Here is a 71,032-nt window from a genome sequence, read left to right on the forward strand (position 1 = left end):
CTTGTGCTGTGGTTTCATTTGTCAGCACTGGTTCTTAAAGGTATGTATTCTCTGCACTCTGCTCTTTTTCCTCCACACCCCAATATTGACTCTATAATCCAAAAGGTCACAGAGGCTGTAAATGCTGCGTCAGCTAAAAACCACATCAAGCCTAAGAGATTCCCATTAAGTTCTACACTACAACAATCCAGTCTGCTCTCTGCAACATCACTGCTTTTTTTGGTTCTGTCAGCAAACAGGACAGGAACGGACTACAACAGCCCATCAGAACTAAAGTTGTGAAGTAGAAAGCAGAATAGAGGCGTTTTATTTTTTTGTCAGAGCTGCGACACAATAATCCAACCCTTTCAATTTATTTTTCAGGCACTGACATATGGTTTGTGGCTCTAAATCATATTCATATTTTATTAGTCACTGTGTGACATGAACAGACAAAACAAATTCTGTTGCTTCTAGCTCCTAAGCATGCACTGAGTGTAATTGCTAGCACTGGAATCATGGTTAACAAAATGACCACACACCAGCTGACAGCAATGCAGATCACTTGTTCACAATCTGTTGGAGTACAGCTGAAGGTTTGTCATCCTCCACAGGACAATGTCATCTACATATTCGCTGGTCATGTTCATTTCAGTTTGAATGTCATGAAGTTACAAAATAATGTTTTATTGCTGTTGATGACTTGATTGTGGAAGATGAATAAACTGTACATCTACAATTTCAGCGCAAAAAGTGTTCCAGTTAGAGCTTTGTAAATGCCACTTGTAATTTTGACTGGGAATGATTAAGGGTAACAATCTGAACTCACCCAAAAAACAGCACTTAAAAATCTGAATTGAGCAATAAAAAAGTTAATGCTTTTATACCCTTCATGGTGTCATAAATTTCATACTGATGCAATCTGGTTAAATATCAAGGTTTATTGACATTCCACACACTTGGTATTTACATAGGTGCTGCACATGTTGGATGATATTTCTCAATATAAAGCGAGACTTCTTAATTATGGTGACAAACAGAGTTCTTGTGTCACAAAAATAGAATATAAAAATGTACTCAATATTTGTGACAACAGAGTATATCAGAAATGTTTAGGAAAGTTTGTCATCCACCACAGGATGGACTGATTTATCAGTCCAAAGCTGAAGTGGGCAGCTCTTAAACCATGTCCTCTTCCACGGGCTGTGTCTTCACTTCAACTACTTTTGGAGGGATGTAGGAACCCATACCCGCTGCTCTCTCTGCCTCTGCCTGTGTGTAAGGCTCCTCTCTGAGCTGTTTCAACCTGGACAAAGAAACAGAGGTAGGTGCAGAAACGAACAGGGATATTCAATCATGTCCCAGATAACTCAAGTTAATCTTTATTTCTAGTGAAGAAATGTCAATAAGTAGTATAGATTATCAGGAACATGGGACCTTACCTTTTTTTGTGCACTTTACTTTTAAAGTGCTCTTTCAAAGCTTTCATATCAATGAAATACCTCCTGTAAGACAAGAGTGCAACAGTCATAAAAGCTAAAAGCAACAAGGAGCATCAACAAATGAAATCCTACCAATCATCTCAAAAACAACCTATATTTACTTGACTTTATATAAGCCGGACTTGCTTTAGATACTTCTAAATATTCTATATCTTTTCAGTATTATTTTTTCTTAATTTTGATACATTTTGTAATTCTATTTATATGTCCCACATCCTTTTTCATGTGAACCTAGCATGTCATTTTTTTTTGTCAAGTGCTTATAGGTGTATTTTTTGATTCACTATCAAGGTATCACTGGCAAGCAGACATGAGAAAACACATAAGGAAACACAGCCAACCAGTGTTGTTAATGATTCGTGCGACAATTGTGCAATGATCTGTTTGATATGAAAACAAAAGAGAAAAGCATTTTTTGTGAAGTTGATATCGATTAAAAAGCTTGTCTTACGCGCAGTGTAAACAGTAATGTTGTGCACAGCCTGTCACATCGTAATCCACCTCCTGATTTAGTAGCTTGGCTGCAGTCTCAGGCTTCATATCCGAGTGGATCTGGTCTAGATCTTTAGTCTTGCGTTTAGTTTTCAAAGTTTTAGCAATTTTCTTGCCACTCTTCGGTTTTCCTGGCGTTTTGCACTTTCCCATGGCAGCAAGACTTGCTGAAAAATGACAAGGATCGACATAGAAAGGTTATGTGATGTACAGTATTTCACAAAACTCCAAATATACTCGTTAACTATTTGCCCAACTCCGGTCATTTATACTTTTGTAAGTACTGAATATTATTACTTGACCGTCGAGTGGAATAGAAAGGCTTTAGTCAACATAAATGTTATTCAATCCAGCTTGCTATTTTGTGCCAAATAAGTGGACTAAATTAAATTTGCTTGGCAGATTTGCATCAAAACCCTGCTGTTTTCCTACCTTACCTTTCACACGTGTAGACGAAACTGACGCATTTTACTTCCGGGTCAAAATAAACATTGTAGTTATACCTGTTCTCCTGCAGGGGGAGTCAAACGTATCGCTTCATCATGAACAATCGGCGATGAATAGTACTGCGCTGTAGGTTTTTTTAAAAAAAGCTAGAAATCGACTTTTCCCCTTTTTGCTGAAATGCATAAACTAAAATACAATAAACTAAGGAATAGGAAAATGAAATATCTAAAAGTAAATTAGCCTGACGAGAGATAACATGAGTAATACAGTCTTAAAACGCTTATTTTTGATTTTCAACATCACGTTTATTCCCCAACGTTAAATTACAAAATAATAACGTTGACACAAAATCCAAAAGAGATTCACGTAAAGAGGATTTTCAATAGTAGTGTGCGTTTTCTTAACAAAGAAATATCTTTAAACATTTATCAAAATAAAAAAACCAGACAAAATTAAGACAGAGAGAGAGAAAGAGGGAGAGTGAGGGAGAGGGGGGAGAGAAGGAGAGAGAAACAGAAACAGAGAGGAAGAGGGATGGAGGGCTCTTCGAAAACTTTTTAAACCAAATATCAAAATTTGTATGAAAATATTTATACACTTAGTTTTATTATGTAACCAAAATATTTTAGAACATCGTAATCAAACAACTATCCAGGTGAGACGCGTTAAAAATGTACATGTAATGTACTCAACTTCTGACTGAATTTGCTTTAACGCCAAATTTTGAACAAGCATAGATGGAATGACAGAAGTACGTTTATCATAAAAACAACAGCAATAAAAAAAAAGATACTAGTAGTTATACGACAAACCTAAACTCATATTTTTCCGAAACTCCCAGTCACATTGCAGACAATTTATCGTCCAGGTTGGAATATCCGGATAGCACTTGAAGGCGGCGTAAGGCTGTACTGCATACGCGCCGTAGTGGAGTGCGAAGATGGCGGATAATAATGTCGAACCAGAGCACGAATGGAGCGACCGGGGCCTGGACACGGCAGAGGACACCCTGGTTGCAATGGAAACCTTGCTGGCCACACTGAGAGCCTTTGAAGACGTGCTCAGGCAACAAGAGTTGTCTATATCATCATCCACGGAGTATTGCGACAACTTCTGTCAGGTAATGTGTACATGCAACATCGAAGCGACCATTAGCCTAACGTTAGCTCGCCCAGGATTGTTTTTCTCCTACTGTGCCCTCGAACTGATCTTTAGCGGCTGCAAGCTCGTTTAGCAGTCTAAGCAAGTTTAGGAATTAAGTATGTATTTTTTAGCTAACATTTGCAGATGCAATATTTCCGTGCCAGAACAGTGCAACTTCATATAATTGGACCAATTGCAATGTAAATTAGTAGATACGTTATGACTCTATGTAGCATCGATACAGCTCCATTAGGCTAATTCAGATGCGTTCAAGAGACAGCGGCTAAACTGGAAAATAAATATTTATGTATTTCCATGCACATGACCTGACATCGATGCAGTTTGGACATTATTTCATGTGCGCTTGGGGCGGGGCGGTGTCGTGGTGGGTTTATCCGAATTAACCCCCTGCCAGGTCCGGTGTACTGTATAGCCCCAGCTAAAGGTCCTTTTGATCATTTATGACATTGCATTTATGATATACCTATTTCAAAATGTGATTGTGCGTTTTCTATTTGTGTAAACTATCAATATTGTACTGCGCACTCAACAATGAAGAAGTCCACCGAATTGGTCATTTTTAGTAACATGTTTTGATTTAAAAACAAATGTTAAGGTTAGTCTTGAGGAATTAAATAGGGAAGTGGTTTTATTGTTGTTACTCCGTTTAGAGTGCGTCATCTAGCGAAAATGAAAGTGGCAATTTTCAATGTTCAGTCCTGTGAAACAACCTTTAGGGAAACTTTGGTTACCAGCCAAAATTAATGGCTGTCATTTTAAATTAATTCATCTGCCTACTTTGGATCTAGTTCTGTCATTTAACTTTTTAAAGAATGTAAGCCTAATATGTATGTTTGAGGAGGTCTGAAACGTTTGTAATTCTATTGTTTTCCAAAATAATCTAAAGTTAGTGTTTTGTGACCCAAGGCATAATGTTATTTTGTAAATTTAAAAATAATTAAAAAAAAATTTTCATTAACTTTATTGATCTCCGAGGGGAAATTAAGACTCAACTCTACACGCAGGTTAGTAGTTTTACATGCATCTATATAGTGTGTACAGGCCCATAACACACACACACACACACACACACACACACACACACACACACACACACACACACACACACACACACACACACACACACACACACACACACGGGGCCTGTGGGCATGCAGGTGAGTGGGAGGTAGAGTAGCAGGCAGCTTCTTTGTGGTGCGCCTCCAATGAGCTACTTGTAAAAGGGACGGCGCCTTGCTCAATGGCGCCTCAGTAGTGCTCCTGAGGTGAGCTGACACCTCACACTGTCAGCTCACACTCTGGGTGTTTCTGGGCGAGAGCGGGAATCAAACCGCCAATCTTGAAACACTGGACGACCAGCTCTACCGCCGCTCTACCACTGAGCCACTGCCGCCCCCAATTTAGCTGAATATCTGATGATTTGATGCTAGACCATAGTATTTAGAATGACTTCATAGCAATACCGATCGGAAGTGGTTTGGATGTAATTACTACACTGATTTAGGTCTCCAGGGTTGAGACTTTTTTGGCTTCCTTTGAGAGTCGTTTGTATATTTAGACAGGGGAATTCACTTGGTTTCTCCAGACGAGCACCATCTAATATGGCTCCTGGCAAATAGGACTCATGGGATGTTAGTAGTGATAATGACTTCATGTGTGTAGCTATAAGCAGGTGATATACAAGGTTAGACTCACTGATGGTGACTCCTCTGAGCCTGAGGACACCTGACAGTTAAGATACTATGAAATACAAACAACACTGTGCTTTTTAGGAAAGATAAACCTGAATGCACATGCTTTCTTTCTGAAATTGTATTTTTAGTTCTTTTCTGAAACGTTATTCAGTTTTGTTTTGTTTCAAATGAAGGGAATGAGTCTTGAACTTAAAATGAATTACAGTACAACAAAAACACATTTCATTTTAAGAAATTTTGCCATGAAATAATAAAAGTACAGATATATAAAAAGAAAAAGTGAAACGATACAATAAATATATCGAGTGAGAATTTAAAGTGCATATTGGCTTGTTTTTGGAGGTTCAGGGTTGTCTGTGAAGTCAGATCCCCTAAGATTCAGTCAGGAGAATCCTAAACCACACAGATCCAGCTGGGATTAGTTGACTTCATCTTTGTTTCTCCCCAGGTGGACAATCCCTGTTTTATCCAGACAGAGTGACTCTCATCTGATCTCTGCTTTTGATCACTGTTTTAACTATGAGCAGTCTTTTTCCCCAAATTGTTGTTTTGCATTGTTTTAAAAATTGTTTTTGTTTTTAAAGGCACTGATGCACTATGCTGGAAGCAGGAACTCCATGGAGCATGGTCTCCCTCTTCTGGAAGTCTACTGTTTGTCCATAACTTGTTTTGCAACAGCCCGATCCCATCTCACTGGAGAGTCGGACAGAGTGGCTCTTGTTTTGAAGAGACTAGCTTTGTGAGTACTGCATTTGGTGTGCACCATTCTCCTTCTGACAACCATCTTGGGAAGCACCATTATTGATCATTACAGTACAGTATATGGATTTTGGGTGAAAAGGTCACCACTATTTCAAGATTGCCTAATGTTGTTTCATTAAGGCATTTGTTACTGGCATTTCATGCAGATGACAGAATTATGTCTTTTTTCACATTGGAAACATTTGATGGTTTACATTTATTAGAGGTTCAAAGTGTAGTGAGATTAGCCTTCAAAACCCATCTGCAGATGATTCATATTCCATTTCACAATTGCTTCTCTAAACATAAGGGTCAAAATATAACCTGATTTTATGGGGATTTATCCATTCATGTGTTGTTTTATATTTCATACTACAAGACACAATTGAATCCTTCAGTCTTTATTTTACTTTTAAACTGTCTTTTACACTCTTTATGTTAAATTTGGTACATTCAGTGGCCAAGAACAGTTATTGACTTCTGATTGCTAAGTTGATGTTATTAAAACAACTGTGGCTTCACTTCTAATATAAAATGCAATATATAAATGCAGACACATTTGTAAAGACAAGTTGGTGATTTAAAAAACTGCTTTATTTGTTTTATACATATATATATTATTTATTTATTTATTATTTTTTTTTGCTTTATGCCTTTCATATCTGACTTGGGTGTGTTTTAGTTCATGGAACAATTTGCTTTACAATCAAAATTTATTTTCCTGCTTTGCATAATTTTATTTTCAAAAATAAAACTACAGAATTAGTTTAAATTACAAGATAATTTTAATCTTGTTTTGAATATTTCAGGAGCTGTTTTGAATTGTTGCTCTCGGTGCCTGAGAACGAGATTCCATATGAAGCCTGGGTTCAGTTCCACCACTCAGTTCAGGTACTGCATCTCAGTTTTGATCTTTGCTTTTGGGTTGCTATTGGCATATTTAATTGTTCTCTGGTCAATTCAAGTTGACATATTTAAACAAAAATATGAAATTTTGTTTGTAAGAGAGAATCAGCATTTGTCCCACAGTAAGTGCTCATAAGGTTTTGTAGTAGTGAGAAAAAGCAAATAGAACAAAACCATAGACGTGTAAAGGAACTCCATCATGGAGTTTAGTTTTTAAAGTGTATTCTATTTTGTTTGTAGTCACACCTCATTTTAAAGTTAAGTACAATGAAGAATTTCAAAGTGTACTTTATATCTTGAGCAGGTATTCAGATGCTAAATTCCCATCTGAAATGCTTAAGGTTGAAGATCATCAATGCCAATGTTTTAGTTTTGCTGATCACTTTCACCTTGAACTCAATGGTGAAGAGCTGTGGCAGTGGGACTCGTATTCTCAATTTAAATTTGCATTAAGAGCACAACCTTTAACGTTTATCCAATATGTTCAAGCTGAGAATAACTAAGAAAAGTCTTTGGATAATATTGACCACACTGGCATGTAATCTAATATTGATTATAAGTAAGTGCCATATATGGGTCCTGCACAGAAAACAAAACAAAAAGATGGAAAATAAATCTGTTTTCACACTACTGTCCCTTGTCTGTTTTCTGAAATATTAATGTCAGGTTACGGAGCATACAATAGTGTGTAATTTTTTATAACAATGACATCACAGTTAAGGATCATCATTGCTACCTCTGCAGAAAAAATATAACTTGTCATAATTTTCTCTATTTCACCTAATTTTCTACAAGGCAATGAACAAGTTTTACTTTTTATTTAGCCTTGTTTATAAAACTCTTTGTATATTTTGCAGATCTCCCATGATACCTTGTTACGGTATGGCAGCACAGACCTGCAAGCTTTACTCCAGATCACAGGAGAAGGGGGAGCATGGAGCAACCCTGTCCTCACTTCGCTCCTCACCGGTCAGCCCACAAGCCAAGACGAAGGTTGGTATCAAATTTTTTTTCTTCTGGGTTACTTCAGTTGATCATGACAGCCTGTTGTCAGATTAATCTCATCATAGCAGTTTGGTAACCACTTTTCTCTTAAAATTTTGTTGGTAGTTGATGCATACATCAGCTTGGAGGGTGAGGGTTTCATGGAGATGCGAGTAAAGCACCTAGAGAAGATGGGTGAAGTAGCCAAGGCGGTAGTCCTGGCCAAAGCCTGCACTGAATGCAACCTCATCTCGAACCAAGCTACATTTCGTCAAACTTACGTCTCCCTACTATGTCACCTGCTTCCCAATGAAGAAGCCATCATGGAGGTATTGGAGCATTTTGTTTTTTGGAGAAGGATAGAAATTCTGGTACATTCATTTGTGTCCCTTGACCCACCTTTTCTGACTATGATGAAATCGTACAGCAACTGTTCTTACTGTATTTATTTTGGCACTGTTTAGAACATGGTATAGTATGTACCCTAAATGATAAGTTGCTAAACATCTAAGATAGTTTAAAGTACAACGCAAACCACTTAACTAATAAAGTCTAATCTGGTGGCTAAGAATTGTATGTTGTGTTAGCAGTTGTAGTAATAGTAGTGGTTTGAATAATAGGATTATTTTTAATGACTGATATTAACAACTGAAGCCTGTCTGTTTGAACAAATGTTTTTTACTTCTTTTGAAAAGAAATTAAAACAGAAAATTGTTGCATCTGTTTGAAAAGAAAACAGGAGCAGAAAAAATGTGATATGTGAATTGGAGGTTGTTGATGAGACTGACAACATCAAGGGAAGAACTGACATGTTATCTGCACAGAGGAATGTTTGCTGTGTTTATTCCTCATGTTTTCTACAACCTGAGTATTTTGTCCTTCGGCACAAATCCTCTTTTTGTTGAATATCCAACATAGGTGATTGAGATCTGTGATTGAATTCACTTTTTTTTAACTTTCTTTTACAGTATTATAATTTTACATTCAATAGTCAATAACACTTATTGATATTTGATTGCTAAAGTTGATTAAATCAACACAACAAAATATGTTACATTATTATAAAAGCAGTTATTGCCCAGGTGTTCATGTTTTTTAAGGTGTCAAAATTGTGTTTATTCCATGAACAGATATCCAGACTTGACTGTAAGGATGTGCTGGAGATTACGTGTAATTTGGAGACTGAGGGAGAGGAGAATACAGCCTTCATCTTGTGCACAACTTTCCTTACGCAGCAGCTTCAACAGCAGAGCATTTACTCCTCTTGGTGAGTCATCCTTATTTAGCAAGAGGTATTAGACTGGATGTAATATATTTTATGCTTTGATATTGACAGTCATGTGTGCGTCATGAATCATCTGATTGTCTAAAGATATAAAATTAAATAAATTTGTTTGATTTACTGTGGCCATTCTATCAAAATTAGGATATTACATGTGTATTTTTTTTCCAAAGGGAGTTGATTCTTTTGTGGGGTAAGCTTCAGAGAAGGATTGACCCATCGTTGACATCTCTTCTGGAAAGATGCCTGCAGCTCGGTGCCATTGCCAAAACAGTCCATCATTTGCTTTACCTGGTTCGTGTCATACAGACAGAGGTGAGCCATGCTGTCCGCTTTTGGTTTAAGTGTGTACTGTAAATGATTGTTAAGGTAACTCTGAGGGTTGGGCATCAGCTATATGTTCAATCAAAATCAAGTAGGGTTACTCCTTAATGGGGAAAACTTGCTACTCCAAAGTCAATCTCCCCCAAAAATGAAGTCAGCTTGAATTTACTATCTTTTTGCATTTTGTTTTGCCATTTTGTTATTTTAAATACAGGATTTACAATATAATACTTGCCATATGACATGTTATGTGGACAAAACGTTTTTGTAGCATCATACTAATAATGTATCACTCTTTTCAGGCAGAGGAAATTGGTGTGCCATCATCTGTAGAACTTTGTGTTAAAGCTCTTCAACTTCCAATGCAGGATGATTCAGAAACAAGGGTCTCTGTCTGTAAGACAGTGTCTTGCCTTCTTCCTGGTGACCTTGAAGTGTTGCGTGCATGCCTACTCACAGAGTTCCTGCTTGGCCCCAGCCAGGAGGTCTTTGGGTGTCTTGAGGAGCTTTACCTACGACCAGACCAAAAGTATGACCTGGAAAGCGAGGTTATTCCCAACTCACTACGCTGTGAGTTGCTCCTAGCACTGAAAGCATACTGGCCTTTTGACCCTGAATTCTGGGACTGGAAAACTCTAAAATATCACTGCAGCTCCCTTTTAGGGTTAGTGCCCGAGTCGGAAGGGGAAGTGGAAGAGGATGAGTTGGTAGATAAACAAGAAATGAGTAAACAACCCAAGCCAGAGGGAGTTACAGTGAAAGTAGAATGTGAGAATCAAGCAAGGGTAAATGGAATTCTTGGTGGTCATGAGCAGCAGGATAAACCAGAAAGCCAAGGAGAATCTGAGAGAAATAAACACATTTTCTCTTGTCAAATTTGTAAGAGATCTGTCACTGAGAGCCAAGTCATTCACCACTCAAAAAGACACTCAGAAGACAACAACCACCCCTGCCCTGTTTGTTTGGAAAAGTTTAACAGCAGGAAAGAACTCGTTCCTCACATGAAAAATCACATACAGAGTAATCTTTACAGAGACATTAAAATAGAGGACTTGCAGAAACAAATGGATGAGGAGGATGATGTTGAACCAGGAGAGATCACCGTTGATCCATCCTTAATGTTGTATTACAAATCCACACATGATCCAGATGTGCTGCACCACATTGTGCAACAAACCAAAACTGTGAAAGACAAGCATGCGGATGATGATGAGCATGTAACTTTTGAGTACATTGAACAACACTTCAAGCTGCAAAACCGAGATGAGTATCTGTGTCCAGGAACTGGATGTACTAAAATCTTTAAACATTCCAAGTACCTGTATGTACATTTAAAGTCGGAGCACAAAGGTGATGAAAATGTGAAACATTTTCACCAAATGAGAGACAAGCGAGAAAAGTGTGTGTTTTGTAGGCGGCACTTTGCTTCTGCTTACCATCACCGCAAGCATAGAAGAGTTCACTATGGAAATCGGCCTTACTCGTGTGTTGTCATAGGTTGTGGGGCTCAGTTTAGCACATCCAATGAACTAGTGACACACAAACAGACCCATGGCTATCATCTCAACTATCAGTGTGAGCTCAAAGGCTGCTATGTCACTTATTCTGACTTGGGACAAATTTATCATCATGAAGCACAGCACTTCAGAGATGCAGCATTTACCTGTTTCAGTGCCGAATGTAGAAAATACTATTTATCAAAAAAAGAATTCATAAAACATTTATCTACGCACAATATCACCTTCTCTGAAGAAGACTTTGAGGCTCAGAGGAAAGCAAAGAGGAAAATTCTGAAGACTGTTACTGAAGTTATACCGCCTTTGAATAAGCCCATTAAAACAGAAGAGATTGTAAATGATGTCCCAAACTCTTCCTCAGTAAGCTGTGCCTCTTTGAAGGTGTCCGATACCAAGGAGCCCAAAGCAACAATGACCTTGGTGGCTGTATGTTTTGATGGAAGCAAGTTTACCTGTGGTTTCGAGAAATGTGGTATGACTTTCTCCAGGGCCAGAGATGTCCAGCGACATCTAAAATGTGCCCATCCAGAACACCTTAAGCTGGAGAACAAAGAATACAAGCATGACAAAGAGAGGGGCCCACAATCCAAGACTATTAACACTGAAACTGAACCAGACAGTGAAGAAAAGGGAAAAAGTGAGCCCTCTCCTTTATTTCAAACCACTAAGTCTTGCAAAGAAAGAAAAGCATCCACTCAACCCAAAAGCAATGAGGCTAACTCCTCAAGTCTGCAAACAAAAAGTGATTCCCTGAAAGAAATTCTTATCGGGCTCAGTAAGCTGGACTTGAATTCTTCATTGCCTCAAACTACATCAAGTGAGACACCTCAGTCCACTGGTGACTCTAATGTCTCACAGGTTTCTCTTCATCAGACGATCATGGCCAAGCCTCCTTTTGTATTACTTCAGAAGAAATCGCCACACCTCCTCGAAGAAAGTGTTAAGTCTGAAAGTGAGGACACTTCAGTTGCTGATGATGCCGTCGGAGTTGAATCGTTAGCTAGTGCAAAGCCATATATCTGTGAGATGAAAGGTTGTAGTTTTAGGACAGCACAGAGTTACAGCTTACTACGGCACTATAACACCATACATGGTCGCACTATTGAACAGGCCAAAAGGTTGACATCCTTGAAAACTACATCATTTAAGCCTTATACATGCCATCTTTGTTCCAAGAGTCACAGAGAAAAACATGTATTGAGGGCCCATTATATTCAGATGCACAACTTTAGTGAGACTTTGGTGGACAAAATAAGCTATGCATCCATTCGATGTGAGGGAACCGAAGACTCAAAAGACACAAAGCATACATCTCAGCACTTGACAGACCACAGTATAATAATGAGGAAGAAAGAGATGCCTAAATTACAACACCAACATGAAGAGAAAAACTTAACCGTCAAAACCGAAAATGCACAAAATCTTGACAATCAATCTCCGTCTGAAGAGGAAGGACAAGATGAACCAGAGAGTCAAGAACAAGGCACTGAGCAGAAGGAAGAAGTTGAGGATAACAACACTCAACAGGTCAGAACTACAAGACGATTGGTAGCCAAAAGTAATCTCTGCTACATTTTAGATAAATTCAGTAAACCCTTTCATTGTGTAGCAAAAAACTGTGAAGCAGCTTTTTCTACCCAGGGAGGCCTTGTGCGCCACCTACAGTTGGTACATCATTACAATCGTTCACAACTCTTGTTGGAGAAAGATTTTGATCAAAGTCCAGAGTCCAGAAAAGAACCTGCTAAGAAAAGGCCTCCCCCAAACTTGGATGAACCTCAGCCCCAGTACAAGTGTCACTTTGCCAATTGTAATGCTTCCTACCACCTTAAAAGCAGCCTAGTCCGTCACACTCGTGATACACACTCCCAGCCATCGGCGCTACTGAAGTGCAAATACGAGGGCTGTACAAGAGTGTTTAGTCATGATGAAGCACTTAAAAAACACATGATTTATAGTCACTGTGAATACTATGATTCACTGGTGGTACGTCTACAGAGCACTCACAAGAAGTCAGTCACTGGATGCCAAAAGAAGCTTATTGTGGCAGGACAGAGTCCTGAGAAGGAAGAAACCAGCTCAACCACCACACAGGCTGAGACACTTGATGCAGAGCCTGAAGAAAACAACCAGTCAGAGGAACAGGCTAAGAAAGCTGTTGTGGAGAAGAAGGTTTCAGGACAAAGAAAATCAAAAAGAAAACCTTTCAGCCATTATGTCTTCAGATCTCATGAAGAAGCTCTTCAGATGTGTCAAGATCGCTGTTTGCCTGCTTCCTACCCATGCATGGTTCAGGACTGTGATTCTGTGGTCACGTACTTGGCAAGCTTGCACCGTCACTACCTAAAGGTTCACCGCATGCGGCGAGATGATCTTGTAAAGAATGATGATAAGCTTGTTTTCACTGCAGAACAACTTGAAGAATTGATTCAAAGAAAGTCCGCCAGGCCTCCAGTTGCAGGAGCATGTGCTACAAATGGAGTTCATGTCGTGGAGTATCAGTCAGAGCCAGAAAAGGTAGAGGAGCAGCTGGCGCCCGTGAGCCTACACTTGCTGAAAGGAGAGTCTCAGGAGGAGGATAATCACGATCCACTGGGATTCCCTGAGGAGGAACAAAAGGAGCCACAACCTGTTGAGAGGAACAGTGTTCTTGTTGGTGCAGACGAGGTACTTTATGGTGAGCCAAGTACTGATGGGCACTCTGACGACTCATCCACTGTACCTAACAATCAGAAACCAGAGGAAAGATTAAGTTGGGATCAAATCAAACCTCTTCTTCGCCCTGTCACTGTTGATCTCTCACCTCCATGCTCGCTGCGATTTACTACTGATGAAGGAAACCAAGACGCGTTGAACACCAAGGATGGTAGTAAAATGTTGAACGGCTCAGTTCTGTTGCCTTCTCCTCCAGTCCGGCAGCCGCTAAAACGGAAAAACGAACTGTCTGAACCCCCAGTGAACTTGAAAGACACTCAGTCTCATAGCACTTCTCCACACCCTTTTGACATTGCCACGTATAAACCCATCGGCTTTGAATCCTCATTTCTTAGGTTCATACAAGAGACATCCCCGAAAGACAAAAACACAGTACAGATGAAACGGCGAGACACATTCAGACGCAGTTGTTCTGTTAAGGAAAACAACCAGTTGGGAATCTCTCACACCCGCAGCAAACGCACACATTCCCCACTGCTTAAGCCCCATGCTGTGACTGGAGACTTCACATCAGTACAAAACTTGAAATCCATCTTGGATAAAGCCCTGGCTGGGTGTGGGGACCTGGCCATTAAACAGCTTCAGTACCTCAGACCTGTGGTGGTTCTGGGCAGACCTGTGTGCACTACTACCCCATCAGACCTCTTCCCATCAGATGCCAACAGCAGCAAACTGCTTCTCGGAAGTTAGTTAATCTAAGCGTTGTTTTTAAAGATGCTGAAATTTTCCTTGGGTTTTCACAGAATACGTTATGGTATTTTTATTTCTTCCAAATTATAGAAGTATTACATTATTTGTTTTTTTGCAAGTTGCCAAACTAAAGATGAAAACAAGCATAAGCAGTGCACTTAATATCCAAATGTATTGTTTTAGACATGTATTAAGAAATCATTAATGAAACACCTGTGATGTTAACTCATTAAATGTATATACTGTAGTTCTCTAAGGTAAATGTACAGATTTTCAAATTGCTAGAAGTAATCAGTAGCGTATTAAAAGGCCTTTTCATTTGTGAAAATGTGACAGAAAAACTCTTCCTTACTACAGAATTCTTGATTATATTATTTTTCACCTCAGTTTCTATTACACCAGTGTTGGGATGCAGTGGACAAATGTCGGCAGACATGTATGTAACACTTTCTAATAAATGTGGAAACTATAAAGCCCTTTACATTCCCAATTGTTTTGTTAATATTTTATGTGACGATTATCTGTCTTTGTACTCATAGTACCAGGAATGTGGTATTGTTTTCACTCATGAAAAGCCAGGTCTTACCAAGAAGACAACCACTGTAAGACTTTTAGCCATAAACTAATCATTTATTTCATGGAGTGATTGTTCAGCATAAAACATATTTTTGTCTCTGGAGATTATCCATTAACAGAGATTCATTAACGGTGTGACAACTCCTACAGGCAAAAAAAAAAGCTTTGCGTTTATAAACAAGGCAGTCAGAGACTGCGACATCCCTGAATTAAATTTTTTTGCCACGACCTACTTTCATAGTCATTTAATAAAAGATCCATGATCCAACATGTAACTGGTGCATTCTATTTGCCATGAGGTTTCAGAGATGTGTACTAAAAAGGGTATAAAAGTGAAAATGTGACATTGAGCTAGTTTTTCAAGGTCAAGGTTGTGTTCTAATTTTCATCTCCTTGCCTCCCTGAACATAACGCCTTTTGTTTCGTCCATTTTTTCCGGTTCCTGAGATATGTGCAAACATGTCTCAGGATAGGAAATATGTCAGACCATGGTGCTTTGATCTATGGTCTTACACTGGCCTTTTCCCTCGTCTTTCTATCTTACCCGGTACCTGGGTGTACAAAAGTTGAAATTTAACCTTGACCTAGTTTTCTCAAGGTAATCATCTCAATTTATCCTCTTTTCCGGTCGAGTAATGTGCGTTTTGTTTCATCCTTCAAAGTATTTGGTGGACGGACGGACAAACACCGACAATTACAATACATCACCGCTTCGTGGGAGTATGTACAGTAATTTACTACATCTCGAAACTACTTTTGTTTCAGAGGAAAATGGCTTGAACAAAAGTATTTTTTCAGTAACTATTTCCGTTAGATACGTTTTTTTTAAGTTTTTTTTTTTAGCAAATACTTGATCCAGACAGTCCGAAATAATACGTGTAGTTAGAAGTTTTACATCGATTCAATAGTCTTCCTCTGAATGAGCACCGGAACTGAAGTTATGGTCGTTGTTTCCGTAGTGGTAGAAGACGTTGTCACACCCCTGCTAGCCTTTCACATGAATGGAACGATATTAGCACTAAAAAGCCCTGTCTCAGGAATGGCAACTGGATGCAGAAAATTTCGAGTTAGGGTTTGTTGTTTGTGCCTTTCGATTTAGCTTTCGTCTTAATTAAACTTTTAAGGGTTGTCTGTTTCTATTGAGAGTCGAAGCTAAGTCATTTAAAATTGCCATTTAGACTTGGCAACATTAACCTTATTGTTAGCCTGCTAGCTAGTCAATCCTGCTCTAGCAAGACAGACCAGTGACAGCAGAAATGGTTGCATCTATTTTTGACCTCCCGGTGGAAAATCTGATATTTTATGCTGTTTTGGGGTTTTCCTGGACAGTGTATCTATGGGAAGCATATCTTTCTTACAGACAGGTAAGTTTATAATTATCTTACCAAAGTTTCTGCTTTGTAACGAAATTGACTTCTAGTAGAAAAAAAGGTGAAATTTACCACATCGAACGTTAAGAAACTTGTGTTTTGATGGATTTCACTTCATGTCTAGCCTGAAGGGTGATGTCAATTGAAGTTATTTTGACAGTGTATAACACATGAAGATCTATATTGACACTTGTGTAATGAGTGAACGTTGTGATTGCACATGAAGCTACAGATATAGTTAGAGGCAAACGGGCTGCTTACATTTTAAATAGAGCTGCACAACACATTTAGCAAATGATTAGTCCTCAAATCAATGGGTACTTTTGCGGACGACTGTGACCTCAAATTTCAATCCACCAATCCTTTGTGGCCCCATTACTTTTTGGAGGACCTTTTAGATGCTTTGCTCCGTTGTGAATGTGGTTAATGGCCAGTCACAAACCTCTGGCAGTGTTTCTGATGAATCTTCATTCTTAACAGTCTTCAGAGGTAACAGCCTGCAGTTCTGTAGTATTACAGGTTTTACTTGCTTCTACAGCCTGAGGTATTTGATCAACACTAGAGTTTTATTTTAAAGTTAATATTTTATTTAAATGTTTTCAGCATACTGGAGCATTTTTGGGCTTTTGGGTCTGTAGCAGAAAAAACCCTTTAGTTGACGCATTAATTCATTAAGGTTGCCGCTACATCTTACAGCATGTCTTTCATAACTTCCTCTTCCTGCCACTGCCAGATAGTGTAGCTAATGTATTTTAACCCAGATTAAGTAAAGTTTATTTGTACTTTGAAACTTTATTTTTGCTATTATTTTGTATTACTTTTTTTTTTTTGCTTATGCAAGGCAGTAATCTCTTTCTGAAGTTCTCTTGACTTAGCCATACTGCTAATGTACAGAAAAACATTTTCTTCTCAAATAAGTTTATGAAGGTTGGCAGAGTGCTTCAGTTCACATCTGATTTTTAAAGGTCTGCTGTGATGAGGGGTACTATTGATGGAGTTGAGACCGATCATTGTCGAACATAAATCTGGGTAGAAAGTCAAGAAAAAAGAATATCATACATTCTTGATATTTTAATTGTTAGCATTGCAGCTATTTAAATAACTGTATAAATGTCCTAAGATGTGATAATGGTGCTGATTTCATTCACAGAGGAGGATTTACAGGTCCACAACACATGTGCCACAGGAACTAGGAAAGATCATGGATCCTGAAACATTTGAGAAATCACGTCTTTATCAGCTTGACAAAAGTAACTTCAGCTTCTGGTCTGGACTCTATTCAGAGACTGAAGGGACGGTAAGATGAGCAGTGCATTCATTTATATTTTTGCCAGTGTGACAATGTCTGATATGTAAAGTGTAAAATATATTTTTTGTTCTTTAAACTTTTTAGTTGATCCTGCTCCTTGGTGGGATCCCATTTCTGTGGGGCTTTGCTGGTTCTGTGACCTCTCGCTTTGGATTTGGTTTAGAGTACGAGATCACCCAGTCACTTGTATTTCTAACTCTGGCCACCCTGTTCAGTGCCTTTACTGGACTTCCCTGGAGTTTGTACAATACATTTGTCATTGAGGAGAAGCATGGATTTAATCAGCAGGTACACAGAGGACACATTACAGCCACGTCAGAAGTCTTGTGCGATTATGTGATCTTTTTCCCACTTTTTTTTTCATGAATGTCTTGTCTTCCTGTCAGACATTAGGGTTCTTCCTTAAGGATGCTCTAAAGAAGTTTGTGGTGACCCAGTGCATCCTGCTTCCTGTCACCTCACTGCTGCTCTACATCATCAAAATTGGTGGAGACTACTTTTTTATTTATGCCTGGCTCTTTACCCTGGCTGTTTCACTGGTTAGTGTAGCACTGTATACATTGAAAAATGTGTGTTCACGTAGAAATATTTTACTTGTGTTGTATCAGAGCATGCTATGTATTTGATAATTCCATATACAGAAATAAATTGGCTTGCGTATAGTGCTAACAATTCATTATAATTTGTCTTCTCTTGCTTTTTCAGGTACTTGTAACAATCTATGCAGACTACATTGCACCCCTGTTTGACAAATTTACTCCTTTGCCCGAAGGAGAACTGAAGACTGATATTGAGGCTTTGGCAAAAAGTATAAGCTTTCCTCTCACCAAGGTTTATGTGGTTGAAGGTAAGTTATTAGGACTAAACAATTAAAGGCCATTCTCTATTTTAGCATCAAATACATTCTGTACAATTACATAATAATTAAGATGTGTTTGTCATTTCTGCAGATTACATTGTAATTGTCTTGAATTTTTTTCTCTATTTCCAGGCTCCAAGCGTTCATCACACAGCAATGCTTACTTCTATGGGTTCTTCAAGAACAAACGCATTGTCCTGTTTGATACACTGCTGGAAGATTACTCACCTCTCAATAAGACTGGAGAGCACCAGCCTGAGCCGCCAGAGAACGATGAAACATCCACTGAATCAAAAGTCAAGCCCAAGGTCCCATAATTGAATTTGTTCAATGCCATGCCTGATTTCTGACATAGAGCTGTTCTAAATTCATACACAGTAATTGAATTTAGTACCTTGTAATAATTTCCTCCTTGCTCACAAATATTTGTACTTTAAACCTTATGTTTGGAAGCTTTATTTCGAAAAGTTTTTCCAGTTAAATGAACAAACCAGGGGTTTCTTATAGGCCTTCAGGTTTGTGGCCATAACAAAAAAGCGTGTGGATTTTTTAAGGAATTTTAGGTTTTACAGAACCTTATAATTTTTTTTAAGTAGATCTCAAATTAACATAATAGTAACGTCATTCAATAAAGATGAACATGTCTTGACAACAGTGTATGTAAATATATTTGACCAAAGTATTGTTGAAATGATAGCTAACTGGTTGTACAGTAGAAGTAATCCTGGTGACCCAACTGTTTAATGCTATGTTTTATGTTTTTGTGTTGTATTGCTACGCAACCCTTTACAGTTGTTTTTTTTTAAATGGATTTACAGAACAAGAAGCAAGGATGCAACAATCCAGAGATCCTTGCAGTCTTGGGACATGAGCTTGGCCACTGGAAGCTTGGCCATACTGTCAAGAATATCGTCATCAGTCAGGTGATGAAATGTCTCTATGATTAATTACTTTCTTGATGGATTTCTCACAAAGTTTACATCTAATGTTTTTGTTTTTACTGATTGCACCCAATCAAAATTTACTGATTACACCAAATCAAAATGGAGACTTTCAGTCACAAGTTAAATGTGCACATCACCAATAACAACAGACCTTTTTACCTTCTGCAGATGAATTCCTTCTTGTGCTTCTCTCTGTTTGCTGTTCTGATTGGACGTAAGGAGTTGTTTCTGGCTTTTGGTTTCAATGACAGCCAACCCACGTTGATAGGCTTGATGATCATCTTCCAGTTTATCTTCTCCCCATACAATGAGGTGAGTGGGATTATATGTAATTATTTTAGTAGCTTTCTGAATCTTCATCTGATTTTTATATTTTATCTTTGCAGCTCCTGTCCTTTTGTCTGACAGTCCTGAGTCGTAGATTTGAATTCCAAGCAGATGCCTTTGCACGCAACATGGGCAAAGCATCTGAACTCTACTCTTCCCTCATTAAGCTGAACAAGGACAACCTGGGGTTCCCTGTGGCTGACTGGTTATTCTCTATGTGGCACTATTCCCATCCTCCCCTTCTGGAACGCCTCAGAGCGCTGGGCAACATCAAGCAGGACTGACGGGGCTGGATGGGGGAGCGGCAGTCACGTCCTCCTCCAGAGGGCCTTCGCAGACCTCTCCTGGCCCTGTGATGCAACCTTATCTTTTTGTTTTGTCATGAGAATATTATTTTATCTTGTTATAGTAATTTTTATATTTGCCATACATTCTATTGTGTTGTTTCCATTGAACATAATTTTAAACAAGACCAAAATATACCAGCACAAGTCAGCCCAGAAAAGCCTGAACACTTCTGGGCATTATGTATTAGCAAAAGCTATTGTCATTACAGAAGTTGAAGGTGCAGATTAGCCTGAATTATTACTTTTTGAAATTGTTTATGGACAGACTCTTTGTAATTGCATTGTGGAGAAAAAATATAACAAAGATAATTTGTCATTTAAAAAACATTTTTCTTTGTGTTTATGTTGCAAAGTATACTTAACACACCACTGTAGAAGGAATAAGAGTGTGGATTTTGGAAAGACATTATAATTTTGCATGATTTTTGACCAAACAGACAACTTCATATGTAGTCATGACATATCTTTTTGCATGTACACAGCTGAGAATTGGATTTTTTTCCTCAAGTGCAGATGTTGCCTTTATCTTTGAGCAACTTCAAGAGAACTGACTATTAGATTATAATAGTCAGTTCCTTCTCAACTTTACTGGAAGATCCCGATAAATACTTTATCACAGTGAAAATAAATGATAATTTCTAATTATTTGTTTATGGGCATGTTTTGAAGAGATCAGTGCAGGAATTTTAATTTGAATTAATGTTTGGCTTGTGATTTTTATTTTCACATTTCTAAATTTAAGTTTTTAAAGCACTTGTTTGGTGATGAGGGTCCAGACCATACCTGTATATATATCTGATTATAAGTAATAAAACATCATGACTATGTTGTGAAAAATATTGAATGTGGTTAGAAAGTTTAAGTTAATTTGGAATTTTGTCTGGAATAAGCCCAGACTTGCCTGTCAAATTATTCATTAGGGGCTTGAGAAAAGGAGTGATTTTCCTTTCATCACAAGTCAATTCTTGGTTTGTTCAAAGAGTGGACTGTTGCGTTGTTTTCAGCCTTGAATAAAATCCTCCAAAACATTGTTCATGGCTTTTTTAGTGACTTTTTTACTTTTAAATGAAAGCGGATAACATTTTTCATATCCGGTGACTAACTTTGTGTAATATGTCATTGTTTAATATTACTATAATGTGGGATATGATTTTGAATTAATCTATTATATATATATATATATATATATATATATATATATATATTTGCCTTGGATCTATTAACAGGTACAAACAATTTTATCTTTTTATATTTAGCTTTTATTTCACTATGATCAATGTGAAAAAAGGATGAAATGCGGCTTTCTTTTTAGAGTCAATCTCCCCATTCAGTTTGGTAAAAAGAATCCCGTTTACAGACTTGATTTTTTTCCCAACACAACAGTCCATTATTTTAAAGTTTTGAGTTGCTCTATAAAACAAGAAAATCCCACATCCATGCCTTTAATTTTACATTGTAATACTGTAACGTGGTATTCATTAAAAAAAGAAAAAACATGGTCAGCATGTCACAGCCTGTCCGTGAAGTTGACCCGTACTATTTTTTTTAGAGCATACCATTTACGAGGGTGGGGATGCATTTTTTTCTTCTTCAGTGTTGAAGGACTGTATAGTGAAGAAGATGTTAAGGATCCACCCATACCGGACATCAATCTCGGCTCTTGATTGGACAGACGTGATGATGACGATGTCGTCACCCCTGTCTGGTTAATAATGGCGCCGTCCTGTGGCGTATTTTTTGGACAAGGACACGTTCATTGCTCTTGTTGACATACGTGCGTTAAACATGGCGAGGTTTCTAAGGCCTAATATCCGGAGTTTTGTCACCTCTCAGTTGCGAATGTCTTCCGACCAGGTAAATCGTTTACTGGAAAGAGGTTTCTATGTATTTAGCGTATATGTGAAACATTTGTAGTTGAGCTAAAGCTAATTTGACCGAAGTAACGTCCTCTATCAAGACTATTTATTTGCCTGTTGACTCTGGTCGACTCATCAGCTGAATAGATTTACAGCAGTGCTCAAGATAAGCTACAAGTAATTAATTACAATGACCTTTATCGCAATATAACACCAGTAAATAGTTTGTAATCAAACCAGTAAAACATACAATTTGCTGAGAAAGCTTTCTGACCTGGTCTAAATAACAAAATGTAGTAGCTTTATTATCATCTGGCATACAGGCTTTTTTTTTACCTGCTTAAGTTAACCTTCAGAATTGGGTCAATTCCACGGGGTCACTTGTAACATGGCATGATATCATATTGTTGTATTTTGATGTAAAAATAGAAAACAGCGGTATCTTTGTGTAATTCTACCCATTTCCTTCTTGACTGCACCCCCTGCCCTGTGACAGCTGGGTGAGCTGGGTAAAGGTGCCGGTAAAGGTGGAGGTGGAGGAGGGTCTGTTAGAGAGGCAGGTGGAGCAATGGGGAAGAGACAGGCTGCTGAGGAGGAGATGTACTTCAAGTATGTATTTCTGGACAGAGAAACATAATGAATGACAAAGTTATCATTCTTTGTTGTCTTCATATGACTTGACTCATTTTTTTTCTGCTTGTTCTTCCATTCATTCTCTGTTCCCTCCCTCACTTCCTTTTTTAACTGATGATCCTTCACCTTTTGTGTTGTCACTCAATGTTTTATTTGTCCATATGTACGTAAGGCGTAAGGAACGGGAGCAGCTGGCAGCACTGAAGCAGCATCACTTGGACGAAATTGACCACAGCAAAAAAGAGATCGAACGTTTGCAGCGTGAGATCGACCGTCACAAGGGGAGGATCAAGAATCTGAAACTTGATGACTGAGTGAAATACTGTTTTGCTAAAGTTTGATCTGATCAAAGCATGCACCTTTACTCAGACTATCACATACTGCATGAATAAATGTTCTCTACACGCTTGAAAGTTCTTAAAGTTATTCATGAAATGCTAGTTGTTCTCATTGTATACTATAACACAAGTTGTGGTAGATCAGAGAGCTGTATCTTGCAGGGAAATGGCAAAAGTGGGCAAACTAAATACCTTATGTGGTAACATTAATTTATCTTCTTATGTGATGTGTCAATAAATTTGTCACAAACTGGTTTTCTTTATTTAAATTTTTTCGGCACTGTTGTTTTCTGACTTTATAAACAGTTCATGGTAAGAAAGTTTGAAATGTCCAAGTCAATCCTTATTTCTAAAATAAAACATTACCTGAAAAGTTAATAATTTCAGTATACATTTTCATATTCAGCCATTATTCTGTAAATATAAATATTAGGTCCTTGTCATTCAGTTATTGTTTATGGTGTGTTTCCCTTCAATACTTAGTGAATCAATAACAAACCAACTGACATACTGCAAATATGGATTGGTGACAAGTCAGAAATCCATTGTTTGATTTTCAAATTGTATGAATATGACAAATTAAATTTTTTGGTCATACATAAATGCAATTATAGCTGATATACATTATCATTTAAACTGCTTCAACACAAGTCTTGTGAAATTATCAGGTTAAACCTGTTTAATTGAAATGACAGGTGATTAAAAACTATCAGTCAGAAATGGTAATTTAACTTTATTTCTATTTAGTATTTCTACTTAGTTGAAACTGGTCTAACTTAAGGCCCTGGTTAAAATCTGTCACCAGTCGACAAAGGAAACTCGAAATAAAAACATTCAAAAGGGACTCCAGAACACATAGAATACTGTACTAACATTACAGTACATATTTCCCTCCACACCAAGGCGGTCGCTCAACAATCAGACATTGATGGGGAAAAAAACCACGAGCAAGACAGTGTCGTCACTTCCGCCTACCCCTGGTTTTTACCACGAGCAACCCCGTTTATCTTTCTTTTCGTACATCATGGCGGACCGGTTCAATAAGGTTGGGAACTGCAGCGGAGTCTCAATTTACGTTTTTTGCTTGTAGATTGAAGTCAAACGTTGCCTTGAGATGTTACACTGCGGGATAAACTACGAGCTAATTTTGTGTCGTAGTTATGTTGTTAACGTTTCCTTGTAGGACTGAATTAAACCCTATTTAGGACAGCTAGCTGTAGCTAAGTGGACATGCCTTCATCATGGCAGCTTCCCTAACCAGTCAACGCTGTTAGCATGCTAATTTTAATGGTTGGCATGGACTTGAAAAATCTAAACGGCAGATGAATTTATTCATCTGTTGCACAAAGTTAACATGCTATTTTATTATTAAACGCTTATCCACATTACTTAAATCAAAAGAACAAGCAACACGCTGGCGTGCTTTTGAGCTAACGTTGAGCTAGCTTGTCATCGGGAATTCCACTGGGGTGTATTTCAAATTGCGTGGCTTCGATCTTACCCTCGTGAAGTGCACAACATTTTCAATGATTTCCAGTTGCCATTTGGTATCTCCCCGTATAGCGTAACGTGGACTACTTCGCTCACACAACGTAAGTTTTATTTGAAGGTCAATTTTAAGTTTTATTTTAAACTTACAGGTTCTGCTGCTTGATGGCAGGGGGCATCTACTCGGCCGGCTTGCTGCCATTGTGGCTAAACAAGTTCTCTTGGGTAAGCTTGATTTGGAATGTTTTAATGATGACCACATCACTAAACCCATGCTAACTGGCATGAAACACTAAATGTAGATTCTGAACACAACGTCCAATGAGAAGGTGCTGCATTGGTATTTGTCAGTGATGATAATTTTAGGTCCCATGCTTGAGTTTAACAACAATGAGAAAACTCACATGCACTACCATCTGAGACAGGATGTAGGTTATGAGTAGATAAGATTTTAGTCACCCAAATGGTAAATATTTTTAAAAATATTTTCTAGGACATAAAGTGGTGGTGGTGAGATGTGAAGGCATCAACATCTCTGGCAACTTCTACCGCAACAAGCGTAAGTAAGATTTGTTCAAACATTAGAGCTGTAATTTTTTTTCATATTCTTGTTGTCGATGATGATCTATCACTGTTATTCGAGTTTAAATGACCATGAGAAGACTTTACATGCACTACCATCTGAGACATCAGTTTTACATATAGCAATCTTAATCAGTGTTAAGTATCCTAGGAAGCTGTCATTCCAAATCATGTGTTGTGTGCTTATACAGTGAAGTACCTGGCCTTCCTGCGTAAGAGGATGAACACCAATCCCTCTCGTGGACCATACCACTTCAGAGCTCCCAGCAGGATCTTCTGGAGGACTGTCAGGGGTGAGAATGTTGCCCTACTCAAGATATGGGAATATCCTGTCAGCATTTGATGTTGTGCAAACTTCTTACTAGAATATGGGTACATTTTTAAGTCGAGCAATGAAGACATTTAATGTGATTAAAGATTGGTGTAATTTTAATGACAAATGGACTTACAAAAATTGGTAGATTGCAATCCTTATATGATAAATGGTAAGAAATAAACAAAGATCCAGAGTGTATATTGATTGGAATGATAGTCTGTAATTTTTCTTAATAATCTGAAAGTCTGAAAGTATATTGCCAACAGTTTTTCCCAGCACAAGTTGTTCTTGCTTGACAATGATGAGCTCTTAATGCAAAACTGATCATCTATTGATGAAACAACTTTGCGGATCTGATTGCTGAGTTCAAGTATGAGCATAATGTGCTTGGACAAGGTGCGTTCCATATGGTTGCAGTAATTGTGGTTTGAAGTGTATTGACCTTATTCTATTGATCAGGTATGCTGCCCCACAAAACCAAGAGAGGACAGGCTGCTCTGGAGAGGCTGAAGGTGTTCGACGGTATCCCTCCACCCTATGACAAGGTGATGAATGTTGATTAGCTCTCATGGGATGCATTGCATCATTTTTTTGGCTCATACACGTAGTGTTGGCTGTCTGTGATGTCATTCAAAATTCCCTTACATACCTTGTTTGAGTGGAACGTTGATATAAAAAAAAGTCTGAGACATGCTGTTATCAAATTTTTTTTAAATATCTAGTTGTCTTCTTTATCTGATCTCTTAAAAAAATTTCCCCCACAGAGGAAGCGCATGGTTGTTCCTGCTGCTCTTAAAATTGTGCGCCTGAAGCCCACTCGTAAGGTGAGTCTTGAATATTTGATTAAAAGCCAACTTTAAGGCTTTTAAGCTTGGTGGTGTCAATTTGTCAAACACAAAATAACAAATAGAAGTGATTCAGCTCCTCTGCAACAACGGTCCTTACGTGATTCGTCTTTATGCAATTTCCTTCGGAATAAAGTAAATCTGTCTATACAGATAAAGATTTTAATGTCTATGCTGAAATACACTGACACGTTTTGGATTTGATTGCTGAGCAACATTGTTAAAGATTAGGATGCTCAAATGTTGAATGCATTAGCAAAGAATACTGTCAATTATTTTTTTGTACAGACTCTCAAACTCCAATTTTCCTTCCCCCTCAGTTCGCCCTACTTGGACGTCTGGCTCATGAGGTTGGCTGGAAATACCAGGCTATCACAGCCACTCTGGAGGAGAAGAGAAAAGAGAAGTCCAAGCTCCGCTATGCCAAGAAAAAGACAGTGAACAAGCTGACCAAGATAGCAGAAAAGAACGTTGAGTCCAAGATTGCAAAGTACACAAATGTTCTGAAACAATATGGAGTCCTTGTCTGAGCTGGGTTCCTCTGGCTAATAAAGATAAATAAATGTTTATAGAAAGTGTAATGACTTTTTTTTAAGGACTTGGAATGTGTTGTGGATGTGGGTGTAAAAGGAAACTACAGTATAAACAGTTGCCGTTTTTGTGGTCCTAGTCCTCATCTATACATAGTGGAGGATGGTTGAATCGAGTATCCTAGAGGTACACTTGCATTTTAGAAGTTGTGTACAACTAACAATTTAACAGGTGCCATAATCTAACAACCTTGCATAACTTAGTGCTTTTTATATAATATCAAAGTCAACTTTATTGTCAAATGATATGAAGTGAAAAATGGCTGGTCCTCACAGAACTATCTTTGCAAAAAATACACTGATCCAAAAACAAATGCTTTATACTGTAAATCAGAAAAATCAAAAATTCATTGACTAACACCTGATTTTTAGTCGCATATACTAGACAGATTTGAAATGACTGGGCAGCCTCTGTTGTCGCAGAATGCAGATAGTGACTTACCAGCAGGGGGCAGTGTTTCACTGCAATATAGAATAAGTTAATATATGTGTTATTAAACTTTGCGTACCACTTTATAACAGTAAAATGAATTGCTTTTCATGCCTTCTGACTTCCCGCTTAAAAAAGTTTTAATGATTCATGAAGCAATGCTAAAAAAAATTCACAGGTTTGGTGTGCACAGTTAGGGCAAATGTCCTAATCTTATGATTTATGACTTATGATGATGAGCTGCTCATTGCTGTGTTGAAGTTTTTTTTTTGTAAGCTGGGCTTCTTTTATGTTCATCACTATTCTGAGGGTCTGTGTTCCTAGCCAACCACCCAGTTGGGTTTGGCTCCACGGATTCTTTGACGCATCAGTTGCTTACGACTGGGGATGTTAGATCTCTAAAAAGAAATACTAAAGTTGAGGCTTGTTTTTTTGTGAAAGTGTCATAACGTAGCTAAATACAGTGAACATTACATCTATCTAAAATATGAGCATCATGCATGTTAACAAATTAACTTTCAGATGATAATATTAGGTCAAAAAACAGACCTACAGTGCCCTAGTACTTAAGATGTGATTTAGTTGCCTCCTCTTTACTTTTTTCTGCTTCAACATCATTTAGTACAATAGAAAATAGTTGAAGATTTCACTAACTCACTAAAATATGACCTTAGATCTTTTGTTTATTCAATAAAGGTAGATGTGGGTACTGGAACATCTTTTATATAGAAAGGGAGATAGAGACCCTCATGCATGCACACACGGCCACTGCATATTGTATCATGCCTCAGTCCAATCTTATGCCTGTCTATCTCTGTTAAGGTGGGATGTTGTGTCTCCAGCAAAGATAGAGGAATCACCGTGACAACTCTAAAAAAATGACATTTTTGGATGATGAGGCCTGGAGTAGATCACACTCTAATCACACCATCTGAGACCGATTGAAAAGACTGGTGTTGTCTGAAAGTGATCCTGAAGGTCTAACCTATCATAACACTAATATCCTTCTTCCCACCTCTGTTCTCCTTTGACTGGCTGTTGTTTTGTGTTCAGCTTCTGATCTAAAATGCTCACCTGAGTTGCAAATATTACACTGAGTACATGAAAATGAACACTGAAAGGACATGTCAGCTAAAACGATAGAGAGGCAGTGTGGGTTTTTCCATTTGTTTTCAAAAGTGGATAAAACATATTTGTAGAAACAGACTCTTGACTCCGTGCCTCTGGGAAGTTGTTTCCCATGAGAGCTGCCATATTAACTTCAGAGGTGTGCCACTGGTTTTCTGGGGCTCCTTGTATTTCTGTGTTGCAGGTGAAAGTGTATATAAGATGCTTCCCCTGTTTTCAGAAAATCTATAATTTGCTGGTCATGTGCTGCTGTCATCTTCTGATGTCTGACTGAGTAGCCCAATCATAATTTCATGAAAGAGTGATTGCTGTTGAAAATATTTTGGTCTTTGAGAACCACAAGTTCATCCGACTCCCCCAGAGCCAATATATCTAAAAGTTAAGAATCTACAAGGATTAATTGCATTTCAGGTAATAAAAAAAGTATTTAATGGTTATGGGGTGAACTGTCCCTTTAAGGAGGTGTCATTGAGTGTGACACAATTGAAAAATGATCCCATAGTCATTTGAAGCAGTGAGTACGCATGCAAAGCACACTGGATGATTCAGTTCTGTCTCATCACATCCCACTTCAAAGCAGTGACATATTGTAATTGTCAGTGTTCGTGTGTTCAGCCGTCTGTTCATTGTCCGTTCGTTAGTCCACCCAGTATCTTTGCAACCATTGCACATTAAAAAAAAGTGGCAAAGGGGATGAAAATGAGATGTGACCTTAACCTTGAGAAAACTAGTTCAAGGTCAAATTTCAACCTTTGTACACTCAGGAACCGGAGAAGATAGAAAGAGGCCAGTGTGAGTAAGACCATGCTCTGACTTACTGTGGTAAGTTTGATCTTTGAACTATGCAAGTATGTCAGGGTAAAATATTGAATTCAGGGGTGTCGCAGAATGTTGCAGTCTGTGACTGGATTGGTTCTAGTTTCTACTGAATCTGTCTAAAGGTCTTGCTGTTGAGTCACTCTTCAAGCATAGACATGTGTCAATATGAGATAAGTCAAGAGGAGGATGTCAGAACTCTGTGTAAACAATAATATATTTAAAATATTCTTGATGAAAACTCTTTGTGCAGTCAAAGTTCTTCCATTCTCTGTTGATGTTAACCTCGAATGGGAATCAATGACTTTTCAGCCTCTAAGGCTGGCCTTGAAAAACTAAAAGAAAAGAAACAAGAAAGGGAAAGGAGCTGTAGTCGGGTCAGAAATGTTCTAGCTAAGTGAAGAATCTGAAAAGCATGAACCTGGTGAATAAACAAAGTCATTCATCAAGAAATGGATGTAAGCCCTTACCTGTCTATTGATTAGTAGATGTTAAGATTCACAAAGCATTCTGCAGTATCAGAAAAAAAAGAGATCCTACAGATCACTCCCATAAACAGTTGAAGAAGATGGAGATTTAAATGTACAGAAATCCAGAGTAAACGAATATAAAATGACTTCACACAGCTTACACAGAACAGCCCAAGGTTGTCTGGACCTCTTGAAACTTTGATTACGCTGTAAGAGCTGTGTGGAGTTATTATGTTTGTTAACCTTGGCAACATTATGTTTCTACCTGAGGCTGTTTGGATTTTGCAAAAACTACTGAATGGATTTCAATTAAAGGACAGAATAGACTCTGTTTAACGCTGATGTGACTGGGGATAAAGTGACAGATCTGTCCTTGGTAGTGATCTATGTTCCCGTTATTGTAATGTTTGAATTCTAATGGTCTTTATATTTCAACGAACAAGCTGCAGAACAATGAAACTTCACCCAATGTTTCATAGACATGTGGGTGAGTAGATAATGACTGAAGTTTCATTTAACTTTACTTTACTTCAGACTGCCTGCTGAGATATTGCTGCCAACTTACTAGCTTGTGCGAGAAACTTTGTTCCTAGAAACAGATACAGAGAAAAATGATTGCGAATAAAAAGCTCACTTATCACTGCAATATGTGCATTAGCTCTTTTTTTTTTGGTTTCACTTTCCAAAAAGCCCCCCAAAATTGCAGGTAATAAGGTCCTTTCAAAAGTCATTTTTATGCACTGAATGTGCAAGCGGCACTGTGATGCATTGTTATAAACATGAGTTGGAGACGATCACGTCCAATCCCTGTTTATATTCACTAACCTCTGAGTGTAATTGAAATGATTTGGGATGGCAGTGGTGCAACTTGTTTCTTTCAATCACGTAGAAGTCATTATATCCATTTAGCACACAAGAACAGCTGTAAATCCAGAAGAGAGAGACAGCGTCACAGAGAGAGAGAGTGATTGCTCCAGTGAACGGAGTCACATATTGAATTCAGAAATTGAGATCCCCGAGGACAGAATGACCATTATCGGCTTCGTTGTAATGAAGCAATACTGGCTCAAACGCACACTCAAAACACACATTCATAGAAGACCATTACACAAAATTGACAGTTACTGAAAGGTTACATTACTATTCTCTGTGACGGCAAGTGTACGTGTGCATTAAGTGTCCTTGAGTGGGATAAAACTTCAGCTGCAGATCCTGGAACTGATAATAAAGATGGACACTGTCCCCTCAGGGGAAAGCATGAAACAGAAACTGTAATTGCACATTACATTGTGCAACATTAAGGTTGTCTGTTTCTTAATGCTGCAGGTTTACTTTGTATTTTACTTATTTAAGCATAAACTCACACTGACTGAGTGAAAACATGGACATATAGCATACTTCTTTATATAATCTTTATGCACCAAACAAGATTTATGCTGCTCACTGCAGATTGAGACCATTTGATTCATTCTAATAAATAGCAGCTTTGTGGAGTTTCTATTTCTTGAGACTGACTTATTGATTCAATACCCCAGTAATTTCTGCCTCATATGCTATTTACTCACTGGCCTTTATTATTGAGCTTTGACTTATCTCCTCTAGTGTAGCAGCTCCATCTTAAGCACTGGTAATACTGCTGGATTGTGTCATACTGTAAATATTGCTTCTCAGATGTGCTTTTCAGATGAGACATGTTGCTTCTTGATGCTTAAATTATATAACTGCTTTGTTGGTTGTAGAAATTGAACATGCGGCTTCCCAGATATGTTGAAGTGCCACTGTTATGCAGCAGTTTCAGCTTTTAAGGAAGGGATGCTTTCTGTCAGTAAAGCAATAATAGCACATCTAATGTAAAAATAAAGTTTGAGCAGTCATGGCATGACAAACCAGTGTCTTCTTGAAGTGTTTCTCCTTTTTTCTTGCAATCTGAATCACAGATTTGACCTTTGCAGAACACTAATAGTAGACCTGGCATTATTATCTTGACTATATCTATTGCTTAACCTTTTAGTCATGGTCAGTGGGGAGAGACTATATATCAACTACCACCTATAGCATGTATAAACCTTTGAGGCAGCTTTAATCATCTCTGTTTAAAAAGATGCAAGAGAGAGAAAAGCAAAGCCATTTGAAATTCATATATTAGATATAGAAACAGGAAATAAAACTGCTGTGAGAGAAAAAAAAAGGTTGCTGATTCTGAACGACCCAAAGCTTCAGCCACTGCGGTCAGATAAAGTTACATGCAAAAGCAAGAACAAAGCAAACGCCCCTCAGCATCACAGCTTGAATTTTGAAGCTGTGACTGTGTGGAGATAGCAGAATAAGAGAGAGACGAGAGAGGACATAATCATTAATGAGAAGAGAATAAATGAAAATGGGTTCAAGGAAAGCCCGTTCCGCTTCATTACAAGCAAAAACGGAGAAACTCTTTCAAATTGTCTCTGCAGTCGCCCTTCATCATTTGAAATCATTGATTTTTTTTTGCTCATATGCAGTGCTCTACCATTCCATTGATTATACAGAGGAAGGTAAACAGCAGTAAGTGTACAAGATTATTAAAGCTGATGAAGAGAGGCTTTTCCTTAAACATATTGATCTAGGAAAAAATAAATGATGGTGTATTTTCCCTTTGATTGAACATTCATAGGGTGTTAGAGGCTTATAATAACATAAAATTACAAAATTTCACTCATAGACACAGCATGTGATATTTTATCTCTTAAAAACAACACATTATATGTTTTCCTCTAACAAATATTCTGGTATATGTATACTGCAAAACAGCCCATCAAATGGTTTTTAGATGCAAAGGGATTTACAACGCGAAACCAATGCATTACCATAGACTTAATAGTTTTGCTAGAGGCATCTGGAAGGCTTTCCTGCTGCAGTCTTCAGTCTCTATCAGCAGGAATAGGGCTTTGGAACTGAAGTGTGAACAAGCACTCCGGTGTTTGTTCGTTCTATTGCACAGCGGACCTCTCAGCAGCGCAGCACATAAACCATTAAGTCCTCCGATACAGCCATTCACCTCTGAGCACACACACACATGAACCGTCTCAACTGATGGTGCTTAACTAGAACAAATTCAATCTCGTAAATCAGTCTGAACCCTGCAATATGAGCAGTACAATTATAAATGATTATTCTGTTGTCACAGCTTTGAAGAGACTGTTCTGTATCTGTGACATTAGACAGATAAAAGAGCAAATTTCAAACTAATAGATCCTCACTCATTAACAAGAAAACATTACTGCCTTGTGCAGATACCATAAAGTGTGAAACAAAAGTAAAATTTATGCTGATATAAAGTATTTTCAGGGGGAACTACTCAATATGCAGGTCATGTGTAAACTGTAGAGATTTATGTGATAAACAACAAGAACACATACAGTATGCATTCACATCCTTCTACTTCCCAACTCCTAAACATATGTGCACACACCTGGGAATCAAATGCTATAAGCAAGATATGGAACTGAGCTAAAGAAATCAATGCAAGAATCCCACTGAGTGTTCTGGTTATGTGTTGCTGTGAGAGCGTACTGGAGTGCAGATGATCTCTGTGCTAACCCTGTTTAAACACCCCCTCCTCACTTAGGTCATTATTGGCCCTACGTCCACTGGTTGGGGTGGGCAGATTCAGAGATTTCTGTGTCGATCTCACCATCTTCCTACCAAACATTTGAATGATGGAAATGAAAAAACTTGAAATGCTCAACAAAATGTGAGGCATATAATAACAAGAAAATGTGGTCCTGTTTGGAATGGTAGTAAATTGTTTCATATTTGTTTAAATTTTTAATAAATTATGTTGTTGGTATGGTGGTGCAGTGGGTATAGTTGTCGCCTCACAAAAAAGAGGTCCTGATTTTGGATGTTCTCTACATGTCTAAGTGTGTTTCCTACGGCTTCCACCATCAAGTGAACGAATGTAGTGTATAATTTCATGTCTTCTGTTTATGTGGGCTCCATGATAAGCTTACAAAAAGTACTTCTGTAAGTGCTTACAGAAAATGGATGAATGAAATAAGGAATAATGTACATATATTATACATTGGTGACAGCATATAACAGGAGTATTGGTTGACAAAATGATGTTTTCTAAATGAATCATGACTTTCTGTATTACTGTAATTTATTCCACTATAACTGAAAAATTACCCACAGACTCTATGTAGTGTTGAGATTAGTTAGAGTCAGTCTGATTTTTGCATATTATCTGAACAGGAACCGACTATGCACCAGTCAATCATACAGTGGGCTTGAAACTTCAAACTCATACACAGTACACAAACCTACAGTGATTTTAGCACAGAGGCTAAAATCCCCGCAAGGTTATAGCACATATGCTAGGAAACTAGGAAGCACATTCCAAAAAAAATATCTGCTCAAGTTTCATGTTCAATGTGGTTTTTTACACGTTGACTACGTGAACTGAATTTTTGTTCTTAAGTGGGTATGTTAAAGGGAATGGTAGGATGTAAGCAAAACTCAAGATCAGTTCTACAGTACTGTATATTTGCAGTTTGGGTTAATCTCTTGAATTATTGAGTGATATTATTATATCGAACAAATACGTAAAATCTTGGGCCAGTATTTTTTCAGAACGATCTTAGCCTATTTGGTATCACATGACCACGGTTGGTTAGCTTTTAAATTTTAAAACTACCTAACCAATGAGTCAAACACCATAGTACCAAACCTGACCACTAGGGGTCACAATTGACTGAGAAGCTGCGCTTATTGACCCTTAGAGATAAAGGTCAGAGGTTAGACTCCTCACTGAAGGCACAGAAGACAGAAAGTTATCAAAGTAAGTGTAACTGGTCATTCTTAGAGTCCCTAAATAATTACATATATCATGTCAGATCTACTAAAACTGCAAAGCTAATTCTGAACAACTTGCACTTCTCAGTCCATCATCAACATAATTTTATGCTCAACTCAACTCTTAGACTGTAGGGCTGATGGACTTGGCCTTAATCATAATGTGAGGTACACCATATGTACCGGATATTACCTCTACCCACATTTTCTTACCTCCAGTCGTTTTTGGTTTCAGTCACGTCTGCTGAATGCTCAGCTTGACATAGTTTTTTAGGTGGCTGCAAAATGAAATGACACATAATACTAGTGAGGTAGATTTTTGAATATCATTCTATTCGCACGAGCGTTAATTAACACACACTACATCAGGTGGTTCCAGCCAAGCATGAGCACAGATATTATGTCTGATCAGCTTTGTGGAGACTGGTGTGATCCTGGATGGCTGGAGTCAAACCTTGCAGGTGTTTCCTTCATGAATATTATTAATGGATTACTATTATTTAGTGGTCAAGATTGCAGAAGTGTCCCGCAGCTCTGTCTAATGGACACGGAGTCACAAGTAACAAGTCACAAGACATTAACTAAATAAGGCTTTTACCATCTCAGAAATAAAGCAGGATTTGAATGAAATAAGACTAAATAACTTAATGAAGAAGTTCATACGTTAATTTTCAGAAGGTTAGATTACTGTAATGTTGTTTTTACAGACCTTATCAGAAAAATCAATCAGACATTCAGTCACCAACACCCAGGAAGTACAGCACTTTACATCGATCCTCAGATCACTAAACTGGATTTCTGTGCAATAAACAAGGTATTTTAAAATCCTAGTGGTCAATAAAGTACTAAATGGTCTTGGGCCAAAATACATATCTGACTCATTTTTGATTTACAAACATCCAGACCCCTCAAGGCCTCCAGGACAGACGTACTTAATGTGCCCAGAATTAGAGCCCAGCCAGCTGATGCATTCACAAGTGTTACTGTAGATAAACTCAAGTGGACCCCACTTGAGTTGCTCGATTTGAACCCCCTGCACTTTTTCCATTAGAGTCCCAGCTAGGACTTACATAGGGAGCCCACCTGGGAATACCCGTGGTGGTCTACAAAGTTGAAATAAGTGAGCCCCCATGTATTTACAACTTGTACACTATAATATGGATATCCTATTTCTGTACCACTTTGGCCACATTTAACAGTACAGTCAATTCTATTGCCATTGAGGGCAATACAGTCGGCTCCTGTTTCTCATTTGCCATGAGTGATCTAGCTCTGATCCATAAAAAACATTCACACGTTTGCTGACATGTGTTGCTTCATGTCCCCAGATACAAAATGTAATTTTCAGAGATGGGTCTATTATTTCTTTTTGATATTATTCCTTTCAGTAAACTGCATTCCCCTCAGGCCTGGATCTCAACCTCACAGTTACATTAGGGGGTCAAGATTAGCTCCGACATGTTTGGACACATGGAGAAATGAATATTTTAATTTAGCAGAGATTACAACCGAAAAAAATTTGGAAAAAAAGACTGTGCGCGGAATTTTTATGTTCATACAGGCATAAATAAAAACCAGTATTGGTGGGGGAATAAACATGCTATCATTGGTATTGTTTTTATGATCACATTTTCCAAATTGTTTCAATTTCTCGTGCAGTAATAACTACTAAATATTTTCGACCAATAAGTGAAAAGCTGAATGAGATCCTATTGAATCGCATTAGCTATTAAAGGGTAACCGAATGTTACCCTGGATTTGATCCTTATTTCTTTGTTCCAAATTTGTGGTTTATAAGCTAACAACGTTTTTGCTGCTGTTTTACTGTGACCTGAAATAATCCCACCACCACTATTTATATGTATTTAAAACCTGAATGGGGTTGTAATCAGATTAGGTACTGAGGCATCAGACGATGTGATGCATATTTCATTAACAAAGCAAAAAAGGCAGCAAGAGCTTTTGGAGTTTAATGAGAGGAATTAAACAGATTTCAAGCTGCAGATAAGTTATATTTCTTTTTGCTGGTTAGAGCTTGTTGACACAGAGAGAGGTTTGCAAGGAGAAACCCACACAGTGATGAACATCCCTAATGAGGTTCTCAAGCCAATGTATTCAAGAGCAGTGGTGTGCTCATGTTTCTAAGCAAGATGCTGCACTCCTACATACAAAATTTGTTTGAAAGTGTGCTTTCTGGTGTTCCTTGTCTTATTTTTAACAAGTAGGAACGCAATATCTATGAGAACGAATAAGGAAAATCATGGGAACAATTTCATAGTTGCCCACTGATCATGATAAGCAGTAATGAAACTGATTGAGTTGTACTTTCAGCATTGATTTTCTCTCCAGTAACACGGTGTACATAGTCATCTCCAGTCATATTTAAGCCTCCCCACGACAATCATTGATGGATGTTGGAGCAAATAAGAAGTGTCTCTATTTCAAGTGTATTGCAGTGCAGCCACAAGGGACCTGCTTTTTCCATCTTCTCTCTATAGCTCCATTAATCAATTTTCCAACAAACACAGGGCTTGTCTTCCAATAGCCTTGATGATTGACTACTTTTCCCTTCCTTTCAGTTCTCTTTATCTTCTGTCCTCCTTTCAGCACCCCCTCACTCTTATTTCTTTTAAGCAATAGAACTTCTAAAGAAAATAGATACTGCGTTTTACCATTTATTTTGGATGATCCAATATGGACTTCAATATTGTCCTTGTGTTCATAATATTGTTGGACTAACACAAAAGTGTTAAACGCTATCCTGTACTTCAAGAACGAGTCTTTGGTTTATAACACCTGTAAATTAATGCACATCATACTTTCACAAGTATGGGGCGGCAGTGGCTCAGCGGTAGAGCAGATGTCTTGAAGACGGATCGCCCAGCAGGAATCGGTGGATCGATTCCCGCTCCCGCCAGAACATCTCCGGAATGTGAGGTGCCGGTGGGAGGCGTCAGCTGACCTCCCAACCACTGCCGAGGCGCCCCTGAGCAAGGCGCCGTCCCCCCCACGAGCTGCTCTATTGGGGTGCACGCCAGGAAGCTGCTGCCCGTCACTCTGCCTCCCGATGTACAGCTTGATGTTGTGTATTGTGTGTAGTAACTGCATGCTTACAGGCCCCCTCGTGAGCTGTGGTTGTTTCAGGGGCCTGTACATACTGTGAAAAACTAACACAAAAAATGTAACGAAATGTACACCTGAGTGACGAATGTAATTTCCCCGAGGGGATCAATAAAGTATATCTTCTTCTTCTACAATGAACCTGCCTGTTTTGACAATACCATTTTTAAAAATAGTTGCTATGAAATTGGACTAAATGTCTTTGGGGGTCTCAGAGAACACATGCTACAGTCAATGCCTTCATCAATATCGTGTTTAAGAACATGACACAGAATCCACATTCTCACTGTGACCAATCTCAGAATCAACTCAGATCTTCTTTGCATCATGATTCAATCCTTCAGGAAATTTCATCAAAAAACTGTTCTTGAGATTTGTAGCAGAGAATTAGACAATGGGTGATAATGAACAATGTGAACAATGTCCACTAACCTTCAAGGCAAAAAAGACAATAGAAAAAAAGATTGTAATACATGGTGTTCTACACAATAATCCCCATAAACTGATACACAAGCTCATCAATTATTGATTCACCTCTTCAGCAGGTTTATGGTTTCTTCCTCAGGGCCGCTTATCCATACCTCCCTATAACTCTTACCAAAGCCGTCGACTCTGTGAGGAATATTAACTTTAATTTTTTCCATTAATCTGATTTATCATGCACTCTTTGCACAACAAACCTGCTGCCACTGTTTAGTTATTGATTTTGTTTATTTAACGCACACATCCCATTTAAGCACTTGTCTGGTTTTATCGTCTTCTTGTCTCTTTTTTTGTTATTTAATGTAATGTAATGTTGAATCTATATATTCTTATGTGTGTCTACTTCTGCGGTGGCAATTAAGTGTGTCATAAAATGTATGTAATTTGTGAGGTAGTGGTAGCTGGGTGTGTGTGTGTGTGTGTAGGTGTGTATAGGTGTGTGTGTGTGTGTGTGCTTGTGTCATTTCATAGCTTGAAATGTTATTTTTAATATGAGATTAACCCGTATTCATACCCGTTGCTCCTGTACCAACAATGTTTGTACCTCTCCAGTGCAGAAAAACTCACGGGGATCACAAACCCAGTCCCACTGCACAAAAATCCAGCTATTAAACAGTGATTAAATCTCTGGTTGAGAATAATTCACATGTTGAAAATGAAGGTCAGAAAGTACGCTGCTGTGTTATCTTCACTATACAAGAGAGACACGTCAAGTCCATCCTGTTCCACAATGAGCCGAGATCTGAAATCATGCAATTTGTTAGACAATGACAGATTTTCTTGTTTGCAGTACACTGTACTTTTCTCTTCACAGAGATACTTGAAAATGTAGTCAAAACATTATATTTCAATAAACTATGGAGCATCTGAAATCATGTATGCCTATGCAGTATTCTCTTCGATTAGAAATGTTCTGAGTTCTTTTATAATTCATGACATCGGCCCCAACCCCTCACATGAGATAGATATTGAGTTGTGAATACATAAGTTTCTTTAAAAAACTTTAAAATAAATTAAAAAATGTCAGAAGTATCAGAATCATTTTTATACTAAAAGCAGTACCTCCTTGGGAATCTGATCTGCTGATGAATCCAGATGAGTTTTCAATGGTCTAATATGTCATTTTGTTAGTTAGTGGTATTAAATAAGGGTTTTGGATTTTGCACACACTGGCACTCAAAAATCATTATTAATGTCACGTGAAAGACTTAAAAATCTTTGGAAATGATATACTAATTATAAATTAATCCATCTGATACCATTTTTAAACAATTTATATAGTGAAAAGCCCAATTAGTTTAAAACCAAATCCCAATTAATAGACACCATCCTCAGCGTTGCTTGGAGTTGTTTCATGATACAGTGCGACCTCGTTATTCGTGGTTAATGCGTTCCAGGAACCACACGAGAATAACGAATTCTGCGATGTAGTGACAAACTATTTATCTTATTATTTGCAGTAATTTAAATGTTTATGAACCCTCTCCATACCGAAATTAAACCACCTTCTATCTGTATTACCTTTTCCCACACTCTTATCGACTGTTTAAAGCACTTCTGTGTCTCATGGAAGTGTGCTCAGATCTGAGACTCAGGGAACATAGTGCACACCCGGATGCTGTTAGCCAATAGAATGTGCGTACGGTATCACGTGACTACCTAGTAAAAATCTGCGATGAGGTGAAGTCGCACCTGTTGATGCGCGAATGCGCGAGGGATTACACGTAAAACTTTAACCATAGCTGTACTGAAATGATTTTCATTGTGTTATACTCTGGCCTTTTTGTGTCCTTATAAAAATAACAAATAAAAATGCCTGAATCTTAACCATTCTCAACAAATTTCGCCATTTCTTTTAAAGTTGTCAAGTTGTTGATTTGTATTTGTTTTGTATTTTGCAAAAGTAGTACAGAAAACTAATGAATTCTTTAACTGGCAGCAAGGTCTTCTCTGTGGATGTGCATCTGAAGAGAACACTATCACAGTCAAAATACTCAACACATAACGCTAACCAGTCTCAGGGATGCTGCACTGCACACCATCAAGACATCTACAGTATAAACCAATGTGTAATATGTGTGAGGGTAGCGAGTGCAGGTATGACATATATTTTGGGAGAAACTCATTAATTTCAAAGGCCAAACTTTCTAAGATTACTCTGAAGCTTGGTCTCTCTTATGGTGTAATATATGTTAGCGTTGTAGCATAACATGCCAACAGATGGGGTTTGAGTCCATACGTGGATTCAAACCCCATCTGTGAGGAAAGACATGCAAAGAAAGGCAAAATGAGAAATTAAAAATGCTTGCCCTAAAGCAGCAAGCATTGCTCGAGAGAGAGAATGTGCATTAATTAATGTGGAAGCCAATTACCTCTGCACATTAAACTGTTAAAGAATATTTGCCTTTCCTCTGAGAGGAGGGGAAAAATCTTTATCATCAAGAGAAAGTCTTCAGTGGATTTTTTTTGGAGAGAAATACGTGTTTGCAGAGTGCATCATGCATTTAAAAATACATTGCTTATCAAATTAGCAGTTTTTTTTTCTCTCCTTAGTCTTGGCTAATTGTATACTGTATATTTTAAATTTTGCTCCAATTAAATGAAACTCAAACAAAACTTCAGGCAGGTACATTATCCCTTCATTTTGGGCACTGTATATTTCTCATAATATGCTGCTGTTAGGAACCTTCCCACACACTAATCTTAGTTTGCTGCTGGCATTTTCCAGGGCTGATACATCAGCATATTTCATCAGCGGGTGTGTGTTGTGATCCAACAGCATCACAACACACCTTGGTTTAGCATTTTGTTTATAGTTTTTTAAATATGACTCTGTTTCTCCGATTCATTTATGCTGCTCTTATGACCCCCCCCCCCAAACTAGTCCATTTCATCAGTCTCAGCAGACTCATCCGCCACCACCACCAGTAGTGAATGCACTCCAGTGTAAATACTTCTTGATCAGTCTATATTTATACTGCAGGTCTTGATCTATAGTTCTGATTTGTTTTTTTGAGGGTTAGATTTCTACTTTTAAAAGTGACTCATTAACAACCTCTGTATTTACATTGGTTGATCCTCAGTACAACATCGCACAAACGTATGTGTGTTTTATCTTGACATAATTCACTTGTCACACTGCACATATTAACAAGACCCAGGCAATTACTGATTGATAATCTAGATTAGAATCCAGAACCTTCTGGCTGAACACTGCACAAGGGTGCCACTCAGTCCATTGAGGCAGAGCTGGGTATGTGAAGCTAAGCCGTAACTGTCTCGTCCTCAGCTGTTTTTCTGAGTCTGGGTCATGGATTAGCTCTAGAGTCTATCCCGGCTGACATCAAGTAGGAGGTAGGATAGACCCTGGAAAATTCACCAGTTTTTCACAGGGCCTCAACAGATGGTAGCGCTGTGTGCAGATTACTTTCTCTCTCTTCAATTTCTTCTATTTCATCTAAACTTGATCCACTTTTTCATATTGTCTGGTTACTACTAAATCTGGGGTAAGAGTGAGTAATGTCCAACCAAACCATTCACATATAAAATGCAACTTCAGATTTTATTGATCTTTCGATCCTTTTGTTAAAGTTAATCTAGACCTTTCACAGATTCTTTCAGCCATCCTGAACAATGAAAGATGTTTAAGTATAAAATATTACATTTATGGTATATACTGTATACAGGTAGTCTTCAACTCATGAACATTCGACTTACAAACATTCGGAGATATGAACAATCATGCGCTACCATATCTGACCGTTGTCCTGTAGTTCCGCTTTCTGCCGCAACCTCTACTGAGCAAGCACGATCGCGTTTTCGCACCTTCAACACGCGTTTCCCCCATGTGCTTTTATTCTGATTCATTGTAGAGTAAGGTGATATTATGGGCTTTTAGTGGTTTTCTAGTGATTTTACAGTCCCAATATTTGTGGCAGACAGATGTAAATTAGACTGAAAAGATGTAAACCTGATTTTTAATTTTCAGTGTATTGTTTTTTTGAAAAATGTTTAATCAAGAATTACTTAACTCAAAATGACCTGTTCTGGTATTTTATTTTAATATTAGTTGTTTTTATGTCCTGTAATTGTTTCTGATAAGTCTTAGGGAATACTACTACTTCTGTATTTAGAGTAGTAATGGAAATGAACTCAAATGGCAACTACAGATTGAAATTTAATAAATAACGACTTATGAACAACTTCCAGAAACCAATAGTATTTGTATATTGAGGACTACGTGTATTGTACAATAAAAATAAATTTGTTTTCTTCTCAAGCTAAATCAATAACATTGTGCACATTGCTCAAACAGTGAAGAGTCACACATCTACTACCTTCTCTCCATGGGGACAGTATGAAATAATAAGAGAGTCATGTATGAATACTTACTTAACTCTGAATTTATTCATGATGGTCCCCGGGAAATGCCTGTGAATAAATCACTTCTTTCTCAGGAACCTCTGGCCCTGTCCCCCTTCATTTCTCCAGTTTTCTCCCAGAGCATGTGGAGCTCACAGAAAAAGAGAGGGTTCGAAAGAAAACAGAATGAGAAAATGAGAACTTATTGCCCTCGGAGGTGGAATTAGTTGTCACACCAAAAAGTAGAGCGTATTTGCTCTGTAGCAAATAGCAGATAGATGTCAGGTAACCTCTATCAGTTGGAGACACATTTAATGTAGATGTAGGGCTTCCTGCGAGGAGGTAAAGAACAGGACTCACCTCTTTTTCACTCAGTGTTACATCATTTGTTTAGAGGGAAACAAGTACTTCAGGAATTACGCCTGAGAAAAAGCTTTGATGAGAACATTGACGACCCTTTTGCTTTTGTAGAATTAGTTTAGCATAGCACATAAGCTACAAACATATTGGAAACAGGTAGCCTGGCCATGTTCAAATATAACCAAATCCACATGAAGCAACCTTTAAATCTCTGCAATATACATTTGTTTTATCTGAACTAAAATGGTTGTTTCTTGCAGTTCCCCTCCAAGAAACATCAGCCCATAACCTCAAAAAATAGTATTTTACCAACTGTTTCTTAATTGTCTTGTTCTTGCTTAGAAAATATTTCAGTAATATAATGTTTTTCCTTTATTAGTGCTACCTTTATCGGTTAGTTAGTATAATAATAGCAGATTGCAATAAAAATTAACTCTCATAGTTGCTCTTGTACGGTACAGCTCATTTAACTATTTCATCAGTAAAACATATTTAGTTGCATCCCACCTCTGATTCCTGAGTATTTCCCATGGCTACTAAATTTTTCTGAAAAGGGTATGAAATCCCAAAGAGAACAAGGACCCTTTTAAAGATTAAAAACCTTTAAGTTATTCCAGAAGTGGAGGAGCAGGGTTCGGAGGTGACTGGCTGACTTATTTCAGTGGTTTTTCCTCAAGCCATATGCTTAAGTACCACCATTCACCAATTATGAGGAATAAGATTGCAACAGTAACTCTGTGAGAGGCTATGTGTGTGATGGTCTCATGTAGACTGGTCCACATCGGACTCTTTTAGTTCACAGGAGGACACAATTACAGATGGATGAAGGGATCAATAATTTTTTTTTTTCAGGATAATGACAGCAAATAATCAGTGGTATCAGTGGTGCGTCAACATGCTGAGGTACTCATTATTACTCTGATATTCTAATTCCCAGTGACTTTTCCATTTACATGTTTCAAATCCCCACTGTTCTCTTTCTTAGTGAGGCCCATTTGAATATCAGTCACAGTTAGAATTTAGGAACAGTAACCTAAAAACAAAGTAAATGCACATGTTAGGATGAAAAAATGAGGTAAAGTATGTGCTCGTGTCAATAATCCATTTATGGAAATATTCATTTATTTGCTCAAACTCCATTGGCTTTCTTACACTTGTAGGCCTAGATATCAAGCTACATGCTCACTTAGGTTTTCTTTTCTGCTTTTGTTTTCCAACTTACTCTTCAGGTCTTCTACATCATCCATCTGATTTTTTTAAAAGTATTTTGTCATAATATCAATGAATTCCTCCCTCCATGTTGCCTATGTGTTCTATATGGATTTCCTCTGAGACAGTGATACTCAACTCTAACAAGCACAAAGGCAGAAAGAGCATGTCAGCCTGCTGTTCCCTGTAGGCCATCAGGCCTGAGGTCAGAAACAAAGAAAACATCACAGTCTGTGCAGCTTTGGAAAAGACAAGGAGTAGCACAATGCAAGCACATAACCAGATCCAGTAATCGAATCAAACAACTGAGATGGTCCCTACTTGTCAGACACGTACGTTAGATGGATGGAGCTGTTAACTAAATCCCACATAAGAACAGTAGTTGTACAATAACTGATGGCATTTCGTACAGTATGTCAAGCTTTAGAAGTGGTGTACATATAAATGTATGTCTCGTTTTTAGGATTCAGACTCTAAGAAAAATAAAAGAATGCTATTTACAGTCAGTGTGATTCTTCTGAAGCATTTTTAGAGGTTCACAAAATATTGGTCACGTCTTAAACTAGAGTAGAAAAAGGGAAAGCTATTTTTCTTGACTGGTTCATGTATTTTCAATGACATATGACTTGAACTGACAGGGGATATTTGATCCGATCAAGATGGAGGACAGGGAGGGGATGTGGATGGAAGCTTCAAGCTAAATGGCAGAGTCACTTTTTTAGACTATGTGGATGGTATAATATTCTTTATTTATTGTTAGTTACAGTCACTTCTCAAGGATTCATTGCTCTTCGAGGTTAAAAATGCTGACTAGCACCAGCTACACACACAGTGAAAACTAGATGCAACCCTCGGAAGTTCGGAGAGTCAACAACTCATTCCTGATAAAGCTTTCCACAAATAACCAACAGTGGCAGCAGCAATAGCAGCACCCTGGCAGGAATGATTCTCATCCTGAAACCTGTCTGTCATACAAGTCCTGGTGGAGACGTGGCCTCAAACGGCATTTGCTTTGAGTGCAATTTCAAACTAAACTTTGGGTCATTCCCGTCCACGCTTCATTCACAAGAACTTTCGATGATTGTTTTCCTTTTTTGTTCAATTTCCTTTTCAAAAACACATAAAGACAGAAAATGAGGAAAGAGAAAAGTGTGTGTGCTTGTGTGCGCGTGTGTGTGTGTGTGTGTGTGTGTGTGTGTGTGTGTGTGTGTGTGTGTGTGTGTGTGTGTGTGTGTGTGTGTGTGTGTGTGTGTGTAAAGCAGAGAGAGAGGTAAGGGCAGTGAGGTGCTCAGGGCATCAGAGGAGACTTGACTCATCAGCCTTGAGGGAAGGATTGCAGGGAGGGCCATGAATAGAGCTATTGTTAACCAGGGAGATGATGACAGATGCAGGTAATCACGCTGTCTTGTAGAGTTTTCTTTCATCCTCGGTGTTCCTCTCCTCTCCTCTTGTCAGCCCTGTGAACGTTGACTGTAAATATGCAGGAGTAGCTATGGTGGATAGTTTCGAACCTGACCTGAACCATTTCAGCAAGAAAAAAAAATATTTAGTTTTTTCTCGACTGTGAAAATTGGGGAAATTCTCTCTGATATCTTCATTATTTGCTGTTGAATTAATCTTAAATAATATACAGTACATCATTCTGTGTTAAGAGTTTATGTCCTGTTCGCCAGCTATTATCATCAGAGAAATGTTCCATTTAAAGCTCCAATCCAATGATGTAAGAGAAGAAGAAAAGATTTGCACTGTTAAATTTGTTTTCACTCATAGCCTGGAGCAATAGATGTGAGGTACGTTGGTTCGACAGTGTCGTCTCATCATTTTTGCCCTGAAGGTTAAACATTGATGGCTGTTACAAAATTTTAGTGCATGGATTAATTTAATTTATTTATGATATGGGAATACTGCTGGTCATAAATCCACATCAAATTTAAGTCAGCGTGGACGTTGACAGCAAGCTGATTGTTTTTGACATCTTTTTATATCAACCAAACTGAAGAGTACAAAATACAACTATATTTATGGTATTTCAGATAATTGCTTTCTCCCATCATCAGATACTGTCGCCTGGTATGACGCTCCTTTGAGACAATCCACCCCTTTAATGTTTGTGTTCAATATATTTCTCTTTGACATCACCTTTTCCATGTGTAGTTAACATAAAAATACACTTTGGTCAAGAAAGTACAAGCACTTCGTTAAGCTGGATGGGATGCAAACATGAAAACCATATTTCATCATGTTCAAACAACAGTGAGAGATATGCTTTGACCAGCATTTGCATTTTTTTTCTCTGAATGTCTATACTCTGCTTAACATTTTTCAAGATAGTACCAAGAATTATGACACAGTATTCAGGTGGTGGCAGAAATCAGTACTTTGTATTGTATTATTTATCATATTCTTCACTGAATGATTTAAAAGAATGCTCAAAATCAAAAAATAAAAGTGTTCAAAAGGGTTCATGTGCATTTATTATATTCGTATCTCATGGGATGAAGTGGGTAGATGGACGACGGCATGCTGTGACCGTTAGTTAAAAGCTGTTTTATGTTTAGAAAATGTTGGGCATGCTGCTGACACGAATCCTTAAAATTATGACAAGTTTCCAGATAAAAACATTTTTGTCCCATACACTTCAAGTACTTGAGGTATTACCATGAAACGTGAGTAGAAGCATTGTTCACCATTTTTCCAATGACAGAATCACTAAATTTTGGAGCCCTTGAAAAAGGAACGGAGGTATCCATGATTTTTGTCTAGGACATCCCCTCAAATGACTCATCCGTCATGAATGTTGAGTTTTGGTGAAGGCGTGAACTCTCTGAATGCTTTCTAGTTCAATTTACAAGATGAGTTTGGTTTACAGTCTCCTTTGGTTTATTGGGTGGATGATGCGAAGAGGATGTTCTAGTGCTCTTGTGATGAAACCTATTTATTTGAGCTGTATGATGAGAGACGAGTACAGAGACAAGCCTGATGAGCTGAGAGAAAAACAAATTCAGATCATTAATTACGACAGCTGATTGTGGTCTGCAGTGAACACATCTCAAATTGGTTTCCTGTCTCAGACATTCTCATCAGCACCACTCCCTTACTCTTGACTGTTTTTCTGTGTGTGACGCTATTGGTCTTTTCTCCCTCTATTGCTTTTGTATGCAACTTGATTTTAAAATCAGAAGTGAACGTTGACTAACTTCTCTTTTTCCTCCAAGAGAATAGGAAAACTACTTGAACCCAAAATACAACAAATTGCTGTCAATAATTTCACTTGTTTGGCAGAGCTTTGGATTAGAGATATTGAACTACATAGTTGGTATTTACAGGAAAATTGCTGATAGCTTTTGACCACACACAAAGCCAGCAGTGGAGCATGATGTAAATGGGATTAAACACAGACCGTTAAAAGACAGGGTGAAATAAAGGCTTAAATGCATTTCGACAGTTAATCAAGCAAAATTACATCTGACTTACTGAAAAATACTTTCTTCTGAACACAGAATCTGGTCCCAAGCATGTTTGTCACTGCATCCTCTGAGTTGAAGCACAACAGAAAATTATTATTATTTGGTGTTCAGAGGAACAAGTGCAATCTTAACACACGCCAGTGGGACATGGAAAAGAGGATGAAACTGTCTGTAATACAAATACAAAATAAGCTGGAGGATTGAGCATCAATATTTGGTTGACCTTGAGGAACAATAACATTAGCTCCAGTTATCACAAGCCCCAGACAGTTTAATGGGCCATAATGAAACTCAGGGAACCCATTTCCCAGAGCTATCCGTGATTACACTCAGATAGCAAACTGTGGCAGCAACATGCTTTATAAATGATTGAATCACACAGGTTGCAGATCATTTTAGATGTCACAAGACAGTTGCTTGCTCACTCATATTTTCAATATGATCCTGGTCCTTGTTTTGATGCAGTGACTTGTCACAATATGATAGAAAATTATATGGTTACAGGTATTTAACCTGAATGTTGCAAATTTGGTAAAAAATGTGACAACTTATTTGGAGTGAACACAATGTGTGATTCTGCACCCATCACTTCACCATGACTGCTTACCGCCATGTTTTTTTACCACCTGTGCCCAGGGGTGAGAATTGAACCAACACCTAATTTTGGGAGGGTAATTTTGATTACCATGTCTTGTCTACCCTAAAATGCTGATTTGCAAGTACTGTAGGTATTAATTATACTTTTGTCAAATGCCTCCATGACTTTGTGCCAGCCAGCATCTTTTAGAGGGGTGGCAGTAGCTCAGTCCACAAGAACTTGGCTTGGGGACCAGAGGGTGGCTGGTTGAAGTCCAAACTGGAGTGTGAGCTGGTAGTAGGAGAGGTGTCAGTGCACCTTCTGAGCACTGCCAAGGTGCCCCTGAGCAAGGCACTGAAGCACACAAGCTGCTCCTCCTACATGGCTGCACCTCACTCCATCATTTCTCTCCCTAATTGCTTGCTTATAGGCCCTTTGTGTTTCTGTGTGTGTGTTTCTGTGTGTGTGTGTGTGTGTGTGTGTGTGTGTGTGTGTGTGTGTGTGTGTGTGTGTGTGTGTGTGTGTGTGTGTGTGTGTGTGTGTGTGTGTGTGTGTGCATATGCCTGTATGTGTGTGTATATAGAGAGTGAGCTCCTTTTTTAGTTCCCACTGGGACACTAATAAAGGAGCTTTCTTCTTCTTTAGTGATGCTTCAACACTTTATGTGATGCATGCATGGAGGAGCTTGGGACTTTTGCTGGCATATGAATCGTTTACTTGTTATGAACGCATGAACTCTAAGAGGCAGAAAAAGAAGAACCCTAAAAACCTACAGTAATGATCTTTTACTACATCCATTTATCTGTCTATTGTATTTAGATTTCAACACAATGCATCACCATCTTCATCTGTGATTATGGGATGTTATATAATTACAATAGCCCACTTAACTACTACTCAATTAAGTAAAGGGTGACTGCTAACGATAAGCTTCCAAGCTCCCTTTAGTAATCTTATACGGTAGACAAGGCAGAAAATAGGATTTTCTTCATTTTTGATATTGATGTATCTCTATAAAGCAGATAAGTAAAAAGTTTGGAGCTAATAAACTTTAAAAGTATATATTTTTTCGAATTACTTTTAGCCTGTGTTTTACAAATCATATATAGGAGTATAAAGTGTACATATAGGTGCACTCCCATCATCCATACTTAACGAAAATGACTTTGCTTTAGCATTTACCCTCCTGTGCAGAGTTGCATTCACAGGTACTGCATTCTCATATTGCATTTGACATTTGAAATGATGGACGCAGCTGCAGAGGAAAAAAACATAAGAGAAAAAAGATATTCAGTATCACCGGTGCATACAGTAATTCACATACATAGACGCCTAAAATGGTTCCCTAAATGGCTAGAACTGAGGAATCTAATAATAGAGTCATGGAAAACTGCTATCACTTATACAGTATATTATATGTTTTTGTAATTATTATATGTCGAACTGACTTACTGACAAAAGTGCCAGAATAAACACTGAAAATTTTAAAATACTAATTATCATGGACACCAATCATTAAACATCATGGGAGTCTTTCATAAAGACAGTGTTTGGTGGGAAATGTTGACTTGGTTGCCTCTTCCCCAATTAGTTTGCACAGCAAAGCCTTCCTCCACTGAGCTCCTGACATTCTGCTGACTTGTGAAATATCAGGCGATGCAAGTCACATCCTCTACATCAGAAAGGAAATGGAATGTTTCCACGCCAGGTGTAAGAAAAAGAAAGACACAACAGCAGCACGGTGGAATCGAACATTTGTTTTTACATTTACTGTTGACCATGAGCTTTCCTGCAGCTTTCCACACAATGCAATGCTTCATTTCCCAGTGAAACATTCGGTGCTTTATACTATAATCATGGAAAATAAATGAACGAGGTCTTTAATGACACTTAACAGTTAAATGTTTGCCATGTGATTAGCAGCTCAAGTCTTGCTGGTGCTCAGTAATTGCGAGAACATGTCACAAGATAATGATTGATGCAAATCCATGACTTTTAGATGCACTTATCTCACATTTTATTTAAATTCAAGTGCTGTTAATGGCTCAGAATCAATTATCATTGTCAGTCAGCCATAATGGGGTGATTATAATCTGCGCCCTCTCTGTGGCCCACTAACAAGATAACTGAGCTGCACTTGACTGCTGACAGAAATCATACTTAACAACTTATTAAGAATTCATGTAAATAATAATGTGTTTTTTTGCTTGGGGAACACTTTGCACTTTGTAATTCTAGTATTGAGGAAAGCTAAAAATGGAAAAGAACAGATCCTATCAACTCAGAGTCTACCTTGGGACAGATAATTTAATCACTGTTCTGTGCACCTACTTGGATTTGGTGCGGCGGTGTTGTTATCTTTTAAACTACAGTCCTTATTTCAGCTTTGAATTGTGTATGAATGGGTGTTTAACTCAGAGGTTTATGATGAAAATGATCCCTTAAAACTTCAAGTGGATAAAACACTCCGGAAGCAGATTTATCTGACTTTAACATATCATTAAGAAGTCAATGCTGATTTCACAGTATAATTGCTGTAAAATAAAGACACCATAGGTGCTTCAATTTGTTCCTTATAAAGCAATTCTTCATCAGTACATCCTCTGTTTCTTTGCTGCTGACTACTGCATTTTTGAAAACGTTGACTGCTTGGTGCATTATGTCTGTCTCCACTTCACCACTATAGTGGAAGGAGATCCAGTTAGCCTTTATAATGGCAGGTCAGTGATTATGTCTGCATGTTCTGAGAAACAATTTTAAGTAGAGTAACTGCAACTTGTCAATTATCTTGCTTGAACTGCTGATGGATGATGTGCATTCCCCCCCCACCCATGCATCAGTTATGCATTATAATACCAACATTCAATGGTGTAAGGTTTCTTCTTATAAAGTGCATCAAATTTTTTAAAAATAATTTATGACCCAATTAAAGTTGTGTTGATATTAATTTTTTTTAATTAACAGGTGCAAACAACAAGTTCCTGAAGTTTTCTTCTTATCCTTGATGGAAATGAGTCAACCTAATGAACTGAGAAAAGGATAGAGATTTTTTGTATAGATAAGAACCCTGCTGCACTGCACTCTTCATCCTTCTGCTTTCTGTGTGTGTGTGTGTGTGTGTGTGTGTGTGTGTGTGGGGAGGGCATTGTGTCCCAGGACCTCAAGTTAGTGAAAAAGCACAACAAAGGTAAATCCTGTGGCACACAAACAAGTTAAGATAGTACGCTTCCACACCTCCATCATTGAGGCCAACCTCACCTCCTCCATCACCATCTGACATCCTGCTTCTGCTGCAAAGGACAAAGGGAAGACTTCTTTTCTTGCTTCGGAAGGTGAGTGGCTGCAATCTGTAATCCCTCAAGGGCCTGTACACCTCTATAACTCTGTAACAAGCTGCTCAGATTACTTCCAATCCCTCTCGGTGGACACAAAGTTTTTGAGGCCATCCCCTCTGGTTGCAATCCGGTGTAAATTTGGTGTGTGTGTGTGTGTGTGTGTGTGTGTGTGTATATATGTGTAACATATATACAGTATATGTACCACTACAGCATATATATATATATATATATATATACACACACACATATATATATATATATATATATATATATATATATATATATATATATATATATATATATATATATTTATGCTGTAGTGGTAGCGCTGTCGCCTCACTTTGAGAATGTTGCGGATATACATCCTTTCTGTGCATAGTTAGTATGTTCTCCCCGTGTCTGAGTGGGTTCTGTCCAAGTTTTCCTCCACCTCCAAAAACATTCGGGTTAGGTAAATTGATCGGTTCAAAATTGCCCATAAGTGAGTGTGTGCATGAGTGGTTGTTTTCCATGTGGTTCTGTGTTGCTGCAGCGACGTGTACCCTCACGTCTTGCCAGTAGCCAGCTGGGATAGACTGATAGATGGTTGATTAGAGATACTGTAGATGGTTACCGTTATCTTGTCTGCAAGAAAATGGATGGATGGAAATTTACCTTTATGTAGTATTTCCCTGTCATATTTCAATTTTTTATTCATGTTCTTATTTATTTTGACTCACATTTCATTGTTAAGCACCAGGAAAATTAACTTTGCCATTAACTTTGCTTGTCTGTCTTGTGCATCTAGTGTATACTGTATATCTAGGGGTCAGGCATGGTGGCGGATAGGCTGAATTGTGGGGTTAGCTAAATTGGTGTTTATCTATGAATGTCTTTTGTGATTATAGCATAGAGGGACCCCTATGCGATAAATCTACATGTATGCTGTGATTTTCATCAATATTTGTCTGCCAGTGAAAGGAGCTCGATACAGCTGAGAAAATTAAATTTCCTACTGGACATTTGCCAACTCCTGCAAGTAGAAGCAGCAAAACAGCAAATTTTAGCACATTGAGCCTTCATCTGTCATCCAGAGTATTCTTCTGCTTGCTTAAACTCCTTTTGAATGACTTTTAGAGATGTATTTTTTAATCATGGCAGTGAAATCATTGGTTTTCCATGGCATATTGTCTTGTAATTTCCCCCTTTTAGTTCTTATGAGAGTATACAAAAATGTTTATAGACATTCCAAGAAGCTAGGTCCTTGAACCACCTGTATATCTTATGTGGATTTATGGTACCAAGTGGTTCTGCTCTCTTTATGTGATCACCTATCTTTGTTTGATTTAGAGAAAATTTTCTGTAAACTACTGATGATAAATTCATGATTGTAAATGCTAGGAATAGGTTCCCAGCATTCACTGGTATTACATAATCTGGCATCAGGCAAATCTGGCTAGCACAACACAATGTGCGCTATTCTCTGGGTGAAATACAACAATTAATGCCCACAACGATACAAAATGGAATGCGTGTATGAAAGCGCTGGTTTCTTTTCTCAGAGGCACACTGAGAAGCAATCCCTACCAGATTTTGACACAGCTTGGAAACTATTTTCTGACTGTTCTCGTTTTGAAGACAGTGGCATCTTTGGAGATTTGCATTTTCTGAATGCTTTCTAGTTTTTTGTTGAAATCGTCAAGGTTCATCAGCCCTAAGGATGAGCATGAATGCCTGTTAAATAAACTGGAGTGTTAACCTCTATGCACAAATTAAACTGGCTGCTTTAACGCCTTTGTTCAGACCAGTGCCTATTAATATCAGTCAGCAGTTTAGACCATCTACAAATAAGCAACACGCTCTAAATATGAATTCACACGAATGGAGATAACTGATGTATTTGGTGACATGTCATTCAGTTTTGCACAAGCACTCAGTTTGACAATCAAACAAGGTTTGACTGGCAGCAACTCATAATGCTCTTATCTGTGCCGGCAGGGTTTATTTGTCTTTTCTGGCATTCAGACCAACACAGAACTTAAACGGAAAGCATGCACATTGCATAATTACAGACAATTTATCACCTTTATTGGATTTATAAGAGTTTATTACTTTTCAAGTCATTATTTGGAAGCCTGATTGATTGTAATGCAGAAATATTTACTTGAATTGAGATAAAATGAAGAGAAATCCCATGAAAAAAAATTGTTTTCGTCTTTCTCTGTGAGCATTGTATTCCAAGTAGTGTGGAAAATTCTTTATTTCTTATTTTGATTCAACACTTATTCAAGAGGTGAAACGTCTTCAAGAAACTTCAAGAAACTTTCTTAAAGTCCAGTAGATTGATTTAAACAGCTTTGGAGAGGGCGGAGAAAAATGTTCAATCACATACTGAGTAAAAATCTCAACAAAAAAGCAGCTAGGACTAGAAGCCAGGGGATCTTGCATGCCCCATGTTTCCTTCAACTGAATCATCTCATATTTACCAAAATCTATTTAATGCAAACAATCTTTATTACAGGCGCCAGAGTTTTCAAGTTGGGTATACAGCTGTCTCTGCAGGCTGTGTCAAAACACATCAAAAATGATACCTCTGCAATTGGCAGCAATTTCAAACCAGTATACAACTATTCATCTTATCATTAAAAAAGAAAGTAGAGCAGGTGTAATTTTAGGCCTGATTGCACCAAAGACACACCAATACTTGAAAAAGCACATTTGGGTAAACCTGTAGAAAAAAACATCATGTCTAGACAATATTTTGAAACAAAAACCTTTTCATTCTCAAAGACAAAGACAGAAAAGTACGATTTTTAGGCTTGATCTCCTGGTGGTCTTGCCCTTGATGATCTGATTTATCATTGTGACAGGTTTACGGTGCAATTTCTTTCTCTAAAGCCTGAAGCCTTTAAGATATGTCTACTATGATTACATTTTTTTAAACAAATCAGACTTTTTTTGAAGAAACATAGATTTCCAAACATTTTACTGAGCCTAACGTAATAGGACATCTCTGTTGTACGTGGGAAGAGAGCAGAGAAGCAAACATTTGTGTTCCATGGATTGCATCATCCTTATGGTGACCTTCAGAGGGTTGAGGTCTGTCCTCAAAATGTTCATCACTATTGTAGGAGATTGGGCTGTAATAGGGTTGATTTTTATTTTTTGGAATTTCTTCTTAAGTTTACAGTTTGATAGTAGAGAACAAAGCTTTAGTCAAACAGCAGTGTGGGTGTGACAGCCTGCCAAGCCACCGCATAACAAGCTTTGAGTCATCATGATGGCCGAATAATCAGGTGGATGAGAAGTGTGGGTTGCAAAAACAGCCTACATTCACCTTTGTGGTGACCATCACCAGCAGTTGCATAAGCCTTTTCTTTAGCCTCTGAAGCGTCTTGTGAGTTTAGAATAGAAACTGACTGGCAGGGCCTTCAGGTTAGCAGTAATCAAGTGAGTAAACCAAATTATTATTAAAATGATAAAGAGCTTGTTCAAGTTTGTTTCATGCTGATTATGCAGAGAAACGTGAGTTTTACAGATATGAAACTCCTATATCCATATAAAGATTCTAATAGGTTTGTGTATTAAGTAATTACAGTTGGACAACTGTACAAACCAAATCCTAAGTATGTATTGCTGTAAATAAATCATATATCATAGAGAATAGTGTAATGTGAGAGGGTAAATTATTCTCAATTGTAATTTTAAAAATATTTCTAAGCCTCATAGTTGATTTCTAATGGATCTCAGGAGTTATGTGTTTATATCAGATGGAGGGTTGAAATTAAAATTCACAACAATTCTTTCTCTTCTGCGTCTATAGTGCACAAGGTTAACTGCAATGTGTGTTTGCCAACTATCAAAGGCACGCTATCAAAGGATGAGGCCGGGGGCATTCTGAGGTTTGGGAAGGGGAAAGAGGAAAAGTGCAAATGTGCAACATAATTATTCTGTAATCACTGTGCGCTGAAGTCTTTTAGGGAGAGTCACAATTCCTTTTTGCCAACAAAGATAAAAATGACTTCTGCTTTATGCAACATAACTGAGAGCAGGGAATTTAAAGGCTACCTAGACAAAGTGTGTAGCAAATTCCACTATTCTTTTGTTTTAATCATTACCTTATGATCTTTGGATAATCCGAAGATCACAAGGTAATGTTCTTATGAAGGATGGCACAATAGCACAGTGGGTATCACTGTAGGTCAGGGTAAAATTTTGATTTCAGAGACTGCAACATCCCGCGACTTACCTACCCTGAAAGTAGGTCAGGGTAAAATTTTGAATTCAAGGGTGTCACGGGATGTTGCAGTGTCTGACTGCCTTGTTTTATCTGGCTTTGATCTAATTTTTCTCTGATCATGATCAAACTGAGTTTTATAGTTATGGTACAAATATACATGTACATACTTCTGTTTAATATTTGATAGTTATTAGGGGTTGAGTTGCTATACAACGTATGAAATATGTGTCAACATATGTATTATTTAGTAATTTTTACTAAGCTGTGGTGTAGTTCATTGGTAACGTCGGAAGCTTGAATCAGCAGGTCGTTGGTTCAAATTGCAGCTTGGCTTATGAGAATGCAGCTCATATTCTATAACTCTGAATTAACTAATGAACATAAAATCAATGTTCCATTGAAGTGTCAGGCTCTATTCAGAATCATGTGCTAAAGCATTTGAGAAAACAAATTTGTGTGAATGATGTCCAAAAAAATGAAGCTATATGGTGGCAAGGAAATGAAAGATCATCAAAACTGAAGGGATGAAGGTATTAGAAGACAGCACAGCAAACATACAGGACAGTTTCAGGGTACCCCACTGGTTGATGAACTCCATCACAGGGATACAAGGTCAGAACAGGCACTGACATGGAACTCCTCCATGCACAGAGGATTCCAGCTCAGGCCCAGCATCCTGAGACTCTGAGCAACTTAAAGATAGAGAGCAAGGATTAGTGAGTGTCAGATCCATGATCCAAGATGAAACAAGGAGCATCCACAAATTCATCAATAAGATGTCTCCCAGGATGAACCTCACCGCAAGACAGGGTGGTGAGGAAAAAGGATTTATGGTGGAAGATCAAAACTCCTCAGTGGTATGCAGCACATAAAGATAAAGGCACAGGAACGTGGCCCTAACGCCTTCAAAGTCAAATCACACTATGAAGTAGGTTTATCTGTTGGTGGGCTTATCAGCATTGTCTTAACCTATCTGAGATGGGTTGATTGTAACAGGTTCAAGTTTAACTACATGTATTTCTGTCTGTTTGTGGTAGGCAGCAGAAAAACTGCTGTACCAATGTCCGCCAAAACCCTTGGTAGAGCATTTGCCAGAAAATAATCCGTTCAGTCCCGTAGCAGATGAAGGAAGGCATGTACTCTTTTGAGAGCTATTCTGGGTGGATTTGTGATCACTTTAAAGAGAAAATTAAGTACATTTCTTATCATCTTGAATCTGTCACTAATCAATCCTTTTTTAAACACTTACTCAGGCTTTGGTGCCTGCATGCTAAATAAGACCTCATGTCCCACACTCCAGTCACGTCTGCCTCCTCCTAGGGGCCTCCTTTAGCATTCCCAGATGAGACATGTAATCCCACCAGTGTGTGCTGGGTCTGCCCTTGGCTTTGTACAATGAGCATGGCAGGATATGTCGACACAGAGGCATCAGCGGCCCAAACCACCTCCACCCATGTGTTTTAACGTGACAGAGGAATGGTGAGAATTTCTCATATTATCTGAGCCTAAGGGTGAGGCAGGGCTTCGTGCTAGGAAAGCTCATTTCAGCTACTGGCATTCATCATCTCATTATTTCAGGCTCCGTGAGTGCGTGTGAAGGTTGTCTGAAGGAGGTAATGGTAAATTGTCCTTCACCCGGCTACACCAGAACTGTTTGGCACATCGCAAACTGACAACATGGAGCTACATGTCACCATTTAATGCTCTCAGTCTACATCAAGAAGCTGAGGTACTTGTTTCAAATGGACTGATGGCTGTCAGAGCAGTCAAGGAAGTTGCTTTCATCATCAGCTGGATCAAGCAGAAGATTCAAACTACAACTTTATCATGTGTTTCTACTTTGTTCTACATTTCACAGAATATTATTCTGTTCTTACTTGATTGACAGACAATTATTGGCGGAAGAAAACAAGCAAGCAAATGAACAAAACACACATTTTGATCCACTGTATGGTTATACATAAAAATGAAATGTACTTGAAAACTATCTTGATCATTCTTACCTTTATGACTTGATGCTTTTTGATGCTACAAAAGTAGTTTTTTTTTCTTGCTTGCGTGTCTCTTGCCACTCGTGTTTATCGAGGACGAAAAACAACTCACCAGCTATCCAGTGCCAGTTGATGGTTTAGGCTCTGGCCTGCGAACATTATGTCTTAATAATCAAAATAAGATGAAGGAGATGCCACATTGGAAAACAAAAAACAGAGAGAGATTACAATTACATTTCACTGGAAGTTCCTTCAAACAACACTTATCAAAGTTTCATGACAAATTACTTAAAGGATGAATATGAACTGGTTTTGCAGATGTTCAGTTTCCTTTCCCTCCCCTATTAAAGAACAGAATGAAGCTGCTTCCCTGAGCTTTTCTTGAGGGGCCAACTGAGACACTTGGGCACTAGGCTAATTTACAACATGTACTGTACAAGGACTCAGCTTTATGTAACAGAGAGTTTAAAAAAAGGAGGAGAAGTTAGGGCAGATGTTAGTATAGATTCGGTGTCCTTTTAGTTGATGCAGTGTTGTTTTCTGGACCATTAAAAGTAATAGAGGCAACCTGACTTATAATGAGGAGAAATAAAAACATAAGAATGAAGAAACTGTGCAGAGGATAAGAGAAGTCAATTTTCTATTTGACAGCTGAAACCAGCTTTCCTATTTGACAGAGAGGAGCAGTGAAGCAAGGGTGTAGAATTCATTTCCCCTTGGATGGGTGAAACAGTTCCTCCCATGCTTGGCTATCAGATCACAGAACATCGCATTAGTTTCGTACAGAACACGTTCACATGCTGAAAATGAAACACAAACATGCATGTTATTCTAAATGCTGAAACAATCATGGGATGAAAATAAAGAAAGTGTGCTGTCCTTCCATTTCTGACATGGATCTACTGCCTGCAGCATCTGACACATTTTTTAATAGGACAGCCATCTCTTCTGTCTGTTGGATTCACACTTATCAGGAGTCGGTTAATTTCCTGTCAGGTGTGGAGTAAACAGAGCACATGCTACCACAAACACACACACACACACACACACACACACACACACACACACACACACACACACACACACACACACACACACACACACACACACACACACACACACACACACACACACACACACACACACACACACACACCGTTAGATAAACACGCACTAAAACTGAGCTTCACTGGCATCACAAATTAGAGATGGCTTTATTTGTCATTTTTACTTGCAGCACGGAATTCTAGTAAAATGGACAAACACTATCCAGGGAATTTAAAGCACCATGTGATGTATTTACCTTTTAGATTAAATTAGTGAAGACCAATAGACCATCTATGCCTGCATTAATGTTTCAGTGCATCTCTTCCTTCCCAGGCTATGTCTGTTTGTAGGTTTTTTATTTTTTAACCTGATTTCATTTATATTTGCAGAAAGTGACTTCATTGCAGAATCCCTTTGGTGCAATCAAGCGACTTTGTTCACCTCTGGGTATTTACATGCTGGTTGAAGTACATGACGGTTAGAATAACCAATAAACAGCCCAAACTGAATGTTTTTTTACAAAGATCTGCAAAGACTCAGTTGATGGTTACAGTTTATTGCAAATTAGCACATATGTTTACTACTGAGGAATTAAACAGATTAAAATGTTCTGTTGGTATTTCAAAAGATATTTTTTTGATGAGAAGAAGATGATTAGGTTTTATCGTCACAATTACACACAGTGCAATATTTTGAAATTGCACCCATCCCAGAGGAGCAGTGAGCATCCCATATGGCGCCTGGGGAGAAAGCTGGGGTTAAATATTTTGTTCCAGGAGACATCAGTATGTACACTGGGGGAATGGCTGTGGCATTTAACACAAATACACATAGCATTGACACAATAACAACAGAGACATGCACAAAAAAACCCATTAATGAATGCTCAGTTTTTTTTCCAGAGATACTAGATAATTTTGATTTTAATCATATAATCCAGCATTGAGCATAATCCAATGAGTCCAAATATGACTTTATCATAAACCACAATCCCTCTGGGCCAGAATCGAGGTGCTGCATTGTAGAGCAGGTTTTTTCATGCTTCTTAAGACTTTAAGCTATTTCAGCCAATTTATTCAGTGTTAGAAATGAGAGTTCCTGTTTTCCAGTTTATAACAATTTTCTGCGTAGCTGTACGATGAACCTAAAGTTATAGGTAAAGGAAACTCATTCTTAAGTGATATATATTTTATTATTATAAAAAAAAAATTAAAAAATGTCTGGCGTCACCCGATGTCTGGCATCATCCCTGTGGTCAGGACACCTTAAAATCTGTGCTGCAGCAGCTTCCGTATTGGGCTCCCAAGCGGGGATCACGTGGGGTCATATGTCATCCGCGACACCCGTAGCTTCATCAGTCAGGGCAGCTATTATAACAATACTATCACTGAAGCGATAAATCTGATACAGTCATGGTTACCTGTGAGGTGAATGGTTGTTCCAATACCACAGGAGTTAGACACAAATATGGGAGCCTATCTTTCATCAAAATACCTTCTGGAAAGACTGGAGACCAATGGACAGCAAGGATGACCAGTGGCCAAAGGTCCAAGTACCTGCCATGTGCACGTCACCCCGGATTATTTTGAAAGAGATTTGAAGGTAAGATCATTTTCTGACAACCCATAGTATGTATTCAGAATTCCCAAGTTTTAGTGAATAATTAATTCATGTCTGGAGCTACTGGAGGTATTGAATAAATGTTTTTATGACCAGACTATCACACAATTATGGCACTCGCGAAAAGTAAACAATATCAAAAGGGATAGACAGGTATTTTTACTGAGAAGATCTGTGAAACTGCAATAAAACATACAAAAATAGCATGTCAGGCCCTGATCATTAAATACAAGACATATTAATATAAACCAGAATTGTTATTAACGCCACACAGTCCAAGAGTAACGAATGGCGGCTACCTCAATGCTAACATAATATGGAAAATCCCATTGACGGGCATTAGCATCGGTAGAGCAATTAACTTTTACATACACACAGTAAACCAAAACAGGACATTATAACTAGTAACTCACTCAAACAATATGTGCATTCACTCACAGACTTATGAGTCTTCTAGGTACAGCAGGAGGAAAAAGAACGGTGAGTGGAAAAAACTGACATGACTAGCTGAACTACAACTAAGAACTACAGAAGCATGCAGGGACAAACTGCAGCAGCTCAAACAATCCACTGAAACTCTTAGAGGGTCAGCACAACACGATTTAAGGTGATTTTGTGATGAATAAATGTGATAATATTGGCTTGTTACGTTACCACTTGCCTCATATTTATACATCGCCTCTGATATGGATTCACTGTGATGTCTACGATCACTTCCACTGTCACGGCGTGCACCGTAACTTATGATATATTTTGTTTTTCCAAGTCCCCATTGATCAGAAAAAAATGAAAACGCGACCAATACTTTCGTTTTATTATGTACTTCAAATACACACCTGGTTCATTTTGACTTTCCTGTCCCTTTAAGGAAAGCCTTACATCCTTCTCCCAGCAAATTTGTGCAAGTTTTTCTGAGCTGTGGCAAGATTACAAATGTGTAAACTGTATATTAGACACCAGTCCTTTACTGGCAGCAGCGTTCCTTAAATTATTTCCATGCCCTCTGGTGTAATAGGCACCCCATACTGCTGTTATTTTTTTGTGTAGTGACGTTTGCACAACAGCAGCCAGTCGACATGAAACTGCAGTGTTTCTATTAGCAGTGTGTTTTCAAAGTGAAAACACTCCCTTGAAGATATTCAACCCCTGGAGGAGGCAGCCACACTAAATGACACAATGTTTTAATTTTCGTCCACTTAAAAGGGTGCGAATGAGGTGAAATGAATGATCTGCAAAACTTGTAAATATGCTTAAGGCTTTGAACAACATATGATTATTGTCCAAATCCAGTCTTGGACATGACACTACTAAGGCAGTTATGAAAGGTCAGTGCAACAAACACAATGAAGAAATAGAATTTCCTTCACTACATATGGACAAATATTTTACTTGTAAATGTAATTTCCACAGGAGCGGGTTGCCCAGAGGTGACTCCTCAGGTTACATGGAAAGAGTGGTTCTACTAATTCAATTGGTATACATAAATTGACAGATTTGATGATATATGTATATGTCATTTGTCATAAATACATGTTTCTTTTACAAATTAGTTTTAGACTGAGCTTTACTGTGTTGTATTGTCACAATAATGTGAGCATCACTGGACTTCCACCCTAAGATCAAGTGATTCTTTTGTGACTGTGTAAAAACTAGTTACAGAATAAACGAAGACTGGAAGGTTGACAATGTCTCACTAAAAAGGGTTGAAATATGCTAATTATGCAGCACTATACAAGATATAAAAAAAGTTGGAGGTACTGATGGATAGATATTTTATCCAATATGCATCCAAATATCCAATACCTCCTCATGCTACAGTTCAGCCAAACCAAAGTTGAGCCAAACCAACCATTTTGGAAAATAATGAAATATTGCTTTGGAGCTGACCCTGATTCAAGTGGTCGTTTTCAGTTGCCTGAAGGCAGGCATTTTCAACTCCACAGTAGGAGGCTTTACTTTAAGCTTTTGGTTCTTGAATAAAATATAGCACAGAAAGGAAATGGGGCAGTGAGGGTTTTATTGTTACCTAAAGTGATGTTGCTGTTTACTGTATCTTACAACACGCTAGTGTGTCCAAAAATGAAAACAGCAAAGTCTCCAGTGGAAAAGAATTAAATCTATTGAGATCACTTTTCTTTAAAGCAGCCCTGTTGTGTGTTAAGTATGGTTTGAACTAAACAGCTTTTATTGCATTCACACACACATACGCACATGCACGCACACACACACAGTTACAATATGGATATAGATTTTTTCTGGAAGTGCAATTCACAGCTGCCTCATACTGTAGGTCTAGTTGTGGCAGTTGAGAAATCACAGTAACCAAACCTCTGTAGTCTGTTGTTTTCCATTGAAGAAGCCGTGTGTAAAAGCGAGGTTGCAGAGGGTAATTAAAGGAAAGAAAACCAAGAGCCTTAAGGCAGACTGTCAGGACCCCAAAGTGAATAGTAGTAGTTTTGAGCTTTAAGCCCCAAGGTTCCCTCAAAGTGGGAGAAGGAAAGAAGTTCACATCAGGCCTAAGTCTTTGGTACCATTCTCAGGGGTTCTAGACTTCTGTTTGCAGTGCAACCTCAGACTTTCAATGGCGTGACTTCGGAGGCCAGAGGGGAAGCTGTAGAAGATTTTGCATGAGAAATTTTTTCACTCTCAAGCAGAATTGTTCCACGGGAGGACAGGAAGGAGGGTTTCTTATCCCAGTATTGCCTTATTTCAAAGAAGGGACCCTCAAGTCTGAAAGATGGTTTTTTTTCAACAAAAAATGTTCACACAAAGCTTTCCACAGGAAATTTTCTCAGGTTTGCTTTTATGTTGTTGGTATATCTTTTTGACTTAGTCACTTTAGTAGCTCGTATGTTGAAAAAGTGTAGGCACCACTGGAGTAATGGATAGTTTTCTCCTCTATGGTCCCCAGAGGATGGAAGCAGTCATTCATAATGTTTAAAAATAAAATCATAAGGCATGGTATTCCAGTTGTCCAGCAACACTCACTGAACTATTAAGCCTCTCCAGTTTGGGCTTCAGTGTACACTGTTGAATTCACACAAAAATGCCTTGTTTCTAACTCAGAATAGGACGCTTCAGTCTGTGAATAAATTCTGCGTAACTTTTTGGACATTCATGCACAAGCTTGAGTGGACAAATTTTGCCAGCATCCCACTCTGTTTCGTTTTGGGCAATCAGACTTTTTGGGTCCCCGCTTCCACGCTTACCATTCCTTAGAGGTTGTGAGGGATTTTGCCTGATGAGGGTCTCCTGACTGGTGTTCAACACCGTTACCCTTGAGACTGGTACTGTAGCTATGATGCGAACAGTGATTACAGATTCTCTGGGAATGGCATCTGGCCACCAAAGCTGACTTGTGATAAACTACCCGTAAATGCTGGCAGTATCTCTGGTGTTGAAAACATTTGATGCATCTCTGTGGTTAGCACCTTTGCAAAGATGCAATCTGTAATACTGATAGACCCATATTGACCTGACAGACCATGGATGGGTGAGCTAATGCAGCTCTTTCACATCTTGTGTGAGCACACAGGGTATGGCCATCTCATGGGGCCTATTCAGAGTAGGTTACACATGTACAGCTGCTATATGAGCATCCTGACACACAGTTATTTTTTTTACCCACTGGATGTGAAGGCACTTTCTCTTGTACACTCAGTCCTGAGCATCAGTTCATGTTAACTCTGTGCAAACCCAGGGAGGGCATGTGTCAAACCACATGTCCCACCGTGAAACACAAAGAAAGGCCTGAAAGGAACATTTGGTTACGAGACTCACCCCAGTTTTTGAGAAAAGAATCAGGCCACCTTGATAGCAAATATAAAAGAAAGACAGGATGGATGGTGTGGCTAAAAATGGCTGGTCGGTCTCCTGACATGAGCTTCCATGATAATTGAAAGGAGATGCCTCCCATCCTGAGATGCCTCACTCATTTTCAGATAATTGGGGTGACTAACAGCTGAAAGTTCTCTCAGCAACTTAACTGTTTTTTTCATGTCCACCAATGTCATCAGGGTTGTTTTGGTCACATCTGACAGTAATAGGCCCAATGGCAGTTACATACACAAAATAGCAAATTAATTGGTAGATATGTACATTTAACATCAAAAGGGCCAGATATTTATTTATACTCCCATTATTAGTGAAAGCTGTTCTCTTAAATATAATGTAGTAAATATATAAAGCTGTGGAAATAAGCCATACTCAATACAGTATACTTCATTGCTGTTTGGGATAAATGCACTTTCAAAATACTCTCTTATGTAATACCAATAGAAAATAGCATACATACTTCATTCAGTCATTTCTTTCAGTCTATCATGAGTTGAATCGTTGATGTAATGATTTATATTTACATAATGATGTTTGACCTTCATTTCTCTCTCATGTTTCTAAACATTCAGGCCATGACTGGTTCACTACTCATGGCCCACACAACATGGTATAATGAAACATTCAATGAATCAGTCACATAGTCTTACAAGCACTTAGCTTCGTCTATATTGCATTACAAAACTGCCAAGGAAAATAATTAATGTCCACTGCTCACTGGAGGTCTGGACTCTCCCCTCCCCCGAGAATTGTGGATTCTCTCCCAATTATTCTGTTCGATTGAAAGTTTTACATCTATAAATGACACCTGGGAAATGAATGATTAAGTAGCACAAGAACAATCTAATGCTTGTTGATGTTGAAAGATGTTGAAAGACATTGAACTGACTGAGGAGGCCAATGAAGCATCAAGAATCTATTTATAGGAGGAACAGTTTTCATTCTATGAAGATCACAAAGATAAAAGACTTTACAGGAAGTGCTTGGCAAATATCCTCTTATTACACAGGATATTTATTTTCTAAACTCTTCATGTTTACTTCGTTTTAAATTTATAATTTTAGTTAAAATCGTAGTAAATTTACATTTTCTATTATGGAATGTAGGAGTATACAGAAATCATAATTGAGGCTGTTGAAAATATTTTGTAAATGAACGAACAGAAATTCTGACCAGGTGTTTATGCTAAATGCAAAAACAGGATTTTGATTTACTTTCACTTAATGAATTCGTAATCAGAGAAGCATTTAAATTGGGCTCAGTGATGTCCCTGCAGGAAACTAACATGAAAGGACAATTTATTTAAACTCGATGGGGCAGTGAAATATCTTCAGGTGAAACATTTATAGACAGGATTGAAAGAGCTTGGGATTTCAAGGAGAGACGGCTGCTTTACTTCAAACTTCAAACCTGGACTGGGTTTATTAGTGACTCCACTGAACCTGAATTAACATGGGATCATTAGCCTGTTTTTCCACATAGTTTAATTAAACAGTGAATAGAGCTGTTGTGGCTCTTCTCTTAATAGTGTCTCTCTCATTCGCAAATGCACTGTTGTTTCCATTGCTGGGGAATCACTGCAGGAAATGCAATTACTTTTTTCTACCATCGGTGGTTGAACAATCTTTTCATGATTAACCAGAGTGTGATCTGTACATCATTAGTGTGCATTCTGTGTTCCCTTTGGTTTAAAGTTGTTTGTGTATGGAGCCACTTTAGAGGTGATATGTTTTTATTACATCAATGTGTTGGCAGCCTTAGCAATATTTTCCTGCCTTTAGAGTGTATTTTATTTCAATTCCAAACGCTACTATTGTTTCTCATGGTGTTCAAAATTATATATGTTGGTCATTAGTATATACTGTATGTACCTGTGATGTAAGTTTCTGCTTACACAGGTTACACAGAAGAGGTCTTTCATTCTTAAAGATGTATTGCTGTGATCCCGCTAAACAAAACAAATATCTCTCACTGGAAAAGACAAATTAACCTGGGGATAAATGAATGTTGATCTGTTAATCTAATCCAGAATGTGATTAGTCTGAGTCAAAGGCTCTTCTTGAATTTGATTAAATCAGTTGGATTTGATCAAGATGAAGATTTTCTCATTTGTAAGAGCCAGTCTGCAGCTTTTTGGGTCAGACTGCCCAAGCCGCTACATTAGTCACTCCACACATGACGTTCTGATGATTTGTTTGACAAAATATTTGATCCAAAAATGATGACATTCCAATCAACAGTTAAAAACAACACTTGCCCTCAAACATATTATTACATCAAGAAAAAGTAGAAACATAGCACGCAAGTGCTGTTTCTTCCTCTCTTTGCTGTTTTTGTGTTAATTTCTCAGTGGCCTGTCTCTTCATTATGTGAGCAACCCACAGTGTTAAAGATGTGTGTCATTAGCCAGAGATGACAAGGCTGTGTTTCACAGCTGAATAAGTCTGTCAGTATGGGATCCAATCCTTGATTAAAAAACAAAAAGAAAACACCTATAGAAATCAGGCTAATGATGAATAGCTGTGGTCTGAGGGAGTTAATAGCATTTGAGATGAAGTAGTGCCAAGAAGCCTGTGAGGGATGGCATGATGTGTTGGGTGGCCAACATTGAACAAATGCCTAAATACATGCTCTGTCACACTGCATTCACGTTTACACACATGAGTGCATGTCTGTGTCGCCACAGAATTCAAATCAACATTATTATCATTATTATCTTCTTCTCCTCCTTTTGGCTTTTCCCTTCAGGGGTCGCCACAGCGAATCAATTGCCTCCATCTAACCCTGTCTTCTGCATCCTCTTCTTTCACACCAACTACCTTCATGTCCTCTTTCACTACATCCATAAACCTCCTCTTTGGTCTTCCTCTAGGCCTCCTGCCTGGCAGTTCAAAACTCAGCATCCTTCTACCAATATATTCACTATCTCTCCTCTGGACATGTCCAAACCATCTCAGTCTGGCCTCTCTGACTTTATCTCCAAAACCTCTAACATGTGCTGTTCCTCTGACGTACTCATTCCGGATCCTATCCATCCTGGTCAGTCCCAAAGAGAACCTCAGCATCTTCATCTCTGCTACCTCCAGCTCTGTCTCCTGTCTTTTCCTCAGTGACACTGTCTCTAGACCAAACAACATCGCTGGTCTCACCACAGTTTTGTACACCTTTCCTTTCATTTTAGCTGAAACTCTTCAATCACACATCACACCTGACACTTTTCTCCACCCGTTCCATCCTGCCTGTACACGCTTCTTCACCTCTTTTCCACATTCTCATTGCTATGGACTATTGACCCTAAGTACAGTGGTACCTCTACTTATGAAATTAATTGATTCCGGAAGAAATTACGTAAGTAGGAAATTTCGTAAGTGGAGACGCGTTTTCCATGCAAATGCCCTAATCCTTTCCAAGCCCACAAAAATTCTGACATAAATGTTTTATAAAGCATAAAAATACATCAAAACATGTAACAAATACATGTTATGATTAGATTATTACACAATAAATGCGAGTTGTGCATAACTTAAAAAGCAAAGAATAAAGAATAATAATGAAGGTCATTTACCTTTTAACTGCTGTCCTCATTGTTTTTTGCCCTCTTTGGTTCATGCGCTCCTATCTCACGATGCTGAGATAGGAGCGCATGAACTTACTGCGGCTTCATTCCTCTCCTTTCCAGGACAAACCTCCACCTCTCTAGCTTCTCCTCCACCTGTTCCCTGCTCTCACTGCAGATCACAATGCAAACATCATAGTCCATGGAGATTCCTGTCTAACCTCGTCTGTCAGCCTGTCCATCACCATAGTGAACAAGAAGGGGCTCAGAGCTGATCCCTGATGCAGTCCCACCTCCACCTTGAACTCCTCTGTCACACCTACAGCACACCTCACCACTGTCTTACAGTCCTCATACATGTCCTGCACTGCTCTAACATACTTCTCTGCCACTCCAGACTTCCTCATACAATACCACAGTTCCTCTCTGGGCACCCTGTCATAAGCTTTCTCCAGATCTACAAAAACACAATGCAGATCCATCATTTGCCTGAATTAATGCTGCTGAGAGCGTGAATGATATTACATTATTCATTGCAGTTCAATTTTATTTTGTATTGCACCAGGTCATAACAAAATGTTACCTCAAGGCAATATCCAGGTAGAGAACACCTGTTCTTATAGAACCCAACTTATCCTACATGAGCAAGCACTTCAGGGATGGAGGTGAGGAAAGACTTCCTTTGAACCAGACAGAAACTTTGAGCAGAACCCAAGACTCATGTAGGTGGCTGTCTGTCTTGACTGGTTGGCTGAAAAAAGGGATGAACAGAGAAAATAAAAATAAAATAGAAATAGAATAGATAATAAATAAAATAGAGAAAATAAAATAAACTATAATAGTGAGCAAATAGCAAATTTAGGAACAATGTTTCTCAATGAATAAATGTAAGGAATTTAGAGATTTCATCATCTAAGGTCCATAATATCATCAAAATATGACATGCAGCTAAGCGTCAAGGTCGAAAACCAACATTAAATGCCTGTGACCTTCGATCCCTCAGGTGGCACTGCATTAAAAACCAACAACAGTGAGTAAAAGATATTAACACAAGGGCTCGGCACACCTCAGGAATCCATTGTCAGTTAGTCTGTCGCTACATCTACAAGTGTAAATTAAAACAACAATATCATTCATTCATTCATTCATTCATTCATTCATTCATTCATTCATTCATTCATTCATTCATTCATTCATTCTTTCATTCATTCATTCATTCATTCATTCATTCATTCATTCATTCATTCATTCATTCATTCATTCATCTTCTTCCGGTTTGTCCGCCGTAGCAGGTCACGGGGAGCTGGGGCCTACCCCAGCTGGCTTGGGCATGTGGCGGGGGAAACGCGGGCTGCGACACCGGTGCACCGCAAACAACAATATCATTGCATTGATATTTCAGTTCTATTTAAGGAAACAAAAATTTGGTTTGGATCGTCCAGTCGGATTATTATCAGAATCATTGTAAGAAAGAGAGAGGGGGGGGTGGGGTGGGGAGAGAGGGAGAGGAAGAGAGAGAGAGGGTTGGGAGATAATGGAGAGAGAGAGAGAGAGAGAGAGAGAGAGAGAGAGAGAGAGAGAGAGAGAGAGAGAGAGAGAGAGAGAGAGAGAGAGAGAGAGAGAGAGAGAGAGAGAGAGAGAGAGAGAGAGAGAGAGAGAGAGAGAGAGAGAGAGAGAGAGAGAGAGAGAGAGAGAGAGAGAGAGAGAGAGAGAGAGAGAGAGAGAGAGAGAGAGAGAGAGAGAGAGAGAGAGAGAGAGAGAGAGAGAGGGTGAGCAAGAGATTGACTTTTAACTAGAGAAAGAGGAGTAAACTGCTGTCATTTTATTATCTTGTCTCTGGAGAAATGGTCTAAATGCCTTCAATATACTGTAATAAAGAAGGGAAAATGAATTCAGGCATGGATTTTCAGCTCTACCTCCTGCTTGTCTGCATTGTTTTTGGGTCTTTTCAGTCTCTGTAGGAAATGCATTAGTGACTCTCAAATAACTCACATCTTGTTAACAGCATGTTCATTCTTTGACAAATTTTACATGAATCCTGGGAATGATTCTAAATATGTTTTTTGATATTACAACTTCTATCATTTTTACTTTTTCTATGTTACCATGGCAACAATTTTGCGATGGACTCTCTTGAGATGACAAGGCTCTATTCCAGAGCATGTGAAAATATGTTTTGTACACTTTTTTTCCGTCACTGCATTTTACATGTGCATTTCATCTGCAAGAAAATGGACAGATGGATGGGTGAAGGGATTTTTACATGTGCACATAGTTTGTATTGTCTTGATTTTAGTATTTCTTTGGAACTGACTCTTAAATGAAAGCACTTAAGTTCATGCAAATATGCTCATTTCAATTCGGAGGGACCAACAGATTCAGAAAGGGAAACATTGATTTAGTATTAACTGTACCAGTGAGAGTTGGATAAGATTTTGTGATTGATGTTGTGTGTGTGTGTGCGCGCGCGTGTGTGCGTGTTTGTGTAAACAGGATCACTCAAAAAGTTTTGAACAGAAGTCAGTGACATTTTGTGGAAAGGTGAGCTCTTGAGAGGGAAAGAGGTAGTTAGATTTTAAGTGTTGTTAGATTTTGAGTGATCCAAAATTTCTTTTACTGTACATTTAACATTAATTGAAATAATTAAAAAATATAAATTTGAGACAATATGTTCTTTTGATCATTCAGAAGTGGGCAGACTTATGCCTCGTAGTCCCACACCAAAATGTGAAACGTGCTAAGAAAGACTTTTATATGACTTTGGAAACAGGTCAGCTCTTCTTCAGGTCCTTGTTTTTCAGTCAATCTTAAAAGATAGAAACTTCTTACTAATATTATGTTATCATGCTGATTTCAACAGTGATGAAATCTGCTCATGGATTAACATATTGTTAATCCATGAGTTGTTATAACCCTGCACAGAACTCTCAAATGTACACCCCAGTTGTTGCTGAATGTCAAGATTGGTTATACGGTGCAGTGTTACAGGGTGAAAACAGTATAAAGTGAGATCCATCCTTTCCATTCACAGAAGACTGTAATTCCTAAAACTCACAGAGGAAAAATAATTTGTCATAATTTACAGTACAATAATTATAGCTATATTTAATTTAAAATATGAGAGGAAATAAAATATCCACACACAACACCCATCACTTTCTGTTTTGCTTTGGCTAATCTCTATTTTTCTCCTCTCCAAAGCATGCCACCACCTTTCTAAATGTTCTTCCACCTGCTCCGTGCTTTCACTGCAGATCACAATGTCATCTGCAAACATCATGGTTCATGGGGATTCCAGTCTAACGTCATCTGTCAGACTATCCGTCACACCCATCACTTCAAAAGATTTAATTTT

At 38.3% G+C, this 71,032-nt stretch overlaps 5 protein-coding genes and 3 non-coding genes across 10 annotated transcripts; 7 read left to right on the forward strand and 1 right to left on the reverse strand.

Moving 5' to 3' along the window:
• Positions 1 to 906: 906 nt before the first annotated feature.
• znf593 (zinc finger protein 593) lies at positions 907 to 3,269 on the reverse strand. Of its 2 annotated transcripts, none has more exons than XM_068339217.1 (4): positions 3,233 to 3,269; positions 1,933 to 2,140; positions 1,422 to 1,484; positions 907 to 1,285 (listed from the first exon to the last, which is right to left on the reverse strand). In XM_068339217.1, the coding sequence occupies exons 1-4, from the start codon at positions 3,240 to 3,242 to the stop codon at positions 1,159 to 1,161; spliced, it is 408 nt and encodes a 135-aa protein (XP_068195318.1). In that variant the 5' UTR covers positions 3,243 to 3,269; the 3' UTR covers positions 907 to 1,158. The 2 variants fall into 2 exon arrangements, with proteins under 2 accessions (XP_068195318.1, XP_068195320.1); XM_068339219.1 differs by lacking the exon at positions 3,233 to 3,269 and adding an exon at positions 2,411 to 2,437.
• Positions 3,270 to 3,353: 84 nt separating this feature from the next.
• On the forward strand, positions 3,354 to 15,146 carry rlf (RLF zinc finger). 2 transcript variants are annotated; one of them, XM_068339215.1, is made up of 8 exons: positions 3,354 to 3,540; positions 5,863 to 6,017; positions 6,829 to 6,910; positions 7,783 to 7,918; positions 8,036 to 8,238; positions 9,040 to 9,176; positions 9,365 to 9,506; positions 9,818 to 15,146. In XM_068339215.1, exons 1-8 carry the CDS (start codon positions 3,361 to 3,363, stop codon positions 14,435 to 14,437), a joined length of 5,655 nt encoding a protein of 1,884 aa, XP_068195316.1. In that variant the 5' UTR covers positions 3,354 to 3,360; the 3' UTR covers positions 14,438 to 15,146. The 2 variants fall into 2 exon arrangements, with proteins under 2 accessions (XP_068195316.1, XP_068195317.1); XM_068339216.1 differs by lacking the exon at positions 3,354 to 3,540 and having other exon boundaries at positions 5,885 to 6,017; positions 7,783 to 7,922.
• An 877-nt stretch (positions 15,147 to 16,023) lies between these two features.
• Positions 16,024 to 21,202, forward strand: zmpste24 (zinc metallopeptidase, STE24 homolog). Its single transcript, XM_068338537.1, has 9 exons — positions 16,024 to 16,377; positions 17,534 to 17,680; positions 17,777 to 17,980; positions 18,079 to 18,231; positions 18,398 to 18,539; positions 18,684 to 18,859; positions 19,370 to 19,474; positions 19,664 to 19,807; positions 19,882 to 21,202. The coding sequence occupies exons 1-9, from the start codon at positions 16,270 to 16,272 to the stop codon at positions 20,104 to 20,106; spliced, it is 1,404 nt and encodes a 467-aa protein (XP_068194638.1). The 5' UTR covers positions 16,024 to 16,269; the 3' UTR covers positions 20,107 to 21,202.
• Positions 21,203 to 21,854: 652 nt separating this feature from the next.
• atp5if1b (ATP synthase inhibitory factor subunit 1b) lies at positions 21,855 to 23,251 on the forward strand. Its single transcript, XM_068338538.1, has 3 exons — positions 21,855 to 22,023; positions 22,522 to 22,634; positions 22,831 to 23,251. Exons 1-3 carry the CDS (start codon positions 21,955 to 21,957, stop codon positions 22,970 to 22,972), a joined length of 324 nt encoding a protein of 107 aa, XP_068194639.1. The 5' UTR covers positions 21,855 to 21,954; the 3' UTR covers positions 22,973 to 23,251.
• Positions 23,252 to 23,965: 714 nt separating this feature from the next.
• Positions 23,966 to 26,794, forward strand: rpl13a (ribosomal protein L13a). The gene is made up of 7 exons (XM_068338528.1): positions 23,966 to 24,041; positions 24,637 to 24,709; positions 24,978 to 25,043; positions 25,258 to 25,359; positions 25,842 to 25,927; positions 26,147 to 26,206; positions 26,548 to 26,794. Exons 1-7 carry the CDS (start codon positions 24,021 to 24,023, stop codon positions 26,755 to 26,757), a joined length of 618 nt encoding a protein of 205 aa, XP_068194629.1. The 5' UTR covers positions 23,966 to 24,020; the 3' UTR covers positions 26,758 to 26,794.
• LOC137611589 (small nucleolar RNA Z195/SNORD33/SNORD32 family) lies at positions 24,828 to 24,910 on the forward strand. The gene has a single exon (XR_011038729.1). It is a non-coding gene; the product is annotated as a small nucleolar RNA Z195/SNORD33/SNORD32 family (small nucleolar RNA).
• LOC137611588 (small nucleolar RNA Z195/SNORD33/SNORD32 family) lies at positions 25,095 to 25,175 on the forward strand. The gene has a single exon (XR_011038728.1). It is a non-coding gene; the product is annotated as a small nucleolar RNA Z195/SNORD33/SNORD32 family (small nucleolar RNA).
• LOC137611592 (small nucleolar RNA SNORD50) lies at positions 25,676 to 25,749 on the forward strand. Its single transcript, XR_011038732.1, has one exon. It is a non-coding gene; the product is annotated as a small nucleolar RNA SNORD50 (small nucleolar RNA).
• Positions 26,795 to 71,032: the final 44,238 nt, after the last annotated feature.

The sequence above is a fragment of the Antennarius striatus genome, chromosome 17 (assembly GCF_040054535.1).
Source record: "Antennarius striatus isolate MH-2024 chromosome 17, ASM4005453v1, whole genome shotgun sequence".
NCBI classification, from domain to species: domain Eukaryota; kingdom Metazoa; phylum Chordata; class Actinopteri; order Lophiiformes; family Antennariidae; genus Antennarius; species Antennarius striatus.

Excerpts from the sequence above, each read along its gene's own strand:
- znf593 (XM_068339217.1), bottom strand. Across the intron at positions 1,485-1,932 it reads CATTACTGTTTACACTGCGC|GAGGTATTTCATTGATATGA; the intron begins GTAAGACAAGCT and ends CTTGTCTTACAG. Across the intron at positions 1,286-1,421 it reads AGTAAAGTGCACAAAAAAAG|GTTGAAACAGCTCAGAGAGG; the intron begins GTAAGGTCCCAT and ends TTCTTTGTCCAG.
- rlf (XM_068339215.1), top strand. The coding sequence starts at position 3,361 with ATGGCGGATAATAATGTCGAACCAGAGCACGAATGGAGCGACCGGGGC. Across the intron at positions 3,541-5,862 it reads ATTGCGACAACTTCTGTCAG|GCACTGATGCACTATGCTGG; the intron begins GTAATGTGTACA and ends TTGTTTTTAAAG. Across the intron at positions 9,177-9,364 it reads CAGAGCATTTACTCCTCTTG|GGAGTTGATTCTTTTGTGGG; the intron begins GTGAGTCATCCT and ends TTTTTTCCAAAG.
- zmpste24 (XM_068338537.1), top strand. The coding sequence starts at position 16,270 with ATGGTTGCATCTATTTTTGACCTCCCGGTGGAAAATCTGATATTTTAT. Across the intron at positions 18,232-18,397 it reads TTACCCTGGCTGTTTCACTG|GTACTTGTAACAATCTATGC; the intron begins GTTAGTGTAGCA and ends TTGCTTTTTCAG. Across the intron at positions 19,808-19,881 it reads TCTTCTCCCCATACAATGAG|CTCCTGTCCTTTTGTCTGAC; the intron begins GTGAGTGGGATT and ends TTATCTTTGCAG.
- atp5if1b (XM_068338538.1), top strand. The coding sequence starts at position 21,955 with ATGGCGAGGTTTCTAAGGCCTAATATCCGGAGTTTTGTCACCTCTCAG. Across the intron at positions 22,024-22,521 it reads TGCGAATGTCTTCCGACCAG|CTGGGTGAGCTGGGTAAAGG; the intron begins GTAAATCGTTTA and ends GCCCTGTGACAG. Across the intron at positions 22,635-22,830 it reads GAGGAGGAGATGTACTTCAA|GCGTAAGGAACGGGAGCAGC; the intron begins GTATGTATTTCT and ends TATGTACGTAAG.
- rpl13a (XM_068338528.1), top strand. The coding sequence starts at position 24,021 with ATGGCGGACCGGTTCAATAAG. Across the intron at positions 24,710-24,977 it reads GGCTAAACAAGTTCTCTTGG|GACATAAAGTGGTGGTGGTG; the intron begins GTAAGCTTGATT and ends AATATTTTCTAG. Across the intron at positions 25,928-26,146 it reads TCCCTCCACCCTATGACAAG|AGGAAGCGCATGGTTGTTCC; the intron begins GTGATGAATGTT and ends TTTCCCCCACAG.